At 34.0% G+C, this 72,089-nt stretch overlaps 3 protein-coding genes across 3 annotated transcripts; all 3 read right to left on the bottom strand.

Annotated features, from left to right (window-relative positions):
* Window positions 1-12,148: 12,148 nt before the first annotated feature.
* LOC112026250 (uncharacterized) lies at window positions 12,149-18,014 on the bottom strand. Its single transcript, XM_024058970.2, has 5 exons — window positions 17,520-18,014; window positions 17,350-17,387; window positions 14,148-14,418; window positions 13,135-13,418; window positions 12,149-12,692 (listed from the first exon to the last, which is right to left on the bottom strand). The coding sequence occupies exons 1-5, from the start codon at window positions 17,874-17,876 to the stop codon at window positions 12,251-12,253; spliced, it is 1,392 nt and encodes a 463-aa protein (XP_023914738.1). The 5' UTR covers window positions 17,877-18,014; the 3' UTR covers window positions 12,149-12,250.
* A 3,273-nt stretch (window positions 18,015-21,287) lies between these two features.
* LOC112028990 (ribulose bisphosphate carboxylase/oxygenase activase, chloroplastic) lies at window positions 21,288-25,661 on the bottom strand. The gene is made up of 7 exons (XM_024061700.2): window positions 25,190-25,661; window positions 24,195-24,305; window positions 23,983-24,081; window positions 23,770-23,880; window positions 23,382-23,685; window positions 22,351-22,490; window positions 21,288-22,218 (listed from the first exon to the last, which is right to left on the bottom strand). The coding sequence occupies exons 1-7, from the start codon at window positions 25,328-25,330 to the stop codon at window positions 21,676-21,678; spliced, it is 1,449 nt and encodes a 482-aa protein (XP_023917468.1). The 5' UTR covers window positions 25,331-25,661; the 3' UTR covers window positions 21,288-21,675.
* Window positions 25,662-63,052: 37,391 nt separating this feature from the next.
* LOC112007166 (EH domain-containing protein 1) lies at window positions 63,053-70,938 on the bottom strand. Its single transcript, XM_065774794.1, has 16 exons — window positions 70,602-70,938; window positions 70,383-70,462; window positions 68,992-69,060; window positions 68,812-68,869; window positions 68,579-68,634; window positions 68,450-68,492; window positions 68,310-68,368; window positions 67,420-67,533; window positions 67,130-67,232; window positions 66,977-67,026; window positions 64,932-65,060; window positions 64,572-64,823; window positions 64,409-64,488; window positions 64,014-64,140; window positions 63,634-63,777; window positions 63,053-63,555 (listed from the first exon to the last, which is right to left on the bottom strand). Exons 1-16 carry the CDS (start codon window positions 70,684-70,686, stop codon window positions 63,370-63,372), a joined length of 1,635 nt encoding a protein of 544 aa, XP_065630866.1. The 5' UTR covers window positions 70,687-70,938; the 3' UTR covers window positions 63,053-63,369.
* Between the last annotated feature and the right edge of the window lie 1,151 nt (window positions 70,939-72,089).

Here is a 72,089-nt window from a genome sequence, read left to right as displayed (position 1 = left end):
AAAAAAAGAATAAAAGCTATTCATTTTCAGGGTAAAAATAATGGGGATTCAATTTTTACTATTTGACCAAATTATAGGTCATTGAAAATGCCGGAGAAAGAAAAGGAAAGAAAGCAAAGCATCTTTTTCTATTTCTCTAAAAATGATAGAGAAGGTGCAAGCAATGATGACAAAGTGGCATCGCCACTTTATCAAAAGACTCTTTCCCACATTCACTAAAGTAGGCAGGCCACGATGCCTACACACGCCTCTTCAAATATTGCAAGTAATTCTAGTAAATATAAAATAAAAATATTCTAAGTAATTAGATAAGATCATTAGACAAACAACAATATAAAAAAAGATTTTTGGTAACACCATAAAAAGACGAGGACCAGGCAAGATTCTTTGATACAAAAAAATTAACAAAAATCTAATTCATAACTTTTATTACAATTCTCTACCTTAATAAATGGATAAAAAGTGGTAAATTTAATGATGGATAAAAAGTATTGAATTAGCAAGAACATAATAAACATCAAATTACAGTTTATCACATAAAAAAATTTTAGCAAAAATTATAAGTTTATTTGCGGTAAAAAAAAAAAAAAAAAAAAAAACTCTGAGATATTTGTTGTTACAAGATGAGCTGGATGTATGGACGTAAAGTCACCATCAACCTGATCATAAAAAGGTCAGTGAAACAGCAATTCATAATTAAAACATGGGTTGATTTATTTATTAATTTTTTTTATTTTTTTGATGAGATATTTATTAATTTTTTATTGTGATCTTTTTAGTTTTAATAATCCATTATGTAGAAAAGACAAAATATATTAATTGCGTGAACGCCTTTTTTTTTTTTTCTTTTTTTTTTTTGATAAACGTAAACGCCTTGTATTCAAAGTTGTTAATTCCTTAGCATATTCTCACTTCCACGCGAGAAAGAAGCATATATGGTGTGAATACAGATCTTAACAGGATATTCCATTATATATTTAAAAAGAAAATTCAACAAAAGCAAAACTATGACCAGTGACTACTATAATGAATCCAGATAGGCTTTGTCCTATTCAGCCAACAAAATAATATTGATAGGCTCTATCCCTATCCCACGCTTGTGCTTGGAGTCAGTCTTGGGCTATTTCATTTGATAGTTGCTCTTTCATATTGGAGACAACTTTTGTTGCTTCCTTCTAGTATTTTGTGGTTTTTATATAGTTCTGGTTTGGGCGCTTGAGCCTTTGTGAAAAAAATATTTAAGATAAAAATTTTAATTAAAAAAATATAAAATTATGTACTTAAAATTTAGAATAATTATTTAATATATATTTATTTGTCATTACAGTTTTTTAGAACCTATTTGTTGTGAAAAAAATATACTTTCTTTAGATCTTTTGTTAAGCTGGTCTACTCTAACTTTTATTATGTTTTTGAATAGAAGTATGTTTAAATGTCTCCTTGTTTGGTTCAAGATATTTTATTTGATGGCATTTGTACTTTGTGCCTTTGATAATGTTAAGAATACAATTATATGATATATTTTTTTTATCTAGCATTTTTTCTTCCTTCCCTATTCCCTATTCAAAGTGTTAAGCCACTTAAATTGCAATTTTTCTGAGCTATTGTCATCTTGACAATCACATTTTGTGAGACTATTGGTGAGTTTGATTATTTTGTTTGGAGTTGTTGATTTAGTATGTACCTATATATTTGGATTTTGGACTCTCTACTATTGAGGATGAGTCTCTTATGAAGCAAGATGATAATATAGAACATAATAAAATATGAATAATTTTGTGGATTAAAACCAAGTACCCATATTAAGTGTTGAAATTGAAAATGTTTTCCAATCTTACAAATCCTTTAGCTTTAGATATTATATTGTTCTAGAGAATTGTTGAATTAATTTCTTTAATTCTAATACCCATTTGAAAATCTATTTTAATTGTGATTTTATTGAGATGTTATTATGTGTAATAAGATGTATTGAGTTTTAAGCAGGAACGGAACTACAAGGGGGCAAAGTCCCCACTGGTTTCTTAAAAAATTTATTTTAATACTAATAAAATCATAAATTTTATAGATTCATATGTAAATATACTTATCGGCACCCTCAGATTTGAAGGATAGAAAAAATACTAATGATTAAGTTAATGTTCAGCTTAGATTCTCCATGATACAGTGGTGCACATGGCCTTAAAGAAGATTGAATATTTGCTTTGCTGTCGTGATTTAAAGATGTTTAAAATTTTAGTTATTGTGTTTGTATTGATTGTAATCCACTTTCTGTGTTAAACTTTGGATCGGAATGAGAGAAAACTGAAATAATTTTCATTGAATTGATAAACATTACAACTCTGTTACATAAATACAAAACAAAGTAGAAAGGAGAAGGAAAAACTAACTAATCAACTTGCACCACCTGAAATTAACAATCTAGCAAACTATTGAAACAACCAATCACAAGATGAGATTTGGCTACTCTAACTAGTTAAATATAGAGACCTAACAACCTAAAGTTTTACATAATATAAGAATTTGGACAAACTTGCAAAAGCCTTCATTTTTTACACTTTGTACCAATACGTTATAGTTAACAATGCAATAAAAATTTTCCCTTCTCTCAAATAAAAAAAAAAAAAAAAAGAAAAAAGAAAAAAGAAAAAGAAAGAGTTAATCCTCTCTTGAAATAATCCAATCAACATCTAGTGATATAAAATTGGCTTCGGTTTTATAAAATGAAACTAAAAGATGATCTCTTGACGGATTTTTTTATTTTATACACTAATATTTAGTATGTAATCATATATTAATTATGAAAATTAAAAGAACGCTAAGTTCACTTTTAATAAATTTGTGTATTGTAACGTCTTAAAAAGTTGATTTTCATGATTTCTTTTTTCATACATTGGCCCCCCCTCACTCTACATCCTAAGTTAGTCCCTAGTTTTAAATAAAAAGCTAATATGACAATCTCTTATTAAATGGTATAAAACATGATCCTTACCAAATTCAGACCCATATATTAAATATGTATGATGCTTTTAAACATATTTTAAGGGTTGTATAGGTAACTATCTAATTATAGAAAAGCAAGTTAATGTGTTGATTGTTAACTTAACACAATCATTAGTTAGTGCTATGCTTAAAATAAAGTATAATTTGTTAATTTCTTATTTTAGTTAAGATTGATAAAGCATGTTAATGCAACGACACAAGTTAAAGAAAGAAAGAAAGAAAGAAAGAAAGAAAAGATTATTATACTCCTTGCAGTTGGTTCATGTTAATATCGGGCACAAACTTGCAAGGCCAGCCCAAAATTGTTTGATGCCTAAGGCAAAAATTTTAAAGGGGCCTTTTTATATCTAAATATTACTTAAATGATATTTATTTTATTTTTTATATTATAACTTTTTTAATTTTAAATCTATTATTAATTTTTACTAATTAATAAGATTAATTCATCCAAAGTGAGCTAGTGATACTTATTATTTAGGTTTTACAAATTGACGAGTCATCAATAAATATAAGTTATTCAAAACATTCATTTACAATATTGTTTAATCATTTTATTAGTTTTTTGTCATAAAATTTGTATTAGTTTTAGTATTTTTCATTCACTTAATGGTGAATTGGTGATTGTGTTGTTTTTCAACTAATTCATAATTTTTATTTTTTTGTGTGAAGAAGATGCTAAAGTATTACAAATTTTACTATAAAAAACTTACAAATTGATGTGACATTTCAAAAAAAATAACAAATGAATATTGAATTACTTATTATGATCAGAAATATCAATTTATAAGACTTATGTGATAAAAAAAAAAATCTTGCAAGGCGCATATGAAATGTACCCAATTTGTGCATAAACCCGATGCCTCCACATCTTGGAACCATTCTCACGCTTCTCCTTCTATGTAATAAGGGGCAATGGAAACCATGCGATGTGGTGGTGTGTTGTCCAGAGCAAAGAATTCATAAAACTTGACAAGCCACCAAAAAGGATCTCCGCCTTTAAAATAAAACTCCATGAAAGCTTGATGAGTTGCAATGGATTCGATCATCTCAAGATCGACGGCTCTAATATCACTTGTTAGGAATGGTTCCTAATGAGGATAGGTAGGAATTGCAAGGGAATGTATGAAAAATTGTAGGGAAATTGACCTAATTCGCGGCAATTACCCTCCATAGAGAAATATTGAGAGAGAGAGAGAGAGAGAGAGAGAGAGAGAGAGAGAGAGAGAGAGAGAGAGNTTTTAAGGGTTGTATAGGTAACTATCTAATTATAGAAAAGCAAGTTAATGTGTTGATTGTTAACTTAACACAATCATTAGTTAGTGCTATGCTTAAAATAAAGTATAATTTGTTAATTTCTTATTTTAGTTAAGATTGATAAAGCATGTTAATGCAACGACACAAGTTAAAGAAAGAAAGAAAGAAAGAAAGAAAGAAAAGATTATTATACTCCTTGCAGTTGGTTCATGTTAATATCGGGCACAAACTTGCAAGGCCAGCCCAAAATTGTTTGATGCCTAAGGCAAAAATTTTAAAGGGGCCTTTTTATATCTAAATATTACTTAAATGATATTTATTTTATTTTTTATATTATAACTTTTTTAATTTTAAATCTATTATTAATTTTTACTAATTAATAAGATTAATTCATCCAAAGTGAGCTAGTGATACTTATTATTTAGGTTTTACAAATTGACGAGTCATCAATAAATATAAGTTATTCAAAACATTCATTTACAATATTGTTTAATCATTTTATTAGTTTTTTGTCATAAAATTTGTATTAGTTTTAGTATTTTTCATTCACTTAATGGTGAATTGGTGATTGTGTTGTTTTTCAACTAATTCATAATTTTTATTTTTTTGTGTGAAGAAGATGCTAAAGTATTACAAATTTTACTATAAAAAACTTACAAATTGATGTGACATTTCAAAAAAAATAACAAATGAATATTGAATTACTTATTATGATCAGAAATATCAATTTATAAGACTTATGTGATAAAAAAAAAAATGTACAAGTTACACACTCTTTTTATAATTAGAAAAAAAAAAAAAAAAAAAAAAAACCTTACTAGCCCCATTTTAATTTGGGGGCCTTTCTATGTTGGGGGCTTTGCGCTATGGCCTAAATGGCCTAGGCCTAGGGCCGGCCTTGCAGACTTGGTATTAATATGTCAGTCCATCCCAAATCGTGTGATCAAAACAGGTCAACTAATGATATTCTCATATTTCTATATATTTATATATGTTTGTATTTATTAATGTAAGTATGAATTTATTAATTTTTACACTTATCAACATAAAATTTAAAATCCACATATTTTATAAGCCTAAATATAGTTTAAGTATATTAATCTAATATATTAGCTTAAATAACATGTTTTTTTCACAATTGTTTTCAATTTTTTTTACATCTTTTTTTGTACCAACCAAAACGCTAATATTGACCGAAACGCCCAAAACATCCCGGTACAAACCAGTACAACTTGGTATTTCTTTCATCTGATACATTTAGGAGGAGTACTTGTACTGGTTTAATGGCCAATATGATATATTTTCCCAGTACAGCCGATACCAGTACAAACTTCCCTAATAAAAATATTAGCCACCTTTTGTTTCCTAGTGAGTTATGACTTTTAATTCACCCAAAAAAAAAAAAACAAACAAACAAACAGTAGCATGATATGATTGGTGCCAATAAAACTAATATTAATAGTGAACTCTCTTTTTTTCTTTTTCTTTTTTGAGGAAATAATAATGACCCCATTTTAAAGTGATGTTATTTCAATCACAATTTATTCACATTACTAACTATAGTTGTGACACATTTTATCATCACAAGTTAATCAATACCATAAATATACAAGAACAAACAACCTTGATTGCTAAAGGAATGAGTACCAGTTATGCAAATAAATTCTCCAAGGCCAAAGATAGACCATAATGCACACATTGTGGATTGAAAGGGCATTTCATGGGAAAATGTTACAAGCTCCATAGGTATCCTCCAACATACAAACCCAAGAGCAGGTTCGACAAAGGAAATGGTATGCCTCTTCTACTATTGAGCCAAGAACAGTTTAAACAAATTCTTGCCTTGTTGAGTTCATAGTGTCACCAATCAAGTGCGCACTTCTACTATTGAGCCAAGAACAATTTAAACAAATTCTTGCCTTGTTGACTTCATAATGTCACCAATCAAGTGCTAGCACTCAACTTGACACTGAGAATCATATTGCCAACCTAGATGCTAAATACAGTGTCAATCAATGACTTCAAAATCTATTTGGTAAGATCCTGTCTTTGGTCTCAGTTCAAGGCTCTTCCAATCTTGATCTTAAACACTTCATTTTCTCTTTCAATTTAGTTAATCTTTCTGCCTATTCTAGTCGCACTTGGGTTAGCTACCGACCATATAGTCAACTCCATTTCATGTTTCACAAACTTTGTTGCCGTTTGAAAATTTTTGTGCAGTTGTCTAATGGAGAATCTATTGTGATCACAAATGTAGGAATAGTTCAATTGACAAACACTTTGACTCTTTAAAATTACCCTCCATAGAGAAATATTGAGAGAGAGAGAGAGAGAGAGAGAGAGAGAGAGAGAGAGAGAGAGAGAGAGAGGGGAAATGCACTAAGAAATCAATTGGATTATTTTTCAATATGAATGGAAATGTGATTACAAGTAGATATTTATAGAATCATAAAACTATTCTATTGACCCACTAGCCTTATCCTAATGGTTATATTATTCCTCATGTGCATTAATAATTTTAATATATGTTAAATATAATTAACATGCTTAGAATTGTAACTAACTAAATGCAACGTTACAATAATTATTATCTATATATACCTATAAGGTTTCCTAACATTCTTGCAATTTCTACTACAAAAGGTTTGTATCACACTCAATTAGATGTTAACAACGTCTTTTTTCATGGTAATTTACATGAAAAGGCTTATATTTCCTTACAAATTGGATTCATAGCAAGGGGAGCATGTATGCAAGTTGAATAAGTCTTTTTATGGCCAAAAACAAGATTTGCGTCTGTGTTTCTCTAAATTTTCAACACTTCTTGCACATAAGAGAGCGACTTAGTTTGCACCTCAACTCTGCCATCTAAATTATACATAAATTTACTGTAATTTTCTTATCATATTATGAGATGTACTTTCAGCACCAATAATGTAATACTCTTAATTTAATTTATGGTTTATGATGAAATCTAATTTTTATGAAATGTTATTATTCAAATGATAATTTGAAGATTATGAATTTGTAATTTATTTATTAATTTATGTTCTTAGGACAATACTACAAAGGTTTTTCTAGGCATCAATTTTAACTCCCGTTTTCAGTTAACTGAAAACACTTGACACACTGGAGTGTAGCAAATTTTACCCAAAATAATAATAATTAACTAGCCTCTGAGCACGCGCTCACGCACATGCTCAGAGGCTTTTCTATTTTTTGGGGAAAAAAGTTAATAATTTACATCTATTATAATTTAGAATTATTACATTTTTCATTCACAAAAAAATCTAGGAGTGCGTGGTTATTATAATAATAATAAAAAATAAAAAAATAAATAAAAAAGGAACCGTGAGAGTGTAATAGGATAAGAACTCATATTTGAACAAAAGACACGAATATAAAAAACGTAGTTATAAAAAAATTTAAAAAAAGGAATATAAGAAACGTGAGAGTGTAACAGGAATATAAGAAAACCCTGTGAGTATAACAGGAATATAAAAAAACGTGAGAGTGTTATTATATATATATATATATATATTTAAGACAAAATAATAGTATAGAAAGGATAATGATAACAAAGCAAGGAAACGAAATATAAACCAAATACAAGAAAGTAAATAATGAATGGATGAAAGATACTTACATTTTTGCTATTGACTACACATCCAATATGTAAGTCTCATGGCTGTTGAGTTTAATTAACATGCAGTAAATAACAAATTCCAAAAGAAGCTATAGAACCATGGTATTAAATAGAATTTGGTGACAGATATTTGAAAAACATAAAAGCTTAAATTATCTAACGTGAATGGAAAGAAAATGATGAGTAAATACCTTTTTAAGTGGCTTCCTCTAATATGTAGTCACCTATTACCATTGTTCCTCTTAGTATAAAAAGTAGGGACTTGAGGATGGAGATGGAGAGTTTTTTTTTTTCTTTTTTATGGAAGAGATGGGAAGTAATTTGATAACATTATAACTGTTGGGGAGATTTAAATTTGTTATGGGTGTATGACTTTTTTTTTTTTTTTGGGCAATAACTGTAGATGTATTTGAACACCCACATTTTACGTGTGTTATTTTTTTTAACTATCAGTACGTGGGTTTTTTTTTTTTTTAAATAATAGTAATAAAGTATTTCAAAAAAAAGTGTTTTTTTTTTTTATTAGTACGTCTTTTTTTTTTTTTTAACTATCAGTATGTGGGGTGTTTTTTTCCTTTTAAATAATAATAATGTATTTCAAAAAAAAAAAAAACAATAAAAGTGGGTTAGGGAGAGAGTGTTCCTATTTTATAGGCAATATTTTAGTACAAGTTAGACATATTTTACCAAATTATCCTTTAGTTTTATTTGTACTTTTTTTTTTTAGAGAGTTTCAACCTATGGCGTCCGCTCCTGATGATATAGATCTGTATCATCAGACCAAGACACCAATCAGTTTTTGGTGTAGGCGGGGATTGAACCCCAGATCTCTTATACAATTATCAAAGACTTTACCAGTTAAACTAACTGGAACCCACTTAGTTTTATTTGTACTTAAACCTAGGAAAATAAGAGTATTTTGGAACAAAAAAAATCCAGTCTAAACAGGTGCAGCCCTTTAAATAGTAGTATAGATAATAAGGGTTAGACATATTTTAGTGCAAGTTAGACATATTTTACCAAATTATCCTTTAGTTTTATTTGTACTTAAACCTAGAGAAATAAGGGTATTTTGGAACAAAAAAAATCCAGTCTAAACAGGTGCAGCCCTTTAAATAGCAGTATAGATAATAAGCAATATTAATAGCGGTTCTCTCGCTGTAATTCCTGAGGAGGTTAAGGGTAGTTTAGTAAAGAAAACACACCGCTTGAAAAAGATTAAAAACACGTCCCATGCAGCTCGCACCGTCATGAGCCAGAGTTGAGAGCAAAAAATAAAAAATAAAATCTTTAAAGGTCTCTGCAATCACAACAACATACTCTGCAGAAACTACTTTATATTTGCTCAATGCTCATCAATGAAAATATCACTGGGGCAAATTCAATGATATTTGTTGCAAATTCATTAAGTAACTTGACTGATGGAGTGTTTGTTACAAATTCAATGCCATTTTTTTTTTTAATTAGACAATTGGAGTGAGAAGGCAATCCGGAGGAAGACTACTGGAACCGGTAGAAAGAGGTATTTGCGTTACGTTGCTGTCCGCTTCAAGCACAACTTCAGACAAGGTAATAAATATATTTACTAACCAATGTAATGTACACACTTTTACTTCTTGTCTTTTGTATTAGAAAAATGCTAACGAATACTTTTAGGTCAATAGTTAATAATTTATTTAAATAAAATTTTGATGAAAAAAGAAAAAAAATAATTAATGATTTTATAGTTTTTTTCATTTTCTATAAAAGTGTTGTCACCACTGCACATCCTTGATATGATGGTCACTCCACAAGTATAAGTGTTTGTGAGGTGTGAGGGGTAAGGGCTGGAATTCAAGTCTCCAAGAAGGAACTTCACATACATATACACTTAGATTAGGCTAAAATAGAATTTCTATCTTATATCAAAAAAAAATTATATATATATATATATAAGTGTTGTTAAAATTTTTCTAAAATTAATTATTAACCATTACCCTAAAGAGCACCCGTTAGCATGACCTTTTATATTACTCCATCCATCCTAATTTGTTTGTCCTCTATTCCATATTAAGATGTCCCAAAATATTGTCTTGTTTCTAAAAATAAAAATCATTAATTTACTAATGTTCCTAATATACCCTTGCTTTATTTTCAAAACTATTTGAAAAGAAAACCAACAAATATTTAAAAAATCAATCTAATTAGAACACATTTTTAGTTGTCTCATAAGAATGACTCTTTAAAAAAAAAAAAAAAACTGATAAATTTATTTAAGAGTAGTTTTGTAAACTTATACATTTTAATGAGATAAACAAGACAATAAATGATGTTCTCTTAAAAAGTTTAACTTTTCAAACATGACAAACAAATTGGGACAGAGAGAGTATTATTTAGTGGAAATAAGAGATTTCGAATTCAATCCCTACCTACATCAAAAACCGATTATGTCTTGGTCTGATAATAAAAAGCTATTATTAAGAGCGGACACCATAAATTAAAAACCCTTTGCAAACAAATCAAAAAAATTTATTAGTATTACATAAAACAGAGGAAGGACGTTACTGTATTATAATGAACTGAACTCAATATATATATATATATATATAAATACAACCACAGTAGCAAAAAAAAAAAAAATTTTTTTTTTGATGAGTAGTAGCTACTAGCTATAGTCCAAGTCTATGGTATTTTTACAAAATCATTATTATCTACATAATTATATTCTAACAAATATAATTCAAATATTCTTTTACAGTTAGTGTTTTTTTGGGCTTGCCTGGTAAGTGATTAACTCATGAACTCAACTCAGCCCCTATAATAACTAGTTTTATTCGTTTTATAAGTATTTATTTCTCTAGTTTGGTAATTTTTGCGATTTACGGAATAATTAGTTCTAAATTTGATAGTTTTTCATATAAAACAAACCAAAAACTAGTTCCAAGTTGGATTTACTGAGTCGGGTCCTTCATGTGTCTAACACCCTTGGATTGATACAGTTTTCATTGGCTTATGTGTTTTTCAACATTTTTTTTTTTTTTTGGGGTATGGGTACTCAGGCAGGCCCGAGGAAGAAGGGAGCATCAGCCTCGTCTTAAGTTTTCATAGGTTGTTGTTTGTAGGTTGGAATTTATTGTTTTAGTTCTACTGAGGACTGAAGTCTCGCTATGGTTGTGATGTTTGTTTAGCAAGAATCGCACTTTATTTCAATATTTGTGTATCAATTCAAGATGAATGAATGAATCTTGTATTTTAAATATATTGATTCGATGTATGCATTTCTAGGCATTTGAGCGATGTTGTCATTCCTAGATGCATTAATCTTGCTACAGTCTCTGCCTTTAGGGCCCGTTTGGATTGAGAGTGAAAGGAGGGAGAGTGGAGAGAAGTAAAGTAAAGTTGACTGAAAATAAACTTATTTTGAGCCAAATTTACTTTTCTCTACTCTACTTCCCCTCAATCCAAATAGACCATTAAAGTGGCTTTATTCATCCTAAATGTGACACAAGAATGCCTCCACTTCGTGCTGTACAACTTCATTTGAAAGACTTCAGTTAAAGAATAGGGATCATTAACTAGAGAGAGTATCTCATGCATCGGTTATGTGCATCACCATCTCACAGCATATGGGTTTCACACAATTATGGGGTTCACACATTGTAAGAGGAAAGATACATATACCAATGTATGAGATAATTGTTGGATTAATTAAAGGTTATAACTTATAATAGCTCTTTATTCATGGTATTCCTTCTGGGTTACATTCAAGGCAAAAGGTTCAATTAGGCAATGCTTGTCTACTTAGGAGGATGCTATCCAGTTTTTCAGATACATGCAGCAGGTATCCAGGATCCTTTTTCCTACTTAGGAGGGTGGTGTTGGCATGTTGAGACACCCCCTGATGGCCCGATTGACTCCACATCCTAATAGTTTTCATGCACTTCCCCTCATGGCTCTACTTAGTACTTACTTCATGCTCTACTACATACTTTCAGACAGTTGACTAACACACTGATTCACTTCTATAAACTACAACCCTAAATTGTATTTAGGGAGAAAAAAAAAAAGGAAAAGAAAAGAGGGAGATGGCCAACGAACATATTCCTATGATAATTTTAGCAAGAAAGCAACAACTATTAATTCTAGCTATATCCAATTAGAAGTAACCAAATGTTATGCAAAGAAAAGACACACTGAACTAGTGTAAGGCTGATGTTCTACCACAGTGATGTCCAATAAAACTTCGTCAATCAAAAATCATACTTAATATTTGGACTGACCAAGTGATTTACTATCTATTAATCAGACAAGTTTAAATATTTACACAAGCTTATAAAGAATGTCTAGTAGTAAATGCATGAGTTACAATTATCACATCACCTGTGCATTATCAACATATTGAAAAACTTCAGATACAAGTTGCGAGATCCAGTTAACTACATTGCCGAAAAAGAGCTCCCAAAACCAAAGATCTATTGCCAGCACTGAGGAAAAGATGAGCAGTGCCAATGTCTGGTAGCGATTTAGTGGCCAACCTGAGACTTTGGCCAGTGTCTTAAGAAATGGAAGGGAATTGCTATTTAGAATCCGATTCCTTATAGACCAAGCTGTTATCCACTGCACTCGGTTAGGGATTAGGTCAAACTCCTCTCGTAATCTTCTCCCTAAGTCTGGCATGTGGCCACCCCCATACAGTATGGCAATCCTATTATTGCCCTCATCCATTGCTCTTCTAAGTGCCTCTAACGCAGCTCTGTTCCTCTCACCAATAATAACAGATCCCTCCTCTACGTCTGCTGTCACCTGTGTAAACCTTCACAACCCCAAGCGCACACACACACACACACACAAATAAATAATCCTGTGGCATCAGATACAACACCTAAAAAACTATACCTAAGTTTTACCCTTATCTAAATAAAGATGCAACTAGATGATCCACCCCAATTCTCTGCCAAAGGGCACCAGGTGGGGCTGCCTTTTCTTTACAAATCTAAAAATTAAACACTTGGAGATTGATGTCATATACTTTCTTGGTTTCTCACTGGATTCCCAAGATAATTAAATTAATAGTTATGTGAACTACATGACAAAGAACTAGGTAATAAAGGTAATAATACAAAACTCTAAAAGTAAAATATCAGTTGAGCATTATATCAAACATTAACTATCACTGCCTGAATCAAATGAAATTAAAATGTAGAAGGATATATAGAGAAATTAAAGAAAGAAGCTGGTAAATACATAGTACTTACTCAGATGTTAGTCGCTTTGCCAAGAAGACCTTCATTGCAGCACCAAGATCAAGCCTAGACAAGGCTTCCAGTTCTGGATATTCTGATGCCTGGCTTCCCGTATCACAAACACTTCCAATAATGAGAAGGCCAACAAGTGGCATAGGAAGCACGCGTGAAGCCCATAGAAGCTTGGTTCTCCAAGGATCAAGGTCTTCTGGAATTGAAGGGGGCTGCACCATAGCTTTTGTTGATCGAAGAGTCATATCTCTCGCAAAAGTAAAAAAACTTTCACCTTTTTCAATCTGAAAAGAAATGATAGGATGGCATTAGATGCAGAGATCACAAGTTATTAAGAAATATGGTGGACTTTCAATTTTGAACCACAGGAAGAAAAAAAACACGCATACACAGAGTACAATATTATTATATACAAATATATAAAAGGCCACCACTACAAGTTATAGGGCAAGCACAACAGCAGGGATGCATCCAGACAGATACTGAGACTTTGAAAGAGAAGAAAAGCTTTTAATGAAAGAAAAAAACAGTGTGACATGCAGTTGGAGATAAATCCATGTCCGTACTTGAAAAGAGCACCACCCGCCTAGTAATAAAGCATCTCTAGACCACCTAGCCCGCTTGTAAAATTTCACTGAAGAATGGAATAAATTAAGTCAAGGCACATGTAAATTACTTCTTCTTTTTTTTTTAAAGTATAAATTACCTTTTTTTATATAGATAAGTTATAACACATCTAGTGAATTTTGAACCCATTACCTCACCCTCCACCCATTTTTATAGGAGAAGGTCCCATTTGAACTAGAGGCCAACAGCAAGAAAATGTCAATCACTTCAATGACCACCATAATAATATTACTTTTTTTATTGGTAGTCATATTTGCATTCCCAATGAATCTTGAACCCACAACCACCTTGCTCTTACAAGAGGAGGTACCATTTGAACTATAGTTCATTGGCTAATATTACTAGTTGACATGACCAGTTTAAGCAGAGGAGATAAAAGAACAGACCTGAAGTAATTTGAAGGTCTCATAGTCAAGATCTGCATGGTACCAATTCTCAGCCTGGTAATCTAGACAGTCTAATTGGAAATCAAGCATAAGAACTCGAGCCATCTGTCGCTGGATGCATCCCAGGATGTTAAAACCTCGTGAGCGTGAGCCTTTAAGTCTTTTTGTAGCAGTGGCATTTCTTCTATTTTCTAAACTCTCTCTGCTAGCCACCATTTCATAGAGGACACAGTCATATGGTTCAAGTTCCTTCTGGAGGGTTGCAAAATATCTGCACATATGGTTCAGAATCATTTGAATTGATATTATTACGGAAAATATACTTCAGTAAGAAAAAAGGTCAACAAAACAGCAAGTAATTACTATTCAAGGGAGTGAGTCATAAAAATAACTCAGAAAGGGCTTGAACATAAAGTCAAGAATGTATCATCTTTCCCTAAATCACCACAAAAAAAAAAACACATATAAATCCCCTTCCTATGAATTTAATACTCATTAAGCTCAAAATTTTAGCCATAAGGCTATACAGTGGAACATCAAGTAATAAGTAAAGAAAACAAGGTAAAATAATTAGTAGCCTCAAATTTTTAATTGCTAACCAAAGAGAACACTCTCAACTCACAAGTCAATTCAGCAAGAAACAAAGACACTTAAACCCTAAACTCCAATTCTAAGCTTAAATTGAGGGAGGAATCAAATGTCCTAATTTATAAACCCCACCATCCCATTTCCACGTCTCTTCTCATGAGAAAGTATAATAAGCCAAAGTTCTACAGGCAAATGAGCACACAGAAATTCAGCACTTAACACATTGTTTTGGCCACTTGTTCCATCTCTCCATGCCACAATGTTATAGAGAAATGATCCAGATTTAATATATTTTTATATTCAGATGTGGATTTTATAACTAAACAACAACAACTACGAAACCTTAGTTCTAACACTTTCGGGATGAGCTAGGATCCTCAACAAATTAATAGGGTCAACCACAAGTATTCTTCTCCACCATTTTATCCCATCTAAAATCCTACTCTCAATCACCTACCTTAATTAACATACCTTTTTTACTACTACTAATGCTATTTTAGGTCTTCTTCTACCTCTTTTTGTTTCCTTAACTTAAATCAAATTACTCTTCCTCATTGGTGCATTAGTTCTCCTTTGCACATAACCAAATCACCTCAAGCTACAATTCCTCATTTTTTTTTTTAATCAATAGAAGCCATCCATAGATGTAAACAAAATTCTTCATTTCCTATCCTATCTTTCCTTGTTTTTCCACTTATCCATCTTAAAATCCTCATTTCAAGTACACATATTTTATGAACATGTTGCTTTTTAATAGCCCAACATTACACTGCTTTGAACATAATCACCTTTCACATATTCCAAAAACCACTAAATAACTTAATTAACCAGTGCAAACATTCTGCCATCCCTTCTCATACTTACACCTTGTACTATCAAGATGTCACCCTTATCAATCCATATGAGTGCCACGGTACCTCATTTACCTTTGCTCTCTCAAACATAGATGTCCGAAGAGTCTCCACAATGCAGATTTTCCTTGTAGTCTAACTCTTCATCAATATCCTTCAACCACACTCTCTGTCCACTTCTTTAATCTAATTTTTAGGCTTGAAAAGTTGATACAACTACTCAATCCCTGTACATATTGTAATTGTTTAATTTACCCTATGCAACATGATAAACCAAGCTTACATCTAATGCCTACTAATCTTGATGTAGAGTTTATTTCATAAAAGGTCTTCACAACCACCCAAAAAAAAAAAAAAAAAAGCAATTTCCGCTATATATATACCCAATGCACAAAACTTCCACTTTTGTGGGACCTGAGAGAAGTAACGGTAGGCAACCTTACTCCTAATATTTTTTGGAGAGGCTGATTCCCAGACTTGAATCCGTGACTTGTCGCTTTTAGTGGAAGGCACTTTCAAATAATAAAAATTTCATCATATCCTTCCTCCTCATTAGACTATGTTAGGACCCTTAGTGTGTTGGCAAATCCCGTGTTGGATGTAATTCAAATTTCAATTTTACATTCTACTCATGCATTATTGTGGGTTTTAATTTGTATTGGGTTTGTGAGGCCAAATGCTGGAAATTGAAGTTGGAAGCTAAGGAATTTCATTCGACTGAAATTCAATGTGGCAAGTAAATTAAGAGAGGAAATAAGAAGCTTGAATTTCAGTTTGACAGCTAGTTCTCCCCTCACTCACATCTCTCTCGATTGTAAGAAAATCATAAAACTTGAGAGAATTCAGTTACAAATTGCTCTGCTATTCCAGCAGCCTCACTATACATCTCTCTTTTCCAACAAAATTCAACACCCAATCCCATATTGAAGGGCTAGAGAGAACCCAAGGGCTCTAGAACTACAACCCTTTTCATCTCTCTACCTTCTCCCTCTCCAATTGTCAATTACTGTGAGAGCAGATTAAATCCATCACACACAAAGTAACCTTCAGAGTCTTGAGTGTTTGCAGGTGCTAGGAATTATTTGATAACAATCCCAAATCTCCAAGAGGCCTTGGAGTGACCAAGGAGACCTGATCTTGCGGATGGCAGATAAACTTGCAGATCTGGTGATAATCAAGAAGAAAGGATCCGAAGAATCGGTTGCTAACAGGAGCTAGAGTCTCAAGTACATAGCCATTACTTAGCTTTAAGAATTTTGTAAGTGATATCTGCTGCAACTATTCGTGATTAGTGGATCTTTTGGTGCTATGGGTCCCGGAGATTTTATTTTAACTTGGTTCTTGGGTTTTTCCCCTCCTTAAACACTTCAGTGTTCTTGTGGGTGCCTGATTGTTGATTGGGATTTTGTTTTTGTTTATCTATCCATGCATATGTAAATTGTTTAATTACATTAACAATTGGGCTTAAATTCTAGTATTAGCTTAAAATTGACATAGACCGTAAAACCGGGGTCTAAACGTGTTACTCACAGTCTCAGACTACATGTTTCAGATTCAACCAACCTATCTTTATAAGAATTCACCACGTTCTTATGTCACCACCACCCTAATTTTTTGCCACTTTTGTTTCCAAATATCCTATACCTATCTCATAATACCAACACACAACCAATAGCATACATTACCAACAAATACAAATCAAGCTACAAACCAAGACTTTAGAACAATAGTAATTGAAACTCTATAAAAACAAATAGACATACTCTTTATCCGCAATGTGAATCGTCGAAACCAAATCAACCTAGACCACAAAAAGAACAAGAATCTCAGAGTCAAAAAAACAACCCAGATAAGAAACAAACACACCCACTTGAAGTGAATTTTTTATTTTTTATTTTAAAAAAAAAAAAAAAAAATCTTGAATTGTATATACCTGAAGAAAAGGGCGCAAAAGGGACCAAGGAAACTTCTTTCTGTAGCTGACCACAGCAGTCTGTAACTCCGCAGTGCCTCCTCCATCAACATCACCATCACCCTTCTTGAACCTCATGAAGTCTGCAATGGAATTGTTCTGCAAAAACTGCTCTGCAGAGCCATCTTCGATAAGCTGTTTCAACGAAGCTCTGGGGATTGCCAAATTGAGAGGTTTGGGGAAGCCAAGGCTGCGTTTGATGGAGTTGAAGGGTCTGGGTCTGGGTTTAGTGGATATGGAAGTGGAAGCTGTATCGGTGTTAGAATTGTATAGAAATGAAGATGTGGAAGAGAGTATTGACAAAGAGCCTGAGACCATACTTCTCTCCGCAGATAGAGAGAGACTGTGCGTGTGTGTGTGTGTGTGTGTTTTGGGGATGTTTGGATAACTAGAGAATGAAGGATTTTCCAGCGAGAGTATGGTTCTGGTTCTGGTTATTTCGGTTATTACAGTTTGTGTACCATACAATAATACTTTTATACTTGTATGGTATCTTTAAGAAACGTAGTTATCATTTAAAAAAATGTCAAAAATACTTCTAATTTAATAAATTAGATAATTTTTATTCTTAAAAAAATAAAAAATTTGGTTAAAATTATAATTTAATAAAATTTAAAAAAAAAAGAGCTACCAAAGAAATTTTTTTCTTAAAAATTAGCACAATCTAAACATATCTCATGCACGATTGATACCCTTTTTCCTAAAAACTAACACACATTAAACGGAGCAATTTACTCTATTTCAAATCCTAAATTTTAGTTTTAAAAAAAATCTCTTTCTATGTAACCTCGCTAACAATTGATAAATTCAAATTAAAAAACTATATTAAACTTTGATGAAGTGCAAATCGTTAGTCTTGTAGGTTTGTCCAGATGAAGCTGGGTCCTCGAAGCTATCTCTGCAAATGTGAGACAATGGCTCCCTTAAGATAGTCACCGGTGTGATGCCTGCCATCATACCTTCAATGCCAAAGTCAGTATATAGAAGTTTTTAGAGAATAAAGAGAGAGTACTAAATATCAAGGCATTTATAAATACTTTTAGGTGAGTCCATGTACCTGGTTTATCTCTGATCAGTGTGTATATATACAACTTCATGGTTCCTAGTTGTTGGGGCCTTAATGTGGCTTTTAGTGCCCTTTTTGTAATGCCTTAGGACTCATGAATATGAGTTTTGATGAAACTCTAGCGGTCTATTAATTGTTTAGTAACTATCCAAGCTATTTAATGCTCTCATTAATGGTTGTCCTATGTTCGTCTGTGTCCTACCAAGGTGGACAGGTATATTTGATGAGCTCGTCTAAGGGAGGTGAGTTTGTCAGTCTCATCAAACTCAAAATAAAAAAAAGAACATAATCGCAAGTGCAAAGCGCATGTAATAAGACTAGTTTTTTATTTTTTATTTTTATTTTTTGAGAAACTGATATAATTAATAATTATACCTTTATGGTCCTTTTTCTTTGAGGTTTAATATTTTTCATTATATACAGATTTTTTTTTTCCTTCATGTTTTACTATAAAGGCTGTGTTTGTTTCGTGTAAAACGTTTTCTGGAAAATACATATTTTTCAGAAATGCTATTTTTCGAAAAAGAAAAATATTTTTAAGTGTTTGGTTGAATTATGAAAATTGTTGTGGAAAATATTTTCATGTGTTTGGATGTATTCTAAAAATGCTATTTTCCAAAAAAATTTCACATTTTCTCAACATCCAAACAAATTTTATTACAAAAAATTTCAACATCACACCCAATTCAACAACAAATTCCAGCAACAACACAACACAACACAACAACAACAACCACAATAAATTTCGGCAACAACAATCCGTTCATCCAAAAAAAAAACAACAACAACAACAACAATCTGGAGCTCGATCGATGCGTGGAGGCAGAGCGATCGGAGCGATCTGGAGCTCGATCGGAGCTCGATCGATGCGTGGAGGCAGAGCGATCTGGAGCTCGATGCGTGGAGGCAAAGCAATCGGAGCTTCTTTCTCACTGCGTGGATCGGACTAGGTTCTGGGACTGAATCGGATCGGACTGGGTTCTTGGAGTGGATCGGACTGCGTCGATCGGACTGGGTTCTGCGACTGGATCGGACTGGGTTCTAGGACTGGATCGGACTGCGTTCTTGCTGGGTTCTTGCTGCGTTCTGGGTTTCTCTTTTTTTTTGGTGGATCGGAGGTTGTTCTGGGTTTCTCTTTTTTTTTTTTGTGGATCGGACTGCTGCGTTCTGGGTTTCTCTTTCTTTTTTTTTGCGTTCTTGGCTGTTGTTCGTTTTGTTGCTGGTTTTCGTTCTCACTCAAGTGCAGCGGCTCTCTTTTCTTTTCTGCGTTGTTGTGTCTGTGTTATTGTGTGAGATCTGGAAATGGTTTGAAGGTAAAATAGAAGCGTAAAACCATTTCCGGGTCAAAAGTGAAAATTTGGTCAAAGATAAGGCATATTTTCTGGAAATTGGATTTTCCTTTGCATTCCAAACACATGGGTCAGGTGGTAAATGATTTCCTGAAATCATTTACCACCAAAACAAACGGACCTAAAGTAAAAGGATTTTGCTAATGTATGCCCTAAGAGCATACAATAATTTTCATTTTTAGAAAAAAAATTCTCGGGATTTGAAAAAGCATTGACAGCTTTTTTAATTCTCAAGAAAATATTTTTAAAAATGAATAGTTTATTGTGTGCACTTAGTGCACACATTAACGAGACCCAAACTTGTTGACAACTTAGCCATCTTGGCTTTTTAGTTTTATATATATTTCCTTTTAACCAAAAAAAAAAAAAAAAAAAAAAAAAAAAAAAAAAAACGAGACCAAAGAAAAATACGTTGTTGAAAAAGTTCTGGCTTGCACGCAAAGGTCGCAAGGCTTTGAAGTATGAACTTTGAACATTTGATTTTCAATTATTGGGACAAGGACTTGACTCGATGCTTTTTGCACTACACCAATGATTCAATGTTGTCATGTAGATGTTTATTTGTTTTTTTCTCTTAAACAAAACAATGAGTCTGAATTTTATTTCAGTAATGAATTATTAATTTTATCAATTTTTTTAATAATTAAAGTTTTGAAAGACTTCTTTCTTCTCCAAAAAAAAAAAGTTTTGAAGACTATGTATTATTATCCTTGCTATCACTTATAATACATTATTCTTTTTTCTTTTTTTGAGAAACTTATAATACATTATTCGAAGGCAAAATTATATACTAATATCTTACAAACTCTTGGGTGTTACATTACAGAGGATCAAAACCATTTACAATTTAAATGAGTCGATTTTTTATAAAAAAATTTCACAAAAAATCACTCAAACTTTAAAAGGAATTTGAGGTTAATGGCAAAATTGAGCCATTTTCTTTTTTTGAGAAGAAGGTAATGAGAACTATTTTCAAAACATCTCAATTAAACTGGCAGTTTAAAAGGAGAAATTAAACTTTAATATAAATTCAGGTGCCTAAATCATAAGTTACACTTCTAAGCTTTTCATCTGATTAATTTGGCTGAACGAATAGAGAAAATTTTAGATCTCCCACAAGCATATTTTGAACATATATGACTGCTATATTGAAGTAACAAACAACTGCGCCAACTGTTCATACTTCATTCCCTGTGACTTTAAGTGCACAAAACCAGCTATGAAGAGAAAATTAGAAAAGAAAGAAAGTGGTAAACAAATGAAAAAGATCTAAATGCATGCAATTGTGCAATGTCTTATTGTTTGGCTGAACAATACAAAGAACAATGTGAATTTAGATATCCATCAAATAACAAGAAAAAATGGATCCTTTAAAGAATTTTATTGACACAAATAAATCAATCAAAATAATGAATTTAATAGAACCCACCCAGCAAAGATTTCAAGCATCATTGATAGATGACGTGAAGTTTTCAATTACAGAGAAAAGGATATTAAACCAATTCATTGGAAATAGGCCCACCAGCTATCAGTGCTACTCATGCCTGTTTCAACATCGTTGACAGTAACTGCAGCTAATCCTTACAAGATGGTGCAAATAAGGGAAAGGCGTATGGATAAAATCTTCCTAATTCAATTTGAAGAAGTCCTAATAGGCTGCCAAAAGAATGCTTGCTGAGTTCGTGTCATAGTTTATCCAAGACTATGACATTCGTGATAAGAGATGTAGACCAGCTTCTAAATCTTCTAGGGTAATAGTCTGAATTTCATCTGTGTCTATACAATCAAAAGAGAGCCTCAGGTCCAAATTCTCTCTAGCATTAACTAGCATTGGATCCACTAAACCACCATTCAACTCCTTACGCTGCTTTTCCGTTGTTTCACTCTCTATCAGTGCTGCCACAGCTTCTTCAGTACAAGAAGGGTGTAACTTAAATCCATACAATGAGCTCTCCTCTGCTTGATTATTCATCTTGATATGGAGAATCTTGGCTAATTCTTCTGAACTGAAGTCGTTAAAATAGAAAAATTTAGTCACCCGTCTGCAGAAGCCTTCATTAGAAGCAATGACACGCTTCATCGGTTCGCTATACCCAGCAAAGATGACCACGACTTTTCCACTGTCCATGACAGACATGATCTCTTCTAAGGCTTCCAATCCATAGTCCTTATCATCTGCCTTCTGCATAGGTATCAGTCGATATGCTTCATCCACAAAAAGAATTCCTCCCTCTGCGTCTTTAATCTGTACATGGTGTTATATTATTAGCTTGTTACAGTAAAGCGCTTATACTTCTCCCTACCCATTTATTTATAAAATAAAATAAAATAAATGGAGAAACATAACAACAACATTTTTTAAAGCCCAGTGGAGTACCTTCCTCCTAGTTTTTGGCCCAGTATGACCAACAAATTCTCCAACCAAATCAGTCCGCTGTACTTCTGTTACCTTGTCAGTCGGTAAAATTCCCACCATATGGAGTAATTTTCCAAGGATTCGAGCTACCATAGTCTTACCTGTTGAATGTAATAATAATCACGTTTTTCCAGTTAATTAAACAAGATAGAACAGAGTAATCTCTTGATACAATCAATGAAAGTGGCGTGGTAAAAAGCAGCAGTTAAAATCCCTTGGAATATGAAAATATTCCAGGTTTCAGAAGAAAATGAGCATCAAATACATGGATAGACATAAAGTACACAAACATATTCAATAACATAATTAACGACCAGCAAGCCCCTTCCTAAAGTATGTCCCTTTTTTTTGGTTTGGGGGGGTGGGGTAGGGGAGACTGGAGAGGGAGGAAACTTAGTTGATCCCAAATAGTTTGGATAAGGCTTTTTATCAAATCAACTCAAGATATTCACATTGTACATAGAAAATCTAATGATTATACACAATAAAAATACCATGCCAAAAAAACACATGTTTTACATTTTTATAATGTTAATTTATAATAGGGTGAATTATACTAACCACCATTGAGATTTGAGGAAACATCATAAACCTCCTATTTTCATAAACAACACTCCACCCCTTGAGGTTTTGATATATTATAACGGATAACCCCTATGATCATTTATGTGCCATTACAAATTAAGTCAAAATACACTTTGTTCAAATTAAAATCTCATCATATAGTATTTACTAACTAGGTTGGTTATATGATCAGGAAAATCCAGAGAACTAAAATAAAATTAGTAACCTCAAGGGGGCTAAGTGTGATTTTTGAAAATAGGAGGTTTATAACATTTCCGCAAAGTTCAAGGGAGGTTACTCACCCATTAAGATGAGATTGTCTTCAAAATACAGAAAGCATAGTATAGCAAAATAAACAGAAATTAGCAGTGTTGACAGCAAATGTAGAAATATCATTATGGGCCAGAAACAATCTTTCTAGAAATTACCTGTTCCAGGATTGCCAAGGAACGCCATATGTGGGGATCTTCTAGCGCCAACTTTCAGCCCAAGGGCCCTACGCCTCTCATCCAAAAGCATCCCCTTTGCCCATTTACGTAGTTGTACTTTGAGCTCATGCAAACCTACTACATTTGATATTTCATTTTCAAGTTCATCCATCTTAGCTTTAGTTTCACTGCATGCTTCAATTGCTTTTCTCTTTCGCTGCTCTTCAAGATGCCAGTGCAATAGTTTCTGCAACTTTTCACTACCAGGGCCTTGTGCAAGATGATTCAGAGGTGTCATGCCCTCCTGCAATCCAAAGTATTACAATTTACTACAGTATAATTTTTTTACTAAAATGCAAATATGGCATGCAATTGTAACCCACAGTACATTATCCTTAGCACTACAGTCAGCATTGTACTCAAGCAATGTCTTGACAGTAGAGCAGTCTTCAGCTCGAAGTGAATACCAAACAGCAAGGTGTAATGGTGTCATTCCATTCTGCATCAATAAGACAGGAAAAGAAGACATAAGAACACTTTCAAACCCTTGTGTTAACTCAAACTCTTTAAAAATAAATCATAAGTTGAGAAGAAAATGCACATTTGCTTTGGATTCAATAAGAGCACCATGAGCTAGAAGCAACCGTGCAGCATCACTGCACCCATTCTTTGCTGCCATGTGCAATGGAGTTTCTCCGTACTGCAAAGCACAACAAGTCCATGAGAATAAGCTCAAAAAAAATCCAAGCATCATAATGATCTAGATCATCCAAATTTTTGCCAAAGGAAAATAATTACAATGAATCTACCTACCATGTTCTTGGCTTCCAACTCGACCTTTCCTGGCCCTTGCCAATCAAGAAGAAATTGAACTATCTCAGCCCTGTTGTAACCAGCAGAAACATGAAGTGGTGTCTGTGCCATCTGCAATCAAGCCAAAAATAAATAAAATAAAAGGATGCATAAAAAGAAGATTAAACAACTGTGTAAAACATGCGGATTCAGGAATGCACAAAATTCATGATAAAGCATAGTCCTTGATATATTATTTAAAACTAGATGCAAATATAAACAAAAAGAAAAAGCCTAACAAAATATGATAGCTCATAGCTCATACCCACTATTTATCAATTCCACACCTACGTTATCTGAAGTTACTACTCATATGATCCGTGTTCATCCTACCTACTCTAGATCATTCTCATTCTTTATATCCATATACCCCTATTCAGCAATGATAACTTCTCTAGTCTAATTAAACCAAGTCCATTTTATCACTACATGACACACATTATGCAAGCTCGTTGTGAAGTTAACTAATTAGATCCCTCATAACTAATGTGTGATTAAAAAGAGCAAAGACTCAATGCAATCCTTAATGCACACTGATAGAAAATTCATTAACCAGTAACCCAACTGTGAACAAGCTATATCAATCTCCATCTCCATCTCTGTCCTTGGATCTCATTAAAACATCATTTGGGGCTGCTTATGACTTCTCTATATTTAACTAAATTACATCTACATAGACCCTACCAAATACATTTCCAAATCACCAAAAAAAAGACAATAATAATAAAAAGAACAATGCTTTTTTTTTGTCTGGACTCGGACAATGACATTCTGGATTGCCTTGATAAACTAATACAACAAAAATACATGCCTTGCCTAACCCACCAAAGTTCAAACTTTTCAAACTCCAAATTAATTGATACAATACAATTATCACAACCCAATTCACCCACAAACTTAAAGAAACACATAGACCCAAAAACAAAAACGAAGAAGGAAGAGAAGGGTGATCTTACAACGGGGTTTGTGTCGTTGAGAAGAGAGGGGTTGTCACGGAGTAGCCTCTGAAAGCCAAGAAGGTCACCAGACTGAGCGTAGCCATGAATGGTGAGCGGCTTTGCAGATCTTGAGCGATGATCGTTTGGCCTATGCATCATCCCCCAATCAGTGTGTGTGTGTGTGTGTGTGTTTTTTTTTTTTTTGGTTTTGTGGGTCACAGTGTGTGTCTCTCCAATTACAACAAAGAAATGATGAAAATTGGAGAGACAAAACAGAAAGAGAGAAGAGGATTGAGAGGTTGTGTTTGTTTATATAATATGCTAGTAATTGTGAGAGAGGAATTTTGATTACAGTCTTTGGCGGTCAGTGAAGAAAGAACTAAAGGAGGAAAGGAAACCCAACCCCGCGTCCGACTCTCGCGTCCGATTCTCACACAATTTTAGTATCTCCTCTTTTTCTTTTTCTCTCTTCCTGGTGCCAGCTGCCTGCCTTGGCTGGTTTGACTCCTCTGTTTTTTCCTTTTTTGAAACTCGTTTTTTTTGTGGAAAATATTTTTTTTTTCTTTTTTTTACTTGATATAAAGAAACTGTGTGCCGACCTTTTTAGTAAGAATTTTTCATTTTTAGAATGGTTTAAGATCCGCTTATTTTGCTGAAATTAAAATTTTTTTTGTTAAAAGTATTATAAATAAATATAAAAGTTAGCTAAAATAGTATAGTAGGATCCATTAATAATACCAAAAAGTGTCATGAGTCTCGTAAATAACAATAAAAATAAATTAAATAATAAAATAAACTAATTTTTTAAGTTGGAGCCAACCGCACGTATATTATTTCACTCTGTCCACAAAACATTCTAAAAATGTTGTGATGGATGAAAATGAGAATTTAAGCCTATACCATAATTGAGCTCATTGTGTCCATCAAGGGACTGCTTTGGCACTTATTGTTATGGATTAGTTTGGTGCGTAAATAAGGAAAGTTTTTAAAGTAATATTTTGAGTACTTTGAGACAAATGGGGTATGGCACTTATTGTTATGGATTAGTTAGGTGCGTGAATAAGGAAAGTTTTTAAAGTAAATGTTTTGACTTTTGAGTAATTTGAGACAAATTGGGTATAGCTGCAACTTGCAAGCGTACTGCAGTTCTAGCACATGAGGTTTATTACCTTTAAATTTTTTAATGGAAAATTCCTTAGGGAAAAGATCAAATTATTAATTCTGATGATAGGATTTTGCTTTCTTATCCAGCACTGCTTTTGTTTTTCTTAGATGGATGAGGACGTTTTATTAGATAAACAAGTACAGAAATCAAAAGTACAACCAGAACACCAAGCCTACAACTCAGAGCAACTAAGAACCCTCCTGGGAAATGCTATGATTCTGTCCATCCTCTAATAATATTTGTTGGGTTAATTATACTTTCACCTACCCCTTTGTCTATTGGGTCGTTCACGATATCCTCTTTAAACTTTTGAAAATAAGCATATAGCCCATTGTAGTCCATTTTGTTGTTTAGATCAATCATAATCTTTTTATTTCTTTTATATTCTCTATTGAAATGATTAAAATACCCTTGAGGGAAGAAGTACAATTGACCCAATACTTAATGGTTTGTTTTGTAAGTGGGAAAATGTCATACACAAGTAACAGGTATAAGCCAGCAAAAGAGTGTTACTGGCCGTCTCGAACTCCATTGAAAAATACGTTAACGGAAGAGGATTTAGGAAGAAAGTTTTTCAATTGTGGTAAATAAAAACAAAACCCATATTGTTCTTATCCCCAAGATTCAGGACCCTGAAAACATTGCCAACTACAGACCCATCAGCCTGTGTAATTCGGTTTATAAGATCATCACTAAAATTATTGTGGCTCGGATTAGACCCCACTTGGATAGATTAATATCTCCCCTCCAAGCTGCTTTTGTTCCGGGAAGAAGAGGTGTAGATAACTTTATCATTGTCCAGGAATTAGTCCATTCTATTGGTAGAACTAAAGGTAAAAATGGTCTCATGGCTATCAAGATTGATCTTGAAAAAGCATATGACAAGATTGAATGGAGTTTTATCCGAGAAATGCTTCTTAACTTGAACTTCCCTAGTAATCTGATTGAGCTTATCATGAGTTGCCTATCATCGGTTTCCTCCTCCCTCCTCTTTAATGGGGGCTGCCTTGAACCTTTTAGGCCTTCGAGAGGAATTAGGCAAGGGGACCCCCTCTCCTCTTACCTTTTCATCATCTGCATGGAGTACTTGAGCCATTTGATTGAGTTGAAGTGTGTAGACAAGAGCTGGAACCCAGTTAAGACCTCCAGAAATGGGCTGTCATTCTCTCATCTCTTCTTCGCAGATGATTTAGTCCTCTTTGCTCATGCTAACCCGGAGAGTTGTCTAGCCATCAGGGATGTGCTTAGTGATTTTTGTGCAAAGTCGGGTCAAACCATAAGTACAGCGAAATCTCGGGTTTTTTTCTCCACGAATGTTGACTCAGACCAAAGAGAAGCTTTGTCTAACCTTCTTGGCTTTACCCCAACCTCTAACTTGGGTAAGTATTTGGGATTTCCGCTTAAACGTCCAGGCAATCGCAGGCAAGATTTTTCCTTTGTCCTAGATAGAGTTAAGAAAAAACTCGCGGATTGGAAAGCTAATCTTTTATCCATGGCGGGTAGGATGGTACTAATTCAATCCTCCTCCTTAACTATTCCTGCGTATGTTACGCAAAGTAACCTTTTGCCAAGCAAGGTTTTGGATGGTATTGACCGGGTAAATAGGAATTTCCTTTGGGGATCCACGGATCAAGCTAAGAAAATGCACTGGGTTAATTGGAGTAAAGTCACAAAACCAAAAAATCTTGGTGGGTTGGGTCTTCAAACAGCTAAAGGCAGAAACACGGCCCTCCTAGCCAAGCTTAATTGGAGGATGCACACAGAGGGTAATGCTCCTTGGTCAAAAGTCCTAAAGCTGAAATATTGTACTAGGCAAAGAATCAATTCCAGAAACGCAGCTAGGCTTGCTTGCTCCCCCACGTGGAAAGGGTTGAGGAAAGGAGAAGAGGTGTTTAAAAAGGGAGTTAAATGGGTGCCTGGTCACGACAGCAAGCTAAACTTCTGGTATGACTATTGGTCTGATCTTGGTCCCTTAAGGAATCTTATTCAAGGCCCACTCCCCCGAGAGACTGAGAACCTCCAAATCAGGGATGTGCGCTCTACTAGTGGTTGGGAATGGCCCACTATTCCATTTGAGCTTCCTCTAGAAATTAAGGCCACTGTCCAGGCAGTTCCAACACCCGTTTTTGCGAGAAGTGGGGATAAACTAGCTTGGAAACTCTCCCCTAAAGGGGATTTTGATGCTAAGAGTGCTTATCTCTTAACTTCAGACTCTCAGGACACTAACGCCTTTAATGGCACCTGGATTTGGAAGCTCTGTACCCTCCCAAAGATCCAAATGTTCATGTGGAAATGTTTACATCAGGCCATAGGTGTGAAAGAATGCTTGGCTGCTAGAGGCATGCAGTTAAATATTTCTTGCCCAATGTGCAATGCATCTAATGAATCCATTATCCACGCTCTCCGAGATTGTAATGTGGTGAAACCAACATGGCATCAACTCGGAGTTCTCAACAACAACTCTACTTTCTTTTCTCAGGGAATCAAAGATTGGCTGAGCACCAATGCCAAGTCAAAATGGTTGTCTTCCTCGAATCACCCTCCTTGGAATGTGTTGTTTCCCTTTGCTATTTGGCTTATCTGGAATCAGCGCAACCAAACGGTCTTCAAGGGTAAAGGAGCAAACCCACAACTGGCAAAGAGTATCATCATGCAAGCAACAGAGTATGCTTTATGCATCAGCCGGCCTAGTAGGAACCAAACTAGAGTGATTAGACAGATCAGATGGGAAAAGCCAGATTCAGGTTGGGTTAAATTAAACACTGATGGGTTAGCTTCTGATCTCTAGAATATTGCGGGGTGTGGAGGACTGATAAGGGATAATCAAGGGAATTGGCTTGGGGGGTTTTCGAGACATATTGGACTCACTAACAGCTTCATGGCTAAGGTTTGGGCGCTTCAAGACGGTCTTCAGCTTTGCCACCTCATGAACCATCACTCTATCATTGTTGAGTTGAATGCCAGTGCATTAGTTACTGCTCTTAACAACCCAGGTTATACCAACACCATTCTTTCCCCTCTTTTTGATGACTGCCAGCAGCTGGTTGCTCGCTTTCCTCAATGCCGTATCAGACATATTTTCTGAGAAGCCAACATGTGCGCAGACAAGTTGGCTAGGATAGGACTCAAGCAATCAATAGATTTTGTTTCCTTGTCTAGTTCGCCTGTGGACTTGATCCCTCTCATTGAGGCAGATAAGTGTGGTTTGTACATGAACAGAGTAGGCCCTGTTAGTGCCTCTGTTTCTTAGTTTGTTTAATTGAATTCCAGTTTACCAAAAAAATAAAATAAAATAAAATAAAATAATAAAAACAAAATGCATCCTGTGGATTCTTTGAATATTAACTACTGGGGTTATTGGGCCATTTACAATTTGGCCCCCTTAAGGGTATTTTAGTAACTTTAGTATGAATATTAAAAGAATCAAAATATTTCATTATATGTTTTAAAAACTGGATCAGACCTACCAGTCCGACCAGTTGAACCAGAAACTTGAGACCAATCCAGTCAAGAAAAATGCCTAAAACCAAATAAAAACTAAGAAAAACTGGAAAAAAAAAAAAAAAAAAAAAAAAAAAAAAAAAAAAAAAAAAAAAAAAAAAAAAAAAGTTGGATGCCAGTGCATTAGTTACTGCTCTTAACAACCCAGGTTATACCAACACCATTCTTTCCCCTCTTTTTGATGACTGCCAGCAGCTGGTTGCTCGCTTTCCTCAATGCCGTATCAGACATGTTTTCCGAGAAGCCAACATGTGCGCGGACAAGCTGGCTAGGATAGGTCTTAAGCAATCAATAGATTTTGTTTCCTTGTCTAGTCCGCCTATGGACTTGATCCCTCTCATTGAGGCAGATAAGTGTGGTTTGTTCATGAACAGAGTAGGCCCTGTTGGTGCCTCTGTTTCTTAGTTTGTTTATTTGAATTCCAGGTTACCAAAAAAAAAAAAAAAAACAGTACTGGGATAGTGTCCCTCCCTCTCACGTGGCCCCATTTGCTTCTTCCACTATTTTGTTACAATAAGTTTTATTTTGCTTTTTCTTTTCTTTTTTTAATACGGACTTGTATTCATCCAGTTTTTTTGCTAAAACATATGTCTTGAAAAAAAAAATTATGGTTCATATAACTATTTAAAATAAACATTTTTTTTTCTTTTTTAATACAAATAATAGTATCTAAATCTCTTTGAATTTTTGACTATTTTCTATGGTATGTAAAGTTTTCATCCTACACACACAAGATTATTATATAGAAGAATCTCTTGAAGGTAGTTCTAAGACGTTGACAAAAAATTTCAACCCAACATGTCATGAATATTACGAAGCAGAAACAAAAATTTCTAATTGTTCATAATTCATATGCCAAATTCGTGGGCTGCTATTGGGCCTCACCTCCAGGCCTAAAATTGTTAGACTAGACCAACCAGTGAATCTGTGGTCCTATAATCCAAATTGGAGACCAAGTGGATACCCATGCTGTGAGGCATTTATTTAAAGGGACCAAGAGAAAGCAAGTTGTGCAAGCAACCTCGATAAGCTTATCCACAATGTGACCCCAAAAGTCAAAATCAGAATGAAACAAGACATGGTCTTTGCTTCCTAATGTTGGAATGCCTATATGGTCAAATTTACTCAAAACTTTCAAACAAACTTTCCCAAATATTCAAAGTAATAACCAAATTTAATTAGTATGTCTTTGAAAGCGTAGGGGTTGAATGTTAATGATGACAAATGGAAGGGAGGAACATGGGTGCACGTGGGCTATGAATAAGAACAGTCTTGCCGTTTTTTTTTTTTTTCAAGGTTCCACTTTTAGACTTTTTATGTTTTATAATATGTAAAAGCCTTATCTTCCGAGTTTTGCTTTTGTAATTTGTCAAATTAAACATTTTATAGGAGAGAGATAAGATCAATTCAAACAAAGGACTATATGGATAGTGAAAGAGGGATTCAATGGCTGCGAGGAATATAAAGTAAAATCCACAATGGCATTGGGCAATGGTTTTTGAAGTCAATTTTGTGTATTATTTCCTCAACTTCTGAGTATTTGAGAATTAGCGGCATGACTAGAGGATCAACCTTGTGGGGTATGTTAACATATAATACTAATCTTTTAGCCGAAAAGAGAAGAAATAAATGACATAAATTAGGTATTGTTTATTTGTCAAATTAAACATTTTATAGGAGAGAGATAAGATCAATTCAAACAAAGGACTATATGGATAGTGAAAGAGGGATTCAATGGCTGCGAGGAATATAAAGTAAAATCCACAATGGCATTGGGCAATGGTTTTTGAAGTCAATTTTGTGTATTATTTCCTCAACTTCTGAGTATTTGAGAATTAGCGGCATGACTAGAGGATCAACCTTGTGGGGTATGTTAACATATAATACTAATCTTTTAGCCGAAAAGAGAAGAAATAAATGACATAAATTAGGTATTGTTTTGCATGCTACATGACATTCATGTGCTTTAAGTCTACATTTTATTCTCTTATTATTAACAAATTTTGGATTAAAAAAAAATAAAGACGTGAGTGTGTATACTTTGTTATAAAAATAATAATTAAAATAAATAAAATAAAAAATAGTGTTATGTCAGTATGAGTCATAACTCACGTTAGAAAAGAAATAAGAATGGATTTCAATATTTTATATCAAAAACTTAAAACAATTGGAAAAAAATGGAGTTTCAACTTTCAAGAGAGTTAGATCATTGCTTAGCATTCTCTTCTTTCTCTATGCATTTGAAATTATGTGTTAAGACTAATCTAAGAATAAAATCATCATTCTGAGAAAAATGAAAATCAATATAATATCATTAGAATATACTATTTACTTTAAAACTGAAAGTTAATTTGTTGAGAGTATAAATAAGTCTATTCATGATTAATTAGACAACTATAATTGAATATCCTCCAAATGGAGCTCTTAATTTTTCATATCCTTATCCGGCAACCACCGGTCCACCACCTTTTTCTTTTTCTTTTGCATTCCCTTTCAAATTTGTTTCAATACTGTGGACTTCAAACTTTAAACCGCCCCGCCTTTAAAATACAATTAAAAAAAAAAGTTTCAACTCTTTATTTATTTCTTTACGGCTAAATATGTTAAAATAGGTGAGAAATTGAAAATATAAAATATACATAAAAATACAAAAATTACGTGGTTCAGTCTTACGATTTACGTATACAGAGAAAACTCTTAAAAATTAAATCTTTGATATATAAGTTTGGTACAAATCTTTGTATTACAATAAACCCAACATAAGTATATATAATAAATTAAACCGTAAAACCATACACAAATTATGGTTAATAAGTTATAGTAGAAGAATAAGGCTTAACTTATACGTAATATTGGGCTTGAACTTATACTAACGAGCTAGTATATTTGTACCACTTACTATTAAAGGTTTTTTCTTTTTCTTCTTCTTCTTTGTTGAACATTAGTTGAGTTTGAGGGATTTTCTAATGGCATTTAAAAACATGAAGGAGTGGAAAGCCTACTCATGTTAATGGCGTGCAAATTCAAACTCCAACGCAGAGCCAATGTGTGAATGACGTGGATTGGGCCCCTGAAGTTCCCATCCATGTCTGGTGGCTAACTTCATCACCCGTGGGTCTACATTATTCTCTGTGACCCACCAACACCAACGCCTTCCCTAAAACCCAAACCTCTTTCAAACTCACCACCATTTACTCTCACATTGTTGCAAATTGCCAAACCCAATACCCATCATGTATGTTATTATACCCATGCTCATCCATGCCCATCAATCTCTACCATGTAATGTGCCACATTCAAATGAGTAGCTCTAGTACTGTATAAAATATTGCAACTTTTGCAACGAATATCTAACATGTCAGACTGTCATTAGTTGTTTGTCATTTTTATATAAACTCATAATTTTTTCTTCATCACTCATAATCTATGCGTGAATAATTGTAGCACAAATTATGACATTTTATGTTATCTTTAAACTTTTGCATTGAAATATCAAATAATTAAAAAATGCCGACACTTTTTGGGTCATAGTCATGGCTGAGTCAGAAATTGAGACCTTCATTATTCATGACTCACACTTTTCTCCCTCGATTGTTCTGATTTCATCTTTCTAAATTCAATGCTGACGGGGTTTCATTCTCACTAAAATGGGTTTTCTCTTTGCTTTTAATTCACCGAGTCACCATTGATGGAGTTTATATAGATCAATATGGTACTCCAAATTATAATTGATTCTTGAATACTTGCAATGACGTGAATGGAACAAAAGTAACTGCCATTGGGGAATTCACCAATAAGATATCAATTCATCAATCTCAACGTTACTAGTATTGTTTTTTTTTTGTTTTTTTTTTTTATATATGATGTATTGTTTAAGACTTAGCAAAGGGATCGATGTCACTGTAATTCCATGTAGGTTATTGTTGTAGTTTACTAAATAATAAGACAATGCAGGTCCCTTCTCTTCGCATATTACAAGATCTAATTAATTAATTATGTCCTACCTTATTTCCATAAACAAATTCAAAGTTCAAACCAATTAAATACTTGGGTTAAAAAACTCTTTGACTTCTTACTCCATTGATGGTCTGTCTGACACTCAATTGCATCATATATTCCATACAGAAAAATATGAAGAAATGGCAGTATCAATCAGGTTCATACATAGTGACCACAATACCGAAACAAAAACACATTATTGAAAGATAAAAGGAGAAAAAGATTAAGCAAACAAAATCAAATGAAACAAAACAAACAGGATAAAGGAAGAAGGATAATACAAGATAATAGCTAAAATATATATATATTTTTCCCCTCCAATGGTGTCATTGTCAATTTCATCCCACAAATTTTAAAATTTGCAATTGATCCATTAAAAATTGAAAAATTAAGAAATTAATGGTAAGTTTTGATTATTAATAAACCAAGATAATAACAAAGTTGCTCAATCACTAAAAAAACAATATAAGAGTAAAATATATTTCAGTCCATTCACAAGGTTGCCCAATAACATGTGGCATGAGATTGTGGAAGAATCGTGCTTGCAATTTGCAGCCTGAAAAAGACCATAAGAAAGCAATATTTAAACATTCTTAATCACAACATTCACAATCACAACTTGTTAAATTTATTCATTGCCTTTAATAGTGAGAGCAAAACACAGTACAATAAAAAGTTTTTCAGCACTATTCCATGAAAGAGTAACTTTTTTTTTTAAACTACTGTTTAGTTTATTAATTCTTATTGATACCATGCAAGTTTTGGAGCACGCAGTATTTTCGAATTTGCTGGTTTATTTGTTTACTTTTATGTGTGATTCACAAACCCATTTGAGTGTTTCCCAAAGACAATTCAAGCATTGCTTGATACTTCTCGAAACTTTTGAAGACCAAAATTTTCAAAAATATGGATTCAGCGTTGCCCTTGATTTGTAAAGCTGTGAATACTTAAACGAAACAATTTTAGTAAACCAAACGTGCAGGGGATGTATTAGTCAACGAAAAGGTTTTTCACAATTTAGATAAGCCACACTCATAGGTCACCATGGAATAATGACCTAAAAAAATCTATGCCTCAATAGTGTTTGTTGGGTAACATTTGGTTTTCATCTCACAGTGGATAGCATTATAGAGGCATGAAATTTTTGACTTTTGCTAAATAAATTAAAGTAAGATCACGGAGGTAAATCACGTCTTATCAGGCAGAATATATTACGAGATTCTCTAATTGGCATGCAGCCCCAGCATAAATAAGTCATGCATCAATCGAACCCAGAGTGTTCTACGGCGAGGTTGACATCTTTATTTATTTGCTTACAACTAAGTTATACAAATTCATGCAATCAAGTTTTTCATTATTTTGTTTTAATAATTAAAATTATGATGTAGTTTGTTTGCTCTCTAGAAGTCTTATCCTAGCTTCTTCAACCAATCAAGCTAGGTCAGATAATGCACACGGCCACTATTTTAAATACTTTCTCAATCGCATATGTGCCTTCGGCAAAAGAAAACAAATTCTCATTGAGTCATTCCTCAAGTGTTTTTGTGGCTAACAGTGTTTTGAGGATGTCATTTTGTTTATTATTATTATTATTTTTAATATTAATTAAGTGTATATATGTGGCTTAATTTAGTGAAGTGGGCTTTGTTGGGTACATCTATGACCTCATTATATATACTAATCCGATTATAAACATGCCGTTTTCTCAACAACCAAAAAAAAAGGCTATCTTATTTATTTATTTTTTTTAATTCATATATGGGCCATGCATCACGTAGGCGGTGACGTGGAATCCCGCAGCAATATTTATATATGTGTGTTAGGTCTCATTGTTATGTGAATGATGAGCACTAGAGAATTTTGCGGCTTTCAGGAATTTTCCTTTTCATCATATTTTTCACGACTACATGTGTAAAATGGTGTTGTAAAGTCATGAGGAAAATAAAGTAGTAGAAAGGAAAAATAACTACTCCACTAATAAGAAGTGACACATTGATCACGTCTCATCTCATCATGCACTAGCTAGCAGATAATTAAATCGTGAATCTCATTCTTCCTCCTCTGTTGACCCTCTTATTTCGAATAAGTGTTATGTTCATAACATTATTACAATACTTTTATTTTATAATAAATCATAAATGGTAAGTTGTTTTTTTATTCTAATTTGAACTTATTACTGAAATTACTTTCTTACCTACCAATAATAACATGTCACTTAAGATTTGCTATAAATTAATGTTGTTAAAATATTATGAACATAATATTTCTTTATTATCCATAACGTGTTGTACGTCCTCCGTGCAAGTTTGTCGTCATATATATCTCATGTTTGTAGACAAGACAATAAATTTGCTCATTTGTTTTAACTAAACGTGTCACAGGCATTGATGATTACTCAACTTAAATTAAAGAGAGTCTTTATTTTATTAAACAAACTTTTTTTCATAATGTACCTTTTGCTTTTCGTAATGAATAAAATTCATAGTTTCCTATCAAAAAAAGAAAAAAAGAAAAAAAAGAAAGAAATAATACATTTGGAGTTCAAGGATAGTTTAGTAGTAGTATTATTTTTCATGGAGTCTCATATTTATAGTTTAAATTCCACCTTCCCCTTCCCCCTATTTACGTATTAAAAAAATAAAATTAATGCTTACAATAGTACAATGTATTTTACATGTTATGGGGTTTTTTTCTTCCCCTTTTTTCTTTACCTACCACCCATTTGAGTAACCATCATAACTATGTAAGTACGGGTTTTATGAAGATAATCCTATTTGTAATCCCAAAGCCAAATATTTTACATAGAAGTTTAATCCTGATCTGCATTCAATATTAGTAGGACTTGAGAAAAAAAATTTCTTTGGTATTTGTATTTGGAAAGTCTTAAGAAAGATTTATATAGACAAACTCACTTAAAATATGATACAAAATTACCTAACAAACCCTTGAGAATAGTAGATAAAATGTTTCACACTTATTTACAAATAATTAAAGCAAATAAATTTGTACTATTTAGATAGGTAGTAGACTCTCACACTAGTTACAAAAAAAATAAAATAAAATAAAATAAATAAATAAATAAAGCCCACAAGAAACTCACTATTTATAAACTATATGAAAGCTAATGCATTAGTTGTTTTCTGACACAACAATTACACTCCTTAAATAGCAAAAGAAAAGTAAAAAATGACATATTAAAAAAAGAAGATAAGAAATAAAAAAGCAGATCATCTCTTAGTGTTACAAGATGATAAATCCACTAATAGCAAAATTGTACCAACTTTTTTAAAGCGATTTTCTACAAAAACATGAGTTGGCCTAATAAGTTGTCCTTAATTATTTGCAAATGTCCATCAACCTTCTCGCATACTATTGTCATTATTCTATCTTGTTAATAAGGTTGTGATATTTTTCGTCGTCTAGTGATAAAGAAGAGATTGGACTCCAACTATCATCAATTAGAGGTAGGATTTATATATTATCTCCTAGTAGAGATAATTCGTTCAACATATCATTATTTTTCTTGTGGTCAAGTCTTCTAGCAAATCCTTAGTTTTTTTTTTTTTTAATATTTATTAATTTACTCTACATTTTGCATGTATTTGATTGCTATTTGAATAACAAATAGCCTTTTACCACTAGATACAATAAATTTATTGAAAGTCGATTCCTTTATTTCTTTGGCTTTATAAGATAGATTAATTAGGTTTTGTGCCTCATAATTTGTTTCACCACCATAAGCTAATTCACATGAAATAATCATTTTGTTTTTAGCAAATTCTTGATATGGCCGGAAGAATTTTTCTATGATTCTCCACCCTATTGAGCTTATTATCTAGAATGTGAAATATTTTTCTTGCTAAACAAGATAGTAATGTTTTAATGAATATGGGGAATTGAATCCATTGATTTGCTGCTGGAGCTTCAAAAATCTTGGGTGGAACCCCACCTTCTCATTTATCCAATATTAGTCATGATTACACTCACATTTGTAATTATAAACAGTCAAACACCAAAAATTTCTAAACTAACCAAAATATTCCTTGAACCTCCAAAACAATTAAAATACTCTCAAAATCAACAAAATGAATAGTTTACTTATTGAGTTGCAGTAGACTCAGGGTTAGTTCACTTAACAATAGAATTAAGTAACTAAAGACTACACTTCTCAAAAAAAAAAAAAAAAAGTAACTAAAGACTATTACTCAAGGTTAGTTTCTTTATTTGACAAATATATAGGTCTACATTTGGTTTGGACCTCTTAGATCATGAATTAAAATTGAAGGTGATTCTAAAATTTTTGTTGATGGTCTCCCTAAAGAGTAAAGATTCTAGGCATGCTTAGCCCTTTCTGTTTTTATTAAAATGCTATGAAAGATTTTGAAGTTTGTAATTTTTTTTTAGTCATGTGGGAGGCAAACAATACGACAGTCACTGTTAATTAAGTGAGCAATGTTGTCAATCGCACACTGGTGTGCTTGCTCCCTGTCCCACAAAGCTGCTCTAGGCTTCGGAGTTTGATCTTTGTTTTTCTGTTGGCTCTGTTTAATGTTCAAGTGCTGAAATTAAGGAGAGTAATCAGGAAGAAAATACTTCTAAACCACCTTAATTCTAGGAGGCAGACAACCAGCACAATTCAAATATCCATAACTAGCTTTCCTTATTTTTTATGGCAAGTCTAATGGCTGTTACATATGATTTGCTCCCCTTTTTTTTCCCTTTAATTTGTACATATCCATTTAAGAGTTCATTTGACTAGGCTATTTAGGAGTTTAAAAACGTGTTTTTAAAATCCAAAACATCATTTTATAACCAAAACTACATTTCACAAGAGCTTATACGAAACGCACCCTAAATAGACAATATACATAATGTAATAGTTTCTATATACATGAAATACCCAGTCTCTAGTGGCGACTCTAAAAATTCTTTTTAGGGTGGTCATTAAAAACAATTAAATTAAAAAATTTTAATTGTGCGGGCCAAAAATGAGGCTATCGGGCTGAAATCTCACTTGGGCTCACAATTTATTTGTGTGGTGGGTTTGAATTTCCTACCTTGGGTCATTCCTGACGCAGAGACTCAATGAGGTCACTTTTCTCTCTCTATGTTGCTGCCCTCTTCCTTCACTCCCTTCTACTCTTTGTTTCTTTCTCTCTTTTCTCCAAAATTTCCAACCCCTTTTTCTCTTTCATTTCTCATATTTATACCTCCAAATTAGTAGAGAGGCTATGATCACCTCCATGGTTAGTGCAATGGGAGGTCCAATATTATCGACCATAAGTGGATAGTTAGGTGGGAGTGGGATATGGTGAAAGTGGCCTTGGAACTTGATTCCTACTCTACAAAGCATGCCCGGCGGCAATGCTTTTGGGCACTTCTGGGTATGCAAATGATGGTATGTTCGGACATTATTCCTATTTCATTGTTCGGTAAAGGTCCCCGAGTAAGGATCAGGTGAAAACACCTGGGCCTGCAATTCATGTGGGCCTAGAATGAGGCCATGGGCTGCATTGTTGCGTTGGAACTTTAGGCCCAAATGTGTTTGGGCCCCACGGGACCATACCATACCCCCTTGACTCGTGTCCAGCTAATCTGGTGGCCCTTGAGCCTAGCTTCTAACAAGGGAGTTAGCAACCATAGGCCCATTTGCGCAGTTTGGGCCCAATCCCAGATGGGCCCGGGGGAGGCGCACCGTACATTAGCCCCCCCTGATTCGTGCACGGTGATCGAGGACGAATCAAGGAGCCTCGGGCACAGTTTTCATCCGGTAAAACCGATCGGCATGCATTGGGAGGTTGAGAGGCCAATTAATCCGCCCTTAAAAGACGCGTCGTGCCTGACGGTTGGTTCTACCATCATCATTTCCCGACGGTTTGCGAACCGAGGCGATGCGCATGCAACGGTTGTGATGGGACTCGTAGAGTTTCCCGCGCCTCATTTAATGGGTGGCATTTACTCTCCTTTCTGGTTCCTATAAATCTCCCATTTTGAATCATTTCTCCATTTTTTCACTCTCCTCTTTTTGAATTTTCTCTTCTGCCGTGCATCCATCTCGCACTGTTTGATCAACCCAAAGCCTCTCCCTTCCTTTTAGCCCAAAGTAAGTTCTCTAGCTCCTTCTATTACTTCAATTTCTTTCTTCAAATTTCCTCCTTTACACTTAGAGTTTTAAGATTGGTTTTGCTTACCTTTTGAATACTGAGGTGTCATTGGCCACCTTTAGGCAGAGGTTTAGTATCCCCAATGATATGGAAGTGGCGTACTGCCACGAGAGTGAGTTTGATCTCCACATAGGGGGTAATACTGATTTCTTCCCCTTAATGTCGAACCTGGAGGGCGGGGTTAAGTTTCCTATGGACCTACATCTACTTAACACTCTTAGATACTATGGGCTTTGCCTCGACCAACTTCCTCCCAATTTTTATCGGTGGTTAGTTGCGTCAGTAGGTTAAACCAAGTGTTCGGTTTAGAGCTAGATCACCACGATATAAACCACATGTACAGCCTGTGTGGGAATAAGAGTATTAACTATTATTTAAAGACTAGGGATATGAGGGTACGGCTTATTTTGTGCCTACCTGACTCCAATAGGAATTCTGCAGGGGAGTTCATTCGGGTGCACGGCAATTGGTTTGCCGGTGAAATCTCCTGCCCCCTCTCGCGGCGTGAGGTGGGTTCATACCACTCTTTAACTTACTTGTAATCTTTTCTTACGGCCATTTTACTTGTCCAAATATTGACTTACTGTGGTTCTGTTTGCAGAAGGTAAACTGTTCACCTTGGACAATAGGTTTGCTCACGTCAGGGACCTGAATTTCACACTTTGGTCCGAAGTTTTTGTACACACAGAAGGGCAGCTTTAGGCCTCCCATTATATACTCGATTGCACACTCGTGTACAAGACTTGGTAATCCTTTAGCCAAGCTCTCACAGTTGACAGCTCGCTATTATCTTACATCGATGTCCGGCACGCCAATTTTCACCCCCTTAATCTAACTATTGGGGAAGCAAAGACCAAGGTCCCAATTATTTAACCGTGGAATACCGTGTCTCGATTAGAAACAAATCAGCAGAACGTGTTTCTCAGGCTTTGCGAGAACTAGCACACGCTCTCATCAAAGGCCAAGTAGAGGAAGCCGAGCAAGTATTAGTTGAAGAAGAAGAAGAAATGGTGACCAGAAAGAAGCTAACTACCGATTGGTTCCTATCCAGCTCACTGCATTCAGCCCAGCCACAGCAACCTTGTCCAGCAGACCGTAGTCCTCCTTATTCTGGCTGGTAGAAAAAGAATCAGCGTTTGGACGATCACCCGACCAGAACCACAAGCGACGTGCCCGCCAAGACTCCTCCCCACCCTTCCGAAGGGATTGTAATTCGGGAGCCGATACACAGCACCCAACCCGCAGCTTCCGTAGGTACTGAAGTCGCCTCCTCTTCGCGGGCCGTGCCTAACTGGCAGCTAACTTTCATGCTTGGTGGTGCACCTTTGCTGGCCACTGTGAGTGTGAAAATGTGGACTCAAGGTGAGGGGGGAAGGGTGGCAGAAAGCTTGGTGAGCGGGTTGCTGTTGCCCGATGATGTGCATTTTTGGTCCAAAGGCTTCGAGGACTCCATTATATGACGGTTACAGCGGCTTTCCATCGCGGTAAGCATTTCTGCTTCGCTTTTCATTTATCTCGTTGTGTGATAAATTCCCCTCTTTCTCCTCCACACATTTTTCTAACTCGGATTTGGTGATGTTGCTAGGTCGCACAACTTACCCACATACTCAGCGAGAGGGCTAGCGAGCTTGCTGAAGATGCCGAGCGGGAGAAGGCGCTTAAGGAAGTCGCTATCGACACGGCCCAAGATAAGGTCAAGGAGGCTAAGGTGGCTGAACAGAAGGCACAATCTTTGGAGACTGCGCAACAGTTAGCTGAAGAAAGGCTGGCCGAGATGAAGGGGAGATTGGGGGAGGCCGAGCTGACATTGGCGATGGCTGAGAGTCTGAACTCGATTCATGACAAAGAAGTTGCTAAACTTAAGGCTGCCTTAGGGGCCTGTGAGACCAAATGGTATGACGAAAGGTTCGCAGACGCGGAGAACTCCGTGGAACCCGTCGTTCTTTAGGCTCAAGCTCAGGGATTTGAGGAGGGCTAGTTAGCTGCTCTTCAAGCAACGGGAATTTCCAGGGACTCGTAACTATGGAATCCAGAAAAGATCCTCCACCCCGCAATTGTTGTCCCGGTCCAGAGTCAGGCTGAGGCTGCCGATGACAAGGATACCCCCAGCGTGAGGGTATTGGTAGAAGCTATTGATACTCATGTAGAGAACTCCGATATGGAGGCCACGAGCAACCTCAATGCCCTAGGCCATGTTGAAAACTAAAGACCAAACACCGAGGATGCCGCGAGACAAATCTCAGATGACATAGTTCAGCTTTTCCAAACCAACCCGGCCATTAATACTTTTTAAACTTAGTTTTTCTTCTACACTTATCTTTTATTTTCCTGGTATTGCCTAACCATCGAGTTGTGGTGACCGAACGTCTTTTATTTTCCTATTTTCTTTTATCTTCTTGGTGTTGCTTTGTCACCGGGTCATGGTGACTGAACAATTTACTTTGTTATATGACTTTGACGTTAAGTTTATCTTCCCTGAAGTTACTTGGTTATGGTAACGAGGACAAATATTTTATTACTTGGTTATTCGTCCTTTATTTATTTTAAATGTTTTATTATTTGACTATGAGAACCAAGCATCCCATGACTCATTATTTTGTTGATAAGATTGTTTTTGCTTACCCTTTACTCATTATTAAAGCCAGCCAGCCATCCCTAGCGGCCTTGATTTTCACCTAACGCGGTGGTTGGTGAAGGCCCGAGGAAATTTATGAAATGTGAAAGAAACTCCTTACCTGGAGTAAAGTTGCTCGGCCACGATGGCCTTTACCGCCAGGGATTCTATTAGAATGCTATTAGGAACACCCAGCGGAGGAGACTAAGCCCCGAGCGCATTCTTGATTCGCTCCAGGCTGGGGTTTCCACTTGCCCTTAGGGAATTTAGAATAAGGTTGCTACCTGCCCAACGATGAAGATTGAACCAGGGGCAGGTTTCCATCCTTAGGGCGTTTTTAGGTTAAGGTTTCTAGATGCCCGGAGATGAAGATTGAACCGGGGACGGGTTTCTGTCCTTAGGATGTTTTTAGGCTAAGGTTTCTACCTGCCCGGCAATGAAGATCAGACCAGGGACAGGTTTCTGTCCTTAGGGTGTTTTCAGGCTAAGGTTTCTACCTGCCCGGCAATGAAGATCGAACCAAGGACAGGTTTCTGTCCTTAGAAAATTTAGGCTAAAGTTTCTTCCTACCCGATGATGGATATCGAACCAGGAACAGGTTTCTGTCCTTAGGAAATTTAGGCTAAGGTTTCTTCCTACTCGGTGATGGATATCGAATCGGGGACAGGTTTCTGTCCTTAAGAAATTTAGGCTAAGGTTTCTTCCTGCCCGGCGATGGATATCGAACCGGGACAGGTTTTTGTCCTTAGGAAATTTTTTCGCAAAGTTTCCGGTTGCTTGGTAGTGGTGATTGAACAGGGGCCAACAATGGGATTAAGTATATGTGCGTGGGCAATCATTACCGTCGTCATTAGTGATACGCATGCATGGCATTGCATTTAACTTACAACATAGTTTACAACCGATCAGTGATAAAAACTTTTAAGATTATGGACATTTCATGGCTTAGGTAATGGCCTTTCATCTAGGTCCTCCAAGTAATATGCTTCAACGCCAGCGATTGCAGTAATTCGGTAGGGTCCCTCCCAAGTCTGGGCTTACTTCTCGGAGTTTGTATCTTGCATATTCCCCACTGCTTTCCTCAGTACCAAGTCCCCAGAGCCAAATTCTCTCATTCTTATACCTCGGTTATAACGGTGGGCAAGTTTTTGCTGATATTCAGCCAATCGGATTGTCGTTGCTTCTCGGCGCTCTTTCAACCAGTCCAAGCGTTCCACCATTAGCTCGCCATTTTGGGTGGGGTTGAAACCTTCTACTCGCATGCTGCAAAGGTCTACCTTGGCTGGTATCACTGCTTCAGCTCCGTACGTCAAGGAAAACAAAGTCTCACCGATGGACCTCCTGGGGGTTGTTCAATAAGCCCACAAAACGTTAGGCAATTCTTCGGCCCATCTGCCTTTTGCACTGTCTAGTCTCTTCTTTAGCCCGTTCAGGATCGCCTTATTGGTGGCCTTAGCTTGTCCGTTGCTTTGCGGATAACCTAGTGTGGAATACTTGTTTTTGATGCCGAGATCACTACAAAATGCACGGAAAGCTTTACTGTCAAATTGTAGCCCATTATCAAATATTAGCAAGTTCGGCACCCCGAACCTGGTGACTATGTTTCTCTATATAAATTTTTTGACATCCGTATCGCGGGTATTAGCTAAAGCCTCTGCCTCTGCCTATTTGGTGAAGTAATCTACGACCACTAATACGAATCTTCAGTTGTCGGTTGCTCGGGGAAATGGGCCGAGAATATCTAGCTCCCATTATGCGAAAGGCCAGGGACTGCTCACCGGGTTAAAGTGACCTGCAGGTTGATGGATCAATGGTGCGTGCTTTTGACACTGTTCACACTTTCGCACGTATTCGATGGCGTCCTTCTGCATCTGTGGCCACCAAAACCCCTGTTTCATTACTCGATGTGCCAATCAGTGTCCCCCCACATGACTGCCGAACACTCCGCTATGAAGTTTGGCCAGTAGTTCACCCACCCTATTTAGGTGCAGACACGAAAGGTACGGCCCCCCGAAAAACCTTCTGTACAGCTGGTGTTTTATTGATAACCAGTATCGAGGTGCTACTCAGTGAACCCTACTAGCCTCCTTCTCGTCACTCGAGACACGATCCTTTGCTAGGAATTTAATGATTGGGTCCATCTAGCTCGGTTCGACCGCCGCATTCTCCATCTCACCGTAGGACATGGGGAGCAAAGCGCTACCTGAGCATTTAATGAAGACCCACTTTCCAGAATGGTTACGAGGCATGCGAAGTGACATTCTCACATGTGGAATTCAATGAAGTGTGTGGAATTAATTATCCAAGGTCAAAACTCCACTTTCCTCCTCAAATGAGAGAGAAAAAACTGGAGTTTTAAGGGGCTATTGTGGAGTGTAGAAATTTGATGAAATGATGTTGCCATGTGTCATACCTAAAGCCAAGGAGGCTAATACTGTTCCGAGGAGATCACACCCTCGGATGGTAAGGCCCCGTCAGTGGCACGTTGCCAAAGGAGGTCCTACCATTGAAGAAAGCTATGGAAAAGGGGTTAGCCTTGACATGACTGAGGGAATGGTCACTGCCTCCACGTTTAATGCATCCTACCAAATCTCCTAAATGCATTTATGTGGAGAAGACCTCTAAACAGTATTGCCTTAGCTGCTGCAACTCATAAGGGGTTTCGAAAGGTGTTTGATGAGACAAGCACTCAAGTAGTGGTCTACAACAAATTGAGGGCCAAGATCATCTAAAAGGAGCTATATAACGTAAGAGGCCCTCCAAGGAGAGAGGACCGAAACATCTGTAGAGAAAACACTGTAGCAACAAGAACTAAAATTGTACCCAAGTTTAAGAGTGATATATATAAGGACCACTCTCCTCAGATTTAGCCGAGGAAGGTTTTCTTAGTACAAAACTTGTTTTTCTTTACTTTCTTGCTATCTTTGATTCACTGTCCATGTTGTTTGATCCATTGAAGTTTAGCTTTTAAGCCCACTCTCTACAAATTCATTGTATTGGGCTCTTTGGGCCTTAACCCATTCATCTTTTGGGCTTAGGAACTAAAGCTAGTCCCTACAATTTCAATATGCTATAGAATTCTTATATTTAAAAAAGAAATAGTTCTTATATAAAGTGGTGCCACATTTTAATATAAAACTAACAAAATTCTTGATTTTTGTAGTAAGTGATAAATACTTGCACCAAAATTAATAAATTAATTTAATATAATTGGATTTTCTCTCAACTTTAAAGAAATTCTAGGGAGACAACATTATTTTATATAATAATTTCACAAGAAGTCCTATGTGGAAATTATTATTGAGAAGGAATAGGTTCTATCAATGGTGGGTCCAAACAGTGGTGGGTCCAAGAATTTTTTTCAGACACATTATTAAGAAATTTAAATTCTTAAAAAAATTAATAAAAAAAAAATTCTATATATCAAGTTACCAAAAAAAAAAAAAAAAAGAATCAAATACATGAAGTCATACAATTTCTTTCTACTAGCTTTCATATTTTGAAATCATTACATAATAGTTCGTTATCAGTTTGCATTATCTATTGTCAATGTGGGTGGGTGTAATCATTTTATTTTGTTAAGTTTGTCTAATATTTATATTTTTATGCATTTGTTATTGTCTATTTGCTATTGTTTTTATATAGCTATTTTAAATTAAATGACAAAACTCAACACACTTGCACTGCATTTCTTATTGACCTACACAACTACACTCATCAATACATAGATAATACACTAAGAACATGTTTGGTAGACTATAATGGTAATTACATAGGAATAGGAATATGTATTACAATGAATACAAGATGTTGTAATGTAATACTTATTACTATTTATTTGTTTGGTGATAACAGAATAATAGAACCCCGAAGACAATAGAATGAAAGTATTTTAAATCAAATTTAAAATATATTTTAGGAAATATCTTACTCATATAATTATATTTCCTAAGAAATAATATTTTTTAAATTTGAAAGAGAGCTTAGTTTTTTTTTTTTTTTTTTTTTTCATAATTGTCATGTACATATGGAAAGTTTGTTTATTTGGAAATATATTAATTTTAAAAATTATTGCACTCACTAAGGAATCACTAGTACAACTCTTTTAGAAATGAATAGTTATTCCTCATTTTAAAGAATAGCTATTCATAAAGAATGACTATTCCCTGTAATAAAAACATAACCAAACTACTGAATAGCTAAATCATAGAAATAACTATTACATTACCGTGCCTATTACAGTCTATCAAATGTACCCTAAGTGTTTATTTAACCAATCAAATATTTGAACAATGACTAACTTTACTATTCTTTTTCTTTAATCACTAACTATTTAACAAAAATTTATTATAACATGATAACAATGGATACACATGCAACAAACCTCTATATTTCTTAATTATTAAATTATATAAAGTTATATTATATTTATACTATACATGCACATATTCACACACATCACAATTCACAAAAATAATATTATAATGAAATTAAACAAATTATAACACACACATTCAATATCAGACACTTTCACATGCACACACAAGTGCGTGCACATACACACACACATATTTCTATATATAGTAATAATAAAAAATGAAATGTTTAACTTTTTATTGACCACTTCTAATTGCAACACGTGGCTACACAAATTTATACCAAGTTTACATTTAAAAACACCAAGCAATTGTGTGTTTTCATTTTTGGTTACATACAATGTAGTATCAAAGTGACAATAGGTAACTTCTACGGCATAGATGAAGAATAAGGTGAGAGTTTGAGGTGGAGGGAGAGAAATAGTTGTTGTTCTAAAGCCATTGAATAGCTTTATGAGCTTGAATTCAGTATCATCTTTGAAATTTTTCTTCTTCCCATGCTTCATGACTCTATGTACAATTGTCCAGTTTCTTTTAAGAATTTCAATTCCCGTTCATAGTCTTCGAAATTTTTTAGGCAATATATTCTTCAATTTTAATTGACTATTATTAACTACTTCTTTCCTTTTTTTTCCATTGTGTTTTTTTTTTTTTTTTCCTTTGATAAATTCTTAAATTTATCCAATAAATAAGATTAATTAGGAGAAGACAAAAGCGGTCCTACCATTTGAAATTGGTATATTTATTTTTTTTCAAATATTAGTGGTGTCCTAATATGTTATATTAACTACTCAATTGAAACCTCCCCAAGATGTTATCCCCTTAACAAAGAGTAACAAAGAGTATGTTTGAGCCATGACGACTCTTCCTCCTTTTGCTATGACATCATTCTTACCATAAACAAGTTTAAATAATGAGGATGAACATGAAGATAACTCTTAGAAGAAAGTTTTGTTGCGGAGAAATTTGGATAGTGTTAATGTAAGATTAATTTAAGGTAAATGAGAATATTATTGATATGGTCAATATATAAAAGTCATGTATGTATTGTGATTTTCATTTTAGCACATGCACACTTGTTTACTCTAAATTGTAGATTAATATTAAGCCAAAATACACTATTGATTAATAAAGTTTACCTAGTTAAAGTTTATTTAATGGGCGTTAATTGTCCTTAAAGTTTCAAATGAGCACTATCAATTAACCATTTTTAAAAAAATAAGTAAACAAAATCTTCATTTTGGAGAAGGACAAGGGTCTCTCTCTCAAATGGGTATGGGTTTAAATTTGGGAAAGTATGAACGTTTTCTACATTTGGGTTTGAATTTTGAAAAAAGAAACGGGTTTGGGTCTAGATTACATGTGTAATTTTTTTGGGAAAGTATTTTTCCCCCTTTATATTTGGGGTAGTTTACAATTCTCCCTCTTATCTTTGAAACCAACTAATTTTCTCATTTATGTTTGGAAAATGAGCAAATTCCCTCAATCCTATACTTTTATAATTAAATCTAATGGAATCAAAATGATTACAAATGCAATCCAAAAAAATAATAATGCAATTCTCAACTTTTTCTCTTCCTTGCAGTGGAAGACTAATAATTTTTTAAAAGGTTTCATTGGATTTAACTGGAAAAAAAAAAAAAAAAAAAAAAAANAAAAAAAAAAAAAAAAAAAAAAAAAAAAAAAAAAAAAAAAAAGGAGTAACAGATTTGGGGTATTTGCCCATTTCCAAAACATTTCCAAAACATAATGGGGAAAATTTGTTGGTTTCAAAGATAAGGAGGAGAATTGAAAACCATCCCAAACATAAAGGGGGAAAGTTTTTTTTCCCAATATTTTTTAACAAAAAATTTGCCACATCATTGCTCCATTAGATACATAGGCAAAGAAACTAACGGAAGTCAATGAAAATATCAATCGCCCTCATTTTTAAAAATTTAGGGACCATTATTTGAAACTTTAGGGAAGAAAATTGCTTACGAAGTAAACTTTAGGAAACAATATGTTATTTTGGCCTAAATTTAATGAATGGTATATTCCTTGAAAATTCTGAGTTTTTAAGTCATGTAGAGTCCTTAACTCATAGCTTAGCGTCTATTTGTGTACAACTTATTTTGTTAGTTTTTAGCAATTATGTACAGTTTTTTAAAACTATATTTTTTTAACCGTTTCAAAACACAAATATATTTTAACAAATTTTCAACAAAATGCTAAATAAGTTGATATCAAATGCACACTTAATCAATAATTCGTTCACAATAAATTCCTTAATCCGCTACTTATTCTATTGAGCTCAAAATCAGATTTTTATAGTATTGTTAATCACTTAATCCATTAATCCCGGCCCATAGCTACAATTTCGAAGGGCTAAGACGAAAATATTGAAGAGTGAATGATAGAATAAAGAAATAGAAAACGAGACTTATCATTTACCACGAGACTTAACTACAGTCCTAAATGAATTCACAGCAAAGAAGAATAAGGTAGAGAGAGAGATAACCTGCAGCAGCTGCTCCAACAACATCACTTTTGGAGTCCCTTGAGTTAAGAACTACCCTGGTTCTGTAGTGACTATTGGAGGCATAGAAGTCTTCAAGGGACATGTTGATGCAATTGAAACCTGTTGAAGAACAGTCTCAACAATCTCAACTCAATGATAAAGACTCCATACGCACCGTTTCACTTATGACTTAAAGACAAAATGCACCGTTTTATTAATCTATGCAGTGGACTGCCTTGGACTCAAGCTGAGGACTTTATTCATCACAGAAACGGTGTCGTATGGCTGAGTGATCAAATAGCAGTTATTGTTGGAGGGAATGTTAGTTACAGAAGCAGTTATAGTTCCAGGATTCACGGAACTAATCCGAATAATCAGGGTCATAAGCTATTCAGCTTTTAATGATGATAGGACTCTATAAATAGATGAATCCTCTCTCAGATAATGTATTGAAAAAGATTGTGAATCATTTTTTGGTTAATAGAATCATCTTCAACCTCTCGTCTCTCTCTCTCTATTTCACTCTCTGTTTTTTCCTTTTATAACTGAATTCCTACATGGTATCAGATCCGATTGTCAGTGAATCAACAATGGCTTCCTCTACAACATCTTCATCAACTTCCAATTCTTCAGTGAATATACTCAATCAACCTCTTCTCCTTCTCTCTAATATGGCCAACATGATGACCATAAAGTTGGATAATACAAACTATATAGTGTGGAAGCATCAGATAACAATAGTGCTCGAAACCTATTCTCTGTTTGAATTGATTGAAGAACCACAGCAAATTCCTGAAAAATTTCTCAAAGATCTCTCTGGTTCATATACTACTATGATGAATCCAGATTATTTGATATGGAAATCAAAGGAAAAGGCTTTATTAACATTCGTGAGCTCAACCTTGACTCCTTCCATTTTAGCACTCATTGTAGGATGCTCATCGGCCTTAGAAGTTTGGAAGGTCTTGGAGAGCAAATTCTCTTCCATTTCAAGGTCACATGTCATGAACCTTAAAGGTGAGCTTCACAATCTCAAGAAAGGAGCTGAGTCTGTGGATTTATATCTACAGAAAATCAAGGTGGTTAGGGATAAATTGCTAGCTGTGGGAGTAATTGTGGATGATGAAGAATTGCTCCACATTACCCTCAAAGGACTCCCTAAGGAGTATCATGCCTTCAGGTCAGCCATACGAACCAGGAGTACTCTTTTGAGTTTTGATGAACTCTCCACTATGCTCAATGCAGAGGAAGAGTCTCTCAATGAAGGTTCTGAGGTAAAAGTCACTATTTTTGCTATGGCAGCAGCAGCTACTCCAAAACCTAACAACAATGGATTTAATCCATCTTTCAATAAAACACCTGGTACACCAAAAAAAAAAAAAAAAAAAAAAAAAAATCCAACCCCTACTTCATTTACCACCTATAAAGCATAAAAAAACCATAAAAGGGCAACAGGGTTTTGATCATACGGATCATAGTACAAAGCTAGTTAAAGTGAAAAGCTCACCTAAAATGGAGAAACTTTAGCGGCAACTCAGGTTAATAGTTGCAGTTGGCGATGTTTTAAGAGTTCGAATAGTTTTTGATGATTCAAAACAAAGCAAACTTGACCGACTTCAGACTTCAGACTTCAGAGGCAATGGGTACACGTGGGATTCAATTTTATTTTATACTTAAAAAAAAAAAAAAAAATCTGGGAATTTTGGGCCTTTCTGGGCCTGTGCCTTTGAGCCCATATCTTCGACATTTCGTGAGCCCAAGTTGTTGGATCACTCCCTAGGCTGGGCTGGGCTAAAGACCGAGCCCATAACTTGCCGATGACAGGTTTAATAACTTGGGGAATATATGACAAGATTTATTTTTTATTACTATTTTTATTTATTTATTATGTTCATAAAATAATCACATTTATAATCATACAAGCAATTATGTTGGAACTCTTTGATGCCATAAGGTTTGAAGGCAGGAACATTATTGAAAAGCTTAATTGTTTCGTCTGTATCTTTTTGGACATTAAGGGAGGCATTGACACCCAATTTTGCAACTAGGTAATCAATCAAGGGTAAATTTGTCATTTTATAATCCAAGAGTTAAAAAAAAAATTGAGCCATTTGATGAACATGAGTTCCACTCCAAAATATAATTAAGTTTACGACAATTAAAACGACATGTCAAGTTCAATGAACAAAGCATCTTATCAAAAGATCAAGCCACATTAAATTTCAATGGTTAATATGCATTTATCTCATTGGTTTGATTTTATGATATAATTTAATTAATAATAATTAGAAATTCTATAAGATAAATCACAAATTTTTTTCTTCCTTGAAGAAAGAGGTAAAATTGAGGATTATAAATTTAAAATCCTTAAGAAAATGTTTTGATTATCAAATGACTTAAAAATAGCTTTTAATCTCATAATTATAAACAAATCATAAAATCAAGCAAAACTGGCTAAAATTACCAAAACCGTGAAGTGCACAGACCTTCAACTAGTAATTTTTCTTAATAAATATTAAATATGGTATGCGTATAATGCACCAAGCATACAGATGGATATAACTTGGCCTCTTTCAAGTTTCAAGAAAAATATGTTTCAAAAAACACATTTTAACAGGTTAAGGACTACGTGTTTCAAAGATAAAGTATTTTATAATTTACGTTTATTAACAAATTCACTTTGTATTTGTGCAATCAACTGAAGAATAACACACAAGTTATTTTGAATTTTAACGTGAGTACATAAAATACGCTTAATTACCAACTATGGTTTACAATTAGCAAACCAATGAGTACATAATATACACTTAATTACTAACTAGTATGTAACTCACGCTTACGCATTGAAATATTACACAATAGTAAAAAAAATATGTTTATTGTTATTATTAATGTTAATATATTTATAATAAATGTGACTACATTGTATTGTGAAGATTGACAGATACAACCATTGATGAGACGTAATTTCACATTTGCAGCATTAGATTTTGCAAAGCAATCCTTGGCCATTCTAAATACGTAAAGCAAAACATTGTTTTGTTAAGCATTTGTATTAGAGAGTTAAAAATTTCAGGATCAAAGATCAATGCCATCATTTTCTTAATCACATGAAAAATAATTTATCATGCTCTTAACCACATTATCTGTATCAAATATATGAAGTGGAGGAAAATCTTGGCTACAACCCTTCAACAGTAATGAAGAATCAATCTGATGATGATTTTGATCATTTAGTTAAAAAACCGAAGGTTCCTTTCCATTATTTACGCTATTATCAATTTTGTTACCCATATACTTAGTGTAAAGGACAAAGTTTAGTTATAAAATTGATTGTACCCTAAAACTATAACTTTACTCAATATCTTTTTATTGGAGGTGAATTTCGAAAATTTCACCATTAGATTATATCTTCTTCTTATATCTTCCATACTTGCAAATTCCTAGAAAATTAAAGATCAATTGCTATGCCATCAATAAATTATTTTAATTGCTAGTTTTTGTAGTTTAAAATTATGTATATAATATAAACTTATAGATCTTATAGTATATTGTAAGGACACAAAAATCAAATAGCCCAAGCCCACTTAGAATAGTGAGGATTGTGCAGCTCAACTAGGCCTAAATCAATAGATATTTGTAAGAGAGTGGGTTCAACAAAAAGGAGGGTTTAGCCTAAAGACAAAAATAGGGAAAGAAAGACTACAGAACACAAATTATGTATTTATATGGCTTGTTACAAGTTTGCCCGAGGAGACAAGTGATACACAGAATGATACACTGTTCATGCTATTCTCTCAATGTTCTTATTATAACTCCTCTCTTTTCGATATCTATTATGTTGGATCCTTTTCATTTGGAAGTTCCCTTCACTTTTATACTTCTTAGCACTTCAAATCTTGACCCTTCATCTCCACCTACCCAAATTCTTGTCATGACACCTACCTCCTTAAGCTTTTGATGAAGGTGATAGACTGAGCTGCTTAGCTGTGAAATCCACTATTTAGGTTACTTCCTTATCAATGCAGTTGATAAAACTATTGCCAACTATTTAATGTGGAGGCAGAAACTACTTCTCACTGGAAACTTCCCCTACCTTCTATGATTCTCTCCTCACCCTGTCCTTCCCAATTGGAGCTCCCAAATGTCTTTTGTCTCTTCTCCTCTTCTCCTCGAGTGGATTCCCTCTTCGGGCTTATGATGCCTCAATAATCATACTAACAGCTCAACGATCCCTTCCTCGGTTCTCGGGGCCCCACATATATAATATAAGATTGACATAAAATTTGACATGTGTATTAAGAGTGTAAAAAACATACAATTCAATGGTTAAATTTTCAAAATATGTAATAATATTTATTTTATTGGGTAAGGTTGTATCATTAGGCTACAACTAATTTTATAGCTAAATTTTATCTTAGTGCAAATATTGCATTATATTTATAAGGTCATGCTAATTGGTGCTCTTAGAGCAATTGTCAATAATCTATTTTAGGAAAGTTTTGACACTACTTATATGAAAAATGGAAAACAAATTGTGAAAAAATTAATTTTTTTCTTATAAAAATTTTCTTTAAATAAATTATTAACTATTATTCTAAAAACATCTGATAGTATTTTTAGTATTTTTTAACACCATTTTTCACCCATTATTTTTCATCCTCCCTGTAACCCTTCGACCAAATATGGTGTAAAGGATACGGTGGAAATGCAAAAGTCCTAGGTAATTGAAAAAAAGTACAACTGTTTTTGCACATTCCAACAAAGACAAATTAACTACTCCTTACAAACAGCATAATGAAGGCCTTGACATGACAGCCCTTTCCTCATGTTTGTTTTGGCTTGTGAAAATTTCATTGTTCAATAAATCTTCCTGCTAGAATTATCAATATTGAGTGACAAATAAATAATGTAAACAATAATGTCTAAGCTGAATGTTAAACATTTTAGAAATAACTAACAAAATGAAAGTTACTTTAGGATTTAAAAATATGTAGAATTTCAATATAACAAGAACCAAAATTCATCTTGGATTTATTTAGCAATCTCACAGATCCCAATTGTCTATTTTTAATTACAATTTCTTTGGTGACTATCAATTGCATGGAAATAGCATTGTCAAATTAAGAACAACAATCTCACAATAAATTTCTTTTAGAAAAAATCTAGCACATTTCCAATAGATCTTAGACAGACCAAGTAATGCACTGTTGCGGAAAATCATACACTGAGTTAGGACAGAATTTTTTTTTTTTTTTTTACTATTAGTGCTGAACATGAGCCTCGAATCAGCCTAGGACCGAGTTACATCTTACATGACTCTGCCCAAATTCAAATCAAGGCATTTCATTGAATATATTCTTAGCCAAAAATAATTCAAACAAATTTATTGCCCACTACTAATTATTCATGAAATCACAATAGAATTCTTGCAATGCAAATCACAAAACCAATATCAGACCAAGATATTTCCCTTTTCTATCCATCAATCCATGTTATAATTTTTCAACGTCAATTCCCTTTCTGTCTAAATAAAATATATACATAGGGCAAGATTTAGAAAAAATATTTAGGTGTTGTTCCTTAGATTCTCATTTTAAGATTCTGCCATGTGGATTTTTTCACATGAGATGAAAGTATATTTTTTTAGTTAAATAGCCATATAGTTGAATCTTAAAGAGAATTTAAGGAATAGTATTTAAGGTACTGTACCTATTTTGTCCATATACCATAATATATTTTATGCTTTTTTTTTTTACAACTTATTAAGATGTTAAATAATAATTGGTGAGTAAAAAATAAGGATAATAGTAAGTCCATATGCTAACTAATTGTAACTTGCCAGGTTATCAAATTGTGAAAAAAAAATTGTGCCACTAATATTACAATTCGTTAAATATTTGATTTTAGTAAAAAAAAAAAAATTTATTGATTAGAGGTAACTTAGGTAGAAATTTTTTATGAAGGAGAGAGCAGATAGTTTTTTTTTTTGACGAAAAGAGAGAGCAGATAGTTGCTTGGTCAAGGTTGGAGCAATATTTAGGACTTCATGGAAATGAAGGAATAATAATAATCGATGAAGGCATTTCACAAGGCAGTTCAAACTTGATCAATATCCTAGAAAACATGTTTGAAACAAAAGGAAGCATCTTATTCCTTCATGCTTGGTGAACTGCCAAAACCTATTATCCTAGTTCAAACAGTCCATTCAATTCATCCTTACTATTTTCTTGTAATAGATATTTATTGGTAATTTGGTATATGACTTTATAGTTCATGCAACTGATTGAATAGAAATTTTTGTACCCATAATGGTTTGCAAGTGTTTCTACATGTTCCAGGAAAACCATAAAAAGCCTATGATAAATCCAGTACGGGGTTTCAGGTCTCAGAATATGATTTAAAAAAAATGATATGAGCTAGAGGTAATATGAGATATAATGTAATAACAAATTTAAATAACAAAAACAAAAACACTTGTTGCCGAATACCATAATTGGCATGCTCATCAGCAGAATTTCTACTGCGGAGAAATTCAACAATCAAACAGTTTGTAGATGTCCAGAAGCAACCATAATCTGCTCCCTCTAAACATTCATACCAGGATTTAGCCACGATAATTATTTCCAAGACAAAGCAAATAATAATAATAATAATAATAATAACAACAACTACGATGATGATGGCAATGATAAAAATTTAAAACCAAATACAGTAATCCAATTTACCACAGAGAGGGAAAGAACAATTAGGTGAAGGCATATCTCCAATGTGCCCCGATCAATGTAGTGAGACAATACTTTTTTGGGGGCATTTGGTTTGCTATAATGTGCCTTTAATGTGATGCATATTATGATGATGTGACATAAAAATTTGTATTTACTTCTAAATAGATAGTTAAATTTATGTTGAAATAGAGAAGCACCATGCCTAATGTCAGACCTCATTAAGGAAGTAGACAGCATATTCATACAGTAATTCCTGTGAATTTCCAATCTTTGTACCAGCAAACCACAACCCTTCCCACAATTAATGATAAAAATTAACAAACATCGACTTTAACTTCTACTAATTTGCTGCAATAATATACACAAGGCAGCAATAAAGTGTAATAATTTTGCCAAAGACAACAGTATAAATGAATTAATTAACACTATTTACCAACAATTATAATGATCAAACAATTCAAACCAGAAGTTAATTTCCGAGGAAATCCATCCTTAGATTTCCAAAAAATGTACTCCCTCTGTATTAACCCTTTATTCCATTTGAGATCCTGTAAAATATTTTTCATTTAAAAATAAATTTTAAAAAGCTTCCCAAACTTACCCTTTTAATTTATTTGAAAAGTCATTTACCCTTTTTTATTTGCTTTATTTGAGTTTAAATTATGGGTAGTATTGAATACTCCTACCTTTTTATTAGAAAAACAATGCAAAAGAATGAGAACCTCATAGAAAGTCAAATCATGTGAGCTAAACCAACATGGGGACAAAGACAAAGAGATATGACAGCTTACACCACCTATATTAACATAAGCTTGGACAAATGTTTCTGCATCCATATCATCATAATCATCCTTGAGGCTTTTAACACCATTTTGGACAATTTCTGGAATTTAGGACTGAATCCAATCTTTAGAAGGATGAATCCTGCAACAAACAGCTAATCAACTTGGATCTGAAGAGTAAATAATTTACAAGATTAGTGATACCTTACCTGCTACACATTATCAAATTCTGAGCAAAGACACAGAGAGTTACGAAGAAGCTTGGACATAATTTCCTTTGTTTCAGTTTAGCACAAACATGGGGAAGGTGAGGAAATCTTGGTACATGAGGCAATGCACTTGTTTTTCTTTTTTTACTGTTCATAAATTTTGAACTCTTTGATTTCTGCACTTAATAACTCACTTGCACTCACCATTCAAGTTTTAAGTTCATATTTTGTCTTTTCAAAGATGAATATATGGCTCCGTCTTGTAAGGAACTACATCCCACATACTAAATCCCTAATTATTGGACCATGACTCTAGGTGATGCTGGAGGAAAGCCTAGCCACAATATCAACAATTAATTCTAAATTTCTTCACAAACAACTGGAAGTAAATCCACATATATGATTAAAGAATTAAAAAGCAATATGTGCTATGTGTTCTCTTAATAAAATCATCATGAAAAAGAAATTAATAGTGCTAAAAACTGTGTTCAAACAAAGGCACAAAAGGCACACACTACTTAATAAAGTTAAATAGCATTAAGTAAGAAATTTGCATTTTAATCCATAAACATTATGTTTCAGAAATCACTACACAATTGAGAAATCATCCTCAAACAACCTAAACTCTCTATGCATCATCCAACCGTTCATAGATTCATAAACGGGGTACTAATAAAAATTTATATATCTAAGCACCACAAGCCAAAACTTGGTAGACCTCCTCAATCGACTTTTCCTTCAAGCTTCAAACCTTCACGAAAGTTCCTGATAAAGCTTTCTGATTTCGCATTCACTCCACGCAATACCAGCCTCTTAGAATTGAAATCATCATCATCATAATCATCATCAAAATGATCAGTCGTATCTTGCCAATCATCGTCATCATAGTTGTCCATGGTCTCCACACTTTCAACACTGTTTTTCTTAACAGGTGCTCTGTCTTTTTGATTCTCAGTGACATTCCCTAGCAAACTCTTAGGAACGTGCACGCTAGTAAAACTCCTTTGATAGTCATGATAGTACAAGTAAACATGGTGGTGGTGGTGGTGGCAGCTAGGTTTAGAGGCCGAAAAGCAGGCGAGAATACTGCTTTTTGTGGTTTTGATCAAGCATTTGGGTCTCCTTAAACAACGTAGTTTAGATTTGAACGTAGAAGTGATGACCTTCCATACCTTTTTAGGGTGTGGAACTTCTTCTACAGGGGTTAACCAGGCCATCGAATTGCTTTGCTTTGTTTTCTTGTTTGTTCTGAAAAGTGAGACGCACAATAGGTTTTTTTCATCTTTTGTGCGGTGCCCTTTTTCTTATAGCAAACTAGGCCATGACACAAGTAATTCAATATATACTATATACATGGAAAAAATCGTGGAATCCCCATAAATAGGACAAACAAGATTCAAAAAAGAATATATATGTATGAAAATCTCTACGACTAGTACCACAAAAATATACTATGCAGATATTTTAGGAAAACTCTCGGGAAAGACATTAAAAGCATTGTATTTTTCTTTTCTTTGGGGGCTTTTATTTTTGGTTAGTTTTTCATAGCAACATTCTCAAAAATCTTACCACCTTCTTCTTCTTTTTTTCTACTTCTTCAGTCGTTTCTGATTTCTTCCTTGCTCCTTTAATTTCAATTGCCTTTAATTGTGTTGCGTTTTCGGTTTATTGCATTCAAGCTTGAGCCTGCACGTGAATGATCAATGATGATACGTTGACCACTGCACTGAAATAGACAAGTACTAAAAAATATTTCGTTTCGAAACGGGTTTTTTGGGGGGTGGTGGTGTTGGAGTCTTAAGAACTTCTAAAGTGAACCTCAAGAGCTCTCACTTGCACAATTAATTTGTTGAGATCAGGATAATGAGTTTACAATGGGAGAACTAAAGAAATAAACTAAGAGACCAAAGATTGATAAAGAGACAACGATCTAAATTTAAGGAACAAGATGCTAAAAGAAAGATCCAAGGTTAAAAGATCTAAGGAACAATGATTTTGTCTTGTCATTTTGTACTCGGCTAGCTGGTTGACCCCACTTGAACATATTGTAAAATTATGTCATATTATGTCATATTATTATTATTATTATTATATCTATAATATTATTGTTAATGAAATAACATTCTAACTAAATATTAAGATTTTAGATAAAGTACGGATTTAAAATATTAAATATTGTTAAATGGCAGCTAGGTTTAGAGGCCGAAAAGCAGGCGAGAATACTGCTTTTTGTGGTTTTGATCAAGCATTTGGGTCTCCTTAAACAACGTAGTTTAGATTTGAACGTAGAAGTGATGACCTTCCATACCTTTTTAGGGTGTGGAACTTCTTCTACAGGGGTTAACCAGGCCATCGAATTGCTTTGCTTTGTTTTCTTGTTTGTTCTGAAAAGTGAGACGCACAATAGGTTTTTTTCATCTTTTGTGCGGTGCCCTTTTTCTTATAGCAAACTAGGCCATGACACAAGTAATTCAATATATACTATATTCATGGAAAAAATCGTGGAATCCCCATAAATAGGACAAACAAGATTCGAAAAAGAATATATATGTATGAAAATCTCTACGACTAGTACCACAAAAATATACTATGCAGATATTTTAGGAAAACTCTCCGGAAAGACATTAAAAACATTGTATTTTTCTTTTCTTTGGGGGCTTTTATTTTTGGTTGGTTTTTCATAGCAAAATTCTCAAAAATCTTACCACCTTCTTCTTCTTTTTTTCTACTTCTTCAGAGTCGTTTCTGATTTCTTCCTTGCTCCTTTAATTTCAATTGCCTTTAATTGTGTTGCGTTTTCGGTTTATTGCATTCAAGTCTTGAGCCTGCACGTGAAGGATCAATGATGATACGTTGACCACTGCACTGAAATAGACAAGTACTAAAAAATATTTCGTTTCGAAACGGTATTTTGGGGTGGGTGGGTGGTGGGGTGGTGGTGATGGGAGTCTTAAGAACTTCTAAAGTGAACCTCAAGAGCTCTCACTTGCACAATTAATTTGTTGAGATCAGGATAATGAGTTTACAATGGGAGAACTAAAGAAATAAACTAAGAGACCAAAGATTGATAAAGAGACAACGATCTAAATTTAAGGAACAAGATGCTAAAAGAAAGATCCAAGGTTAAAAGATCTAAGGAACAATGATTTTGTCTTGTCATTTTGTACTCGGCTAGCTGGTTGACCCCACTTGAACATATTGTAAAATTATGTCATATTATGTCATATTATTATTATTATTATTATATCTATAATATTATTGTTAATGAAATAACATTCTAACTAAATATTAAGATTTTAGATAAAGTACGGATTTAAAATATTAAATATTGTTAATAAATTATATGGAATTTGATTGATGAAGAGATATATATATATATATATATATATTAGTGATAATTCTGAAATAGTATACTTGTATTAATTGGTATTGAACTTCATTAACCAAACCAAAATGATATTGACTCCCTTGTGTAGTGGACATTGGTCTGTGACAGTGACAATGAAAAACTTTTGACTTAAATGTCTGTTTAAGAACAACTTATTTAGCTTTTTACTGAAATTTTATAAATATACTTGTACTTTGAAAAATTTTGAAAAAGAGAAAAAATGCTGAAAAATGTAAAATTTTAAAAAGCTATACATAAAAACTAAAAGCCAAAAGCTTAAGCTAATGCTAAACAGACTCAAGTATGAGGTAATTGCACTAAACTTAGGTTTTTTTGTTATTATACATACTTCCCTTCTAATTTATAATAAGACACTCACTGCCTTTAAAGTGTTGAGTATTTACACTGTCCCTTAAATAACCAAAAAAATTAAAGCTTTAAAAAACTCCAGAAAAATAAAAAAGGCTTTTTCAAAATATCTTCAATTTCCTATTACAAAGATGTAAATGACAATTGAAGTAGAAGGTAAAAGAAATTTTACATTTTCTGATTTCTTTTTTAGTCATCCAAGAGAGCTCAGTATATTCATGGTCAGATTGAAATGGGTCTTGAGTCTCTTGACTACTTTATTTCTGTTGGGCAGATAAATGGGCCAGTGCATGGGCCTAAAATTGGCTGGGCACGGGCATACAATTAATGGACTCTTGTTTGCAACTCTTAATTGTACTTATGGCTGTGTTTGTTTCGTGTAAAATGTTTTTCGGAAAATACATATTTTTCGGAAATGTTATTTTTCGGAAAAGGAAAATATGTTTAAGGTGTTTGGGTGAATTATGAAAATTGTTGTGAAAAATATTTTTATGTGTTTGGATGTATTCTAAAATGCTATTTTCCGGAAAATTTTTCATATCAACACAACAACAACAACAATAAATTCCGGCAACAAAAATTCCGGCAACAACACAACAACAACAACACCACCAAATTCCGGCAACAAAAATTCCGGCAACAACACAACAACAACAACAACACCACCAAATTCCGGCAACAACAACGCAACAACCACAGCAACAACAATCAGTTCCTCAAAAGAAAACAAAAACAACAATCAAACTTAAAAAAAAAAAAAAAAAAAAAAAAAAAAAAAAAAAAAAAAAAAAAAAAAAAAAAAGGAGTCTTAAGAACTTCTAAAGTGAACCTCAAGAGCTCTCACTTGCACAATTAATTTGTTGAGATCAGGATAATGAGTTTACAATGGGAGAACTAAAGAAATAAACTAAGAGACCAAAGATTGATAAAGAGACAACGATCTAAATTTAAGGAACAAGATGCTAAAAGAAAGATCCAAGGTTAAAAGATCTAAGGAACAATGATTTTGTCTTGTCATTTTGTACTCGGCTAGCTGGTTGACCCCACTTGAACATATTGTAAAATTATGTCATATTATGTCATATTATTATTATTATTATTATATCTATAATATTATTGTTAATGAAATAACATTCTAACTAAATATTAAGATTTTAGATAAAGTACGGATTTATAATATTAAATATTGTTAATAAATTATATGAAATTTGATTGATGAAGATATATATATATATATATATTAGTGATAATTCTGAAATAGTACACTGGTATTAATTGGTATTGAACTTCATTAATGAAACCAAAATGATATTGACTCCCTTGTGTAGTGGACATTGGTTTGCGATAGTGGCAATGAAAATTTTTTAACTTAAATGTCTATTTAAGAACAACTTATTTAGCTTTTTACTAAAATTTTATAAGTATACCAAGTATACTTGTAGTTTGAAAATTTTTGAAAAAGAGAAAAAAATGTTGGAAAATGTAAAGTTTTAAGAAGCTATACATAAAAACTAAAAGCCAAAAGCTTAAGCCGATGCTAAACAGACTCAAGTATGAGGTAATTGCACTAAACTTAGGTTTTTTTGTTATTACACATACTTCCCTTCTAATTTATAATAAGACACTCACCGCCTTTAAAGTGTTGAGTATTTACACTGTCCCTTAAATAACCAAAAAAAATAAAGCTTTAAAAAACTCCAGAAAAATAAAAAAGGCTTTTTCAAAATATCTTCAAATTCCTATTACAAAGATGTAAATGACAATTGAAGTAGAAGGTAAAAGAAATTTTACATTTTTTGATTTCTTTTTTAGTCATCCAAGAGAGCTCAGTATATTCATGGTCAGATTGAAATGGGTCTTGAGTCTCTTGAATACTTTATTTCTGTTGGGCAGATAAATGGGCCAGTACATGGGCCTAAAATTGGCTGGGCACGGGCATACAATTAATGGACTCTTGTTTGCAACTCTTAATTGTACTTATCACCTCATAATTTTCCACCTAGGATCATCCACTACACAACCATTAGCAGATGCTCTGATACTGATGCAGTGCAAATGCTTGTAGGTTCAATACAAATTTCATGGATAGCCCAAAACACCATGCACTTTATAGAAAATTCTTAATTATGTACATAACAAATATATATAAGACATGCTGGTCTCTATAGCAATTTATCATACTAACTTCCATGGTATTCATACGAAAACAGAGCTATTGAAGGGGCAGCTGATAAATTTATCTATAACAATGGACATTGTTTGGGACCTGGAAAATCAAAATTTGATCTAAACAGTGACGATTAAAGTGCCCATACTTGACAAGGCTCCCGCACCATTGATTTATGGCATGTACTCCACTCAATATTTAACCTGTCCAGTTATCTTGGAAAATACTGGCACTCTTTAATCGTACGGATTTCTAAAATTCTTCAATAGGTCTGGGATATCATAACCTAGCATGTCATCCACAGCTTGTATCATTTTCGGCTTTAACTTCTCAAACTTATCAATATTGTAGCCACTCAAGATCTCCTTGAAGTGATCAACATTTGGGAAATCTCCCGGAGGTAAATGGAACTCCCTTTGAACCTGGATTGACAGAATTGAAAAAAAAAAAAAAAAAACAAGACAACAAAGTTTTAAGCAGACAGGGCAGAGAGTTGAAACCTTTCCAAATTCATCTAACAAATTATCAATGAGCCTCTGCTGAGTTTTAGCTTTTCCAATCATAGCTGGCATCTCCTTTTTAAGATGACTAATAATGTAAGCATGTATCTTTGCAGCTCGGGCACGTTTCACAAATTCATTAATCTGCCAGATAGAAACACCATAGAGAATCACTTCACAAGCAACTTCAAGGAAAAGCAAGAAATTGACCATTGTAAATCAAATAATGAGGTTCCACCCAGGAGACATTTCAGCGCGAAGGAACTTAAACTTTGGCCTACTTTTAGTACATGCGATTTTCTTACCCACAAACAACATAACTATATCTGAAATCATTCAGCAAAATAGGAAATTCCAAAAGAAATGATGCAGTGACTCACCCTACGATCACAGGCTTTCTTTGGAATATCTTTTAGGTCAGAAAGAAGGTCCTCCTGTTCTTTTTCAAAAAGTTCTTTACCAATTGGACCAGTAGCAGATTCATTTACGGGTTTGTCATTGAATGATCTGCCAAAGTGAGGAGAGATGTCAACTACACACAACTCATGATGGAACTCAGGTTCACAAGTGGAAAAAAGAAAAGAAAAAAAGATAGGATAAACAACATTTAATGGGTTCATTAATAGTATATTAGATACGAAGTTATGGGAGATAATACCCAAAATGAGAACAAGCATTGGAAATAAACTTGAAGTGATATACATATATCTGGTGCCTGGTGGAACACCATGAGACTGTAACAGGTAAGTTAGATACCAAATAATAGAGAGCCTACCCAATATAAACACGCATAACCTCAGGAGTGTTTATAACTTTCCCAAGAGACCACATTAATGCTCCATAAACACGCATCAGCTGCAATGTAGGGACATGGGTAAGCAGATTACTACCATCCAATATGCAAGTTTAAGGATTCACTTAGCAGCGAAAACTCTTACTTGTTGGGTATCAATTTGATCTGCCTTGTTTAGAACCACTCTAATCTTGTCATCATGACCGCGTAAAGATGATATCACTCTCTTGAATTCATCGCTGACATCAAGCTTGTGAGGATCAAACAAAAGTAGAATGAGGTCACACTTTGCAGCAAACCATGATGTTACGCCCGTAAAATCATACGCTCTTTGCGTTCGTTGCTTCTCCCCAGACAGAACACCAGGAGTATCCACAAAAGTGATGTGCTCCAGCAGCTTCCAACATAAATTTAAAAATAAATAAATAAATAAAGAGTATGTTTCAGTTGCCACAAAATGACAATACAGAGAATCTTCATGGTGATTCAAGAAAAAATATCTCACAGGATGTGGCATTTGAGAACACTCAAATTTAGACAAAAAAGCAGTTCCAAATGTTGTCAGACCACTGAACGGCATGTCAGCTTGAACAGCTATGGTGTTCCCGGGAATACTTCTTTCATCAGGACCAGACTATAGAAGCAAACTTAGCTAGTCAACACCATTGCAAATAAGATTTTGCAAGTAGCAGAAATATATCACGCACATAGAATACTAAAAGAAAAAAAAATGTATGAAAGGTTACCCAGTCACATGGTAATAAGACAGCCATTTCAATACTAAGATAAACTACAAGGACTTGGAACTAATAAGAAATGTTCATACAGTGCCCCTTTTTCCCCTTCTCTTTATAATAGCAGCTTCTTTAGTTATTGTTAAATTACCGATTGTCCCAAAAACTTAAACTATTAGGATTTGATAAATTTAATCATTTAACTACATATTTCTAACACTCCTGCTCATGTATGGGCCGAAATTACCTTTTAATAGGTGAGACCCAATACATAGGAATTTAAATGGGAGGTAGAGTGGAGGAGACAAGGATCAAATTCAAGATGTCATGCTTTGAGACCATGTTAAATTACCAATTGTCCCAAAAGCTTAAATTATTGGGATATGGTAAATTTAATCATTTAACTACATATTTCTAACAGTTTTGACGAGTATAGAAAAGAAAGCAAAATGGAAGGTCAAACTCTAATAAATATCTCCAAGTTCCAGACCTCATAAAAGAAAGGTACTTCAAGAGCAAGATATGCATTCAATACTTAAAAAAAAAAGGGTACAAACTCTTCCCCATTTTTTTTCCAGTAAGATGATCAGTATAGTTATATTCGTTATTCTGTTTACATTCTTTTTTTCTCACAAACATTTACAACGGGAGCTATAAAAACTTTTTTTTTTTTTTTTCTGAATATCAAAATTTTCTGGAGAAAAGAAATTTACAATTTGGCAGAAAGAATAAAGCAAGGTAGCAAAATTCCATCAAAACAAGAAAGCAGTACTCTGCATGGTAAGAACAAACACTAAGTGCCAACACAAATGAATAATAATCTACTTTTACCATGGACATGATAAGGATGAAGCTCATAAAGCAACAAGGCTCATATTCTAGTGAAAGTTAGGTTAGCAGGCACATTGACTAATTTCTCATTAGTATCAATCATTGTAAGCACAAGGATAATTACTAAAAGGACGTCAACGGACTCTAAACCAAATGCAGATCCTGACCCCAGAAACAATTAAACAAAGAGTGGAGAGTCAGATCATGGGTTCAATCACATAAGTGTGTATGAATTATGTTTACCTATCAAAAATAAGAAAAGAAAAGCAAAAAAGAGATGATGCAAGGATAAGTAGCCGAAGTTGTATACCTATCAGGTAAATGTATCAACATGTCAATATATGAATTACAAGCAAATGTTCATATACTAGTCATCTCAGTAATATTACTTTTTGCATCTCCAAAAAAAAAATAACAGTTTGGTCAAGAATTTTTTCCTTGAGGACTCAGGGAATTTAAAACCTTCCTCACAGAAAACAAACCTTGTGCAAATGAAAGAGGCCCTAAATAATAGAGGCCCTACATAATAGAGGATAAGGAACTTAAAAGTAAAACCACTAGTTTATTGATTGCCATTTCTACAACTTATCTTTGCATGCATAATAATAGTTTTTTTCCCCTGATTGAAATATACATAAACTAGTGCACCACCAGAATCAAATAATTCCATAATGATGGAGATGAAGAAAGGCAAGCAAAAAAAAGGGAAACAAAAACAACAACAAAAATAAAAGAAGATAAAAGTGACAAAAGAAAACAAATAAGGTTCAACACTCACCAAAAATCATCACATTATCAAAGAAAAAGCGTATAAATAATAGAAAGGAACAGGAATAAAAACACTCCATATAATTGATGTTGATTCTGAATATTAAAATGTTGCTTTTAAAATAAAATGAACCACAAAACATTGTCTTAGTTAAAGGTAAATAAGTTAAGACTACTACATTGGTGATAACACCACAGGAGTTGGTTTTGAAGGTACCATGACAACAACAAATCTGTCAGTTGTAGGCTCCGGTCCAATGTGGGCTCCTGTGATGAGCAATATGAAAAATCAGTCACACATATATAGAATCTTTTAAACTAAATTGTGCTTGCTTGTGTGTGCACACACATACACACAGAAGAAACTTGCCTGGATAACCACTCTTGAGCAAATGCTTAATGAATGTTGTTTTCCCAGTGGAATATTGACCCAAAAGCATAACCATTGGTTTTGCATCAAAATCACTATTAGCCTACACAACAGTTTAACAGCAAATAATAAGCTCATAGTCCACCGCCATCTTGGTTCTAAAGTTATCGAACCAACAGTACTATGGATAAATTTCACACATATCCAACAAAATAAAAAACTGAATTAAATACTAGTTTAGCACTTTATGTGGGATGAAGCAAGACAGATAAAGTACATTGTTCACTCACCAGCAACGGGGATACAAAGTCATTAAAACGATAAGTAACTTCTAGTGGTTTCAGCTTCTGAAGGTACAGTCTCTTCAATCCATCAACGATTGATGTAACCGAGGAAAGTGGTACCTAGGAACATACCCAAGAAAATCAGCAAGGCAAAAGATAAATGACTAGATTCTGACATAAGGATTAATGTACCAAAGAACATGTGAAAAAAAAAAGGTTAAAAAAGGGCCAGAAAGGACCACATAGAAATTAGAATTTTTGCTTGAGAATATCGCTGAAAAAAAAATCACAAATTTGATGAAAGCAAAACGTAGTATAAATACTCTTGTTTCTATTATATATTCAATTCACAGAGTTTCCTATTCTCTTTATAGAGAGAGGAGTCATTTCTCCTTTTTTTTCTCTCTAATTCTTCTTCTTTCGTACCCTAAACCCACCACAACTAAACGCAGACAAATCCCTAATTTGTCCTACATCAGATCCCCTCCTCCTCCACCAAACGAGAAGAATGGCAGACTAACAATGCATTACAGAGAGAAAGAAGGCTATTTTTATAAACATAAAAATAATTAATCATTAGTAAGTAATAACAGTATTACACAATAGTCAATACTAGCTTCATAGGTGCAACAAATCTTAAGTAAAATAACCCAAAATGGCCTACATAACAACAGTGAAATGAAATAAAGTGAGCAAAACTGTCAAAATGAGAAAATGCAACTAAAGAAAAAGTCACTTAAGTTTATATACATATATATATATGAACAAAAAGTGATGCACCAAGTTGTGTTCAGAACAACTCCATTAGGATTCAAGTATATATGTATTTTGAAATAAGAGCACAGGACTAATTCAACAAATGCATTAGATGCAAACTTGTAGGCAAGAAAACATACATTTTTTGCAGATTTTGATGAAAACCAATTAGCTGAAGGTGATGGCCCATGCAAACTACCTGCATCACTGCAAATCAGTGCATTTCTAAAAATCCAAAGACACCAGAATGCTTTCTTATTTGCAACAAAAAAGGGCTTACCATTTGATTCAAGTTCACTTGTCTTTTCCTTGCGCTTTTTCTTCTGAATGAATGATATTTTGAAAAATAAGAACTTGCCTAAAAGGAAATTGATGGGAGACAAAAATTGAGGCAAAATAGCATACTTACTGCTATTAGTGCATCCAAACCCTCCATTACAGGAGGTTTCAAACTGCTCAAGTCAACTGCAATAAATAAAATCATTTCAACTTTTAAGCTAAATGGTGACATTAGACAGATAATTCTATGCAAAATAACTACATGTCACACTTAGTGACAGTTGCTAATTTAAACATGAGGCTCAAGGGCTCAACCAATCTAATCATGCACTATAGAGACAAACCTAAACATAAACAGTTTACCGTCACTATTCAGGAGATCATTTGTTACTGCATGACCAGCTTGTGCCAGAGACACTAGCTACATGTTAAGAAGAAAGAACTGGTCAGGTCCTGGAATGAAGAAAAAAGAGAGAGAGAGAGAGAGAGAGAGAGAAGAAGGACTTGACTAGGTTTATGTCATCTAAGCATACTAATTACAACCTGCATAGCAGCGATAAACTCCTTGAAACCAAGGTATCCCTGTCGCTTTGAATCTGCGATTGCCCACACCTGTAAAATAAAAAATAAATAGTTAAGGAAACAAAAATGGTAGATGAACTAATGAAGACCAAAAATAACATTAGTAGAAGTAATAAGTAATAAAAAAAAAAGGGCATGTCAATTAAGGAAGTAGTAGAGAGTATGACTCCGGATAAAATAGAATATAGGAAAAAAAATACATGTAGTCGACCCTGACTAATTTGTTGAGGATCCATAGCCAACACCAAAATTTGGGACTTGTTATTGTTGTGTTGTTAAATTAAAAAATGAAGTACAAGAAGTAAAGAAAATTAATCCACATAGTCTTGAACCAGTTAGAATGGATTCAGCCAAAAAAATTAAAAATAACAGTTAGTATGGTAGCTAATGAGTTCTAATTCAACTAGCACTTCCTTCCCTATAAGTGCAAGGTGGAGGGTGAGATTGTGGGTTCATGACCCATCGGGGGAGTGTGTGTGTGTAACTTACCAATCAAAAAAAGTATGGAAAGAGTTCAAAGAACAAACACAAGCAATCCAACACTAATGGCTAGTTTGGATGGAGGGGGAGAGAGAGGAGTAGTGTTAGCTAGAAATTAGAGTAGAGTTGGCCAGAAATTAGAGTAGAGTAGGCTAATTTCCAGCCAACTCTACTCCCCTCCCTCCCCCTCCACCCAAACTGGCCATAACGGAGTAGTTCTAAGACCACTCCATTTCACAACTTTTTACCATAACTCTGATGTGATAGATTATGAGTAGTTGTCTATCACCTACACATGGACCCACTTTTTTTCTTACACCACTCGTACTCTGCCACATCATAGTTGTGACAAAGAAGTTTTGAGATAAGTTGTGGGAATAGATTTTCTCACCATAAGGTGGTAAATGAGACGTTCAAACCGTGTTAAAATTATTCAATGCACCTAGTATGCTACACCATCATCTCACATAAACGTGGGCCGTGGGTCCCGCACATGGTTCCTAACTCATACGTGCGGGAGAGGTCATATGCACTGGGTGTACCAAATAGTTTCTCCAAACCTTATCATCTAACATATAAGCCAAGAAAAGTCAGTACATCAACTAATCTATAGTTTATGAGATTCCAATAAAGCTCGCTCTGCTACAACATATGTCAAACATTTGCTTAGGGTTTTACAAAATCACAGTAACTAAACCACTAATAGCGTTTATAAAGCTATTCGTATAAGAAATTATCAAATAATACTAACTACTGGTACTAGTAAAAAACAAAGCAAAAACAAGAAATTAAGAAATGAAAGCACTTGCAAAACCTATTCTTAAAAATATAATCAAAATTAGCGAAGAAAAAAAAAATTAAGGAAATCAGACCTGCTTGAGATCTTGCCTGGACAGATTCGACATGGCGAAGAACTTCGTAGCATCATTACCGGTAATGCGGCCATCGGTATCTGAACAAAAAATGAAACGTATAGTTTAAACATTTAAAATTTTAAAAATTTCTTTTCGTTTCTTCGATTTGTTTTTTTTTTTTTCTCGGGAACCAAACAGAGGAGTGGATATGAAAATTTCGTGTACGGTAGTACGTACCTGCATCAGCGTAATTGAACCATTCCTGATAGATCTGCTGGTGCTCCTTGGAACACGTAGTGATTGGAATCGAAGCGATCTCCATGGTAAAGTAGATTCTTTACTTTCTGGATTTTTCCAAATTTTGAAAATGGGAGATATACTTCGTCTACTATATATGGAAATTTAAACATGAATTTTTTTCAGAAATTAAAAAAAATAAGAAAAACACTTTCTCTGATTTCTTAGCTTTTGTTTCGGGATGTTGTGGGGGAACAGAGAATGACTGAATGAGAGACACCTATTTGCCAAAGAATACAGCAAAATGTAAATGCGCGATCGTGACTCGAGACGAGGTGTGTTACACGATAACGTCGTCGTTTTCAATGCACATACGACAGCGTTTACAGAGAGAGAGAGTAAAGTTTACGGTTAAAAGTTTAAAGTTTTGAACTGTATATGTTAACGGGCACGCGCCAAAGAGAGAAAAGTATAAGCTGTGATCGCACCTACAGAATGGAAAACCAACGTTCTTCTGGCCGTTTGGTACGGAATATATTTTCCTTCTCTCTCTCAAAATTTTTATTTTTAAATTAAAAATAGGTTGGTTGAAGAAAAAACGTGGAGCTTTAAAAATGAGGATGTCAATGTGTTGGATTTGATTTTTGGACTCAATTCAACTCTAAATTGTAAAAGGGTTTGAAAATTTTCAAATGGATTTAGAGTGGATTTGGGTTCACATTTTAAAACACACTAGCATTTAGGATAGGTTTGTGTTTGGGAATGATTTAAATATCCTTCTATTTCTCTCTTAAAACATTGTTTAATTTAGTGTACAAGTATTTAGGGTTTACTAATAATTAAATTTTGTTAAATAGAACTTTAGATGTTTAACTTTAGGTTAAATCCCATATGATCTAAATGCTAAATTTTAATCTAGCTCATGATTTAATAAATGAATGAATTTGGACTGTTGTGGGTCTTTCAAATACATATGGATGGTATATCACTACATAACTTTAGTGTGATGGTCACTGGTGTGATGATCATTCTACAAATACAAATTTTTGTAAAGTCAGTAAGGCTCCGTTTGTTTTGGCTTCAAACTGATTCCGAAAATGATTTTCTGGAAAATACGGTGTTTGGTTCTTATGGAAAATACAGTCAACGGAAAAAATGATTCACGTTGATCGGAAAATAAGGCATTTTGAACGGAAACCAATTTACACTCTTATTTTACCTTCAAAGCATTTCTGGAAAATACACCCGAAGAGAGAGAGTGAGAGAGAGCCCAAGCACACTCCACCTGAAGCACGTCCTCGCTGGTCAGATCACCATCCTCATCGCCGTCGCCTCCTTCGTCCTTGATCTCGTCGCCTCCTTCGTCTCCGATCTCGTCGCCTCCTTCGTCACCGATTGCACCAAGATTGCGCCGCCCTCTCGATCATGCCAAGATCGCGATCACGCCAAGATCGCGATCACGATGCCAAGTTTGTGCCTACGAGATCG

Source organism: Quercus suber, unplaced genomic scaffold, assembly GCF_002906115.3.
Source record: "Quercus suber isolate HL8 unplaced genomic scaffold, Cork oak 2.0 scaffold_98, whole genome shotgun sequence".
Classification (NCBI taxonomy): Eukaryota; Viridiplantae; Streptophyta; class Magnoliopsida; order Fagales; family Fagaceae; genus Quercus; species Quercus suber.
This window is presented reverse-complemented; position numbering and strand designations above follow the sequence as displayed.

Coding starts and splice junctions, on each gene's coding strand:
- LOC112026250 (XM_024058970.2), bottom strand. CDS start 17,876: ATGGTCTCAGGCTCTTTGTCAATACTCTCTTCCACATCTTCATTTCTA. Junction 14,419..17,349: donor ATTCACATTGCGGATAAAGA/GTATGTCTATTT, acceptor CCATATGTGCAG/ATATTTTGCAACCCTCCAGA. Junction 13,419..14,147: donor AGACCTTCAAATTACTTCAG/GTCTGTTCTTTT, acceptor ATTTCTTTTCAG/ATTGAAAAAGGTGAAAGTTT.
- LOC112028990 (XM_024061700.2), bottom strand. CDS start 25,330: ATGATGCATAGGCCAAACGATCATCGCTCAAGATCTGCAAAGCCGCTC. Junction 23,686..23,769: donor ACTGTAGTGCTAAGGATAAT/GTACTGTGGGTT, acceptor TTTGGATTGCAG/GAGGGCATGACACCTCTGAA. Junction 22,219..22,350: donor GGCCAAAAACTAGGAGGAAG/GTACTCCACTGG, acceptor CACCATGTACAG/ATTAAAGACGCAGAGGGAGG.
- LOC112007166 (XM_065774794.1), bottom strand. CDS start 70,686: ATGGAGATCGCTTCGATTCCAATCACTACGTGTTCCAAGGAGCACCAG. Junction 68,870..68,991: donor AGTTTATCGCTGCTATGCAG/GTTGTAATTAGT, acceptor CTTAACATGTAG/CTAGTGTCTCTGGCACAAGC. Junction 64,824..64,931: donor GTTCTCAAATGCCACATCCT/GTGAGATATTTT, acceptor TTATGTTGGAAG/CTGCTGGAGCACATCACTTT.